This window comes from Myotis nattereri, assembly GCF_964212035.1.
Source record: "Myotis nattereri genome assembly, chromosome: X".
Lineage (NCBI taxonomy): Eukaryota > Metazoa > Chordata > Mammalia > Chiroptera > Vespertilionidae > Myotis > Myotis nattereri.
The window spans coordinates 150,305,545-150,377,633 of NC_138078.1; the positions used below are offsets into that span (position 1 = coordinate 150,305,545).

A 72,089-nucleotide genomic window follows, 5' to 3' on the forward strand; every position below is an offset into this window, starting at 1 on the left:
GAGAGCCACATTTTTAAAACAAATTATATACGTAGGTACCTTGTTATTAACTTAACTAGAGGCCCAGTGCACGAAATTCATGCAATAATTTATATATAATAATTTATATATAATAATTTATAATAATAATCTATATTATTATTAATGTATTAATAATAATCTATATTATTATTAGTGTATTGTTTTGGCCTTTGCTAAAAACGTCCTCAATCTGATTGAGGTACCTTCACTGAGGTCGACCTCTTCCACCTCTCCCATCCACACTCGTCTTGTATACTTGTTTCGTCACTAGACCAACAACTTACACCATACGCAAGAGTAAATTCAACATGGACATGGGAGGAAAGAAGCAGGGAAGGCAAAACCTGGCGTCTCTATGGTACCAAACACCAACATCGAGTCCTGCACAGATGCACACCTCTCAGCAGAACGTTCTGCCTGCGCAGGCCACCCCTCACCCCTTCCCTGCTGCCACCAAGACCTCACTGTCCAGAGCTCCATCATGTCTCCCCAGCAACTGCAGACACCCCCGCTGGCGAGCCTCCAGCCCCCAGCCCACCCACTCCCAGCCCACCCACTCCCAGCCCATGCAAAGCCATCCGCCCATCATTGCAGCCACTCCACCTCCCACAGAACCATCGACCCCACTCACAAGCCGCCTTTGCTGACTGCTGGAGCCCAAGACCAGCAAACTGGGCCCCCAGCGGGAGAGCAGCAGGCCCGTGACGCCCCCAGAGGAGGAGGTACCTGCCTCCCAGCAGCCCCCGGCACCGGACAAGAGCAGCGAGGCCTCCGATGCTGCAGCGGCATCTACAGGAAGCCCGGGTGCAAGCGCGTGGACGTGGAGGCGCTGGGCCTGCACTCATCTTGTGACGTCATCAGGTATCCCACGGAGACGAGCACAATCACGTGTAAACTAGAGGCCAGGAAGTCTCGCGATGATCCGGAATTTGCTGCCCAAGTCCGGTTGATGTCTTAACGGCTCCGGGTCCCACCCTCCCGACCACGAGGGTCATGGCTCGGAGAGCTAAGGACGTCTTCACCGGGAAGCTGGAGACGCTGCAGGAGGACTCCAAGGCGCGCGGGACGGCCGTTCCCTCCCGCAGGGGGCCCCCCGGCCCCCCGGTCGCGAACCCCTTAGACAGCAGCCTCCGGGAGAGACCCTCGACCAGCAAGACCGGTAAGACTAAGAGGGAGCCAGCCCCCGAGGTGGTGGAGATGCGGAAGCAGCTTCGGCTCGTGGAGGAGCAGCTCATGGCCGTGACGCGGGCCAGGAAGGTCGCAGAAGAGAAGAGAGAGAGAGAGAAGAAGGAGAAAAAAGAAAAAGAGGCGAATAAAGAAAAGGAGGCGAAGCAAGAAAAGGAGGCGAAGCAAGAAAAGGAGGCGAAGAAAGAAAAGGAGGCGAAGAAAGAAAAGGAGGCGAAGAAAGAAAAGGAGGCGAAGCAAGAAAAGGAGGCGAAGCAAGAAAAGGAGGCGAAGCAAGAAAAGGAGGCGAAGCAAGAAAAGGAGGCGAAGCAAGAAAAGGAGGCGAAGCAAGAAAAGGAGGCGAAGCAAGAAAAGGAGGCGAAGAAAGAAAAGGAGGCGAAGCAAGAAAAGGAGGCGAAGCAAGAAAAGGAGGCGAAGCAAGAAAAGGAGGCGAAGCAAGAAAAGGAGGCGAAGAAAGAAAAGGAGGCGAAGAAAGAAAAGGAGGCGAAGCAAGAAAAGGAGGCGAAGCAAGAAAAGGAGGCGAAGCAAGAAAAGGAGGCGAAGCAAGAAAAGGAGGCGAAGCAAAAGGAAGCCGAGAAGACCAAAAGCCTGGCCAAGGAGCTGCTTCCCGCCAGTGCCAAGGGCAGCCGCAGCAGCAGCAGCAGCAGAACGAGCGAGAAGCAGCGCGAGTTCCGGCAGAAGCAATCCCTGGTGCCCCAGCAACAGAAGACCACGCTGGCGGAGTCCTACGCCAAGGACAGACTCCGGTACCTGACCCGCAAGGACAAGTGCCAGCTCGCCCGGGACCTCAGCAAGCTCCCCGAAAAGAAGCTGGGCGGCCTGGTGCGCATCCTTCGCTCCCGGGAGCCCAAGCTCAAGATTAGCAACAACAGGATGGACGTGGACTTGGCCACCCTGAAGCTGTCCACGCTGTGGGAGCTGAAGGACTACCTCGCGTCCTGCTTGCAGATGATGGAGAAAGCCGCGGCCGGGCCAGCGGAAGCGGTTGCCAGCACCTCCGGGTTGGGGTCGCAGTCGGAGTCCGAGTCGGAGTGGGAGTTCACCAGCTCCGATGACTCCTAGGAAGCGGGTCCCTGTTGACTTGCACAGGGACGGTTAATAAAATGATGGTCTCATACCCACCCTAGCAAATCTAGGTTTCGTGCATTTTTTTTCTACGAATTGGCCAGGAGTTATGGGATTGATTCCTCAGGGCCCTGGGCCTCTCCCCGGGACACGTTGGTCATGTTCATCAGGGCAGCTCCTACCTGATGAGAAGGCCCCCTCTGGGAAGGCTGCTTGCCTGGCTGGCCACTGGGCGCCTTGGTGCAAACTGCCCGGCTGTCCCGCCAGCCTCCATGGCCATCTGGGCTCCTCTGGGTGGGTGGCATCTCCCAGAGGGGGATGACAGTTCCCCTGCACATGCACACATGTGTTGTTGCTCCGTGTACAAGGCCCGCTCACACATTGTAGAACCCTAGAGGCTCTGGGAGGCGGGGGAGAGTCGGGGGATGAGGAGGTGAGGGGGGTTGGGGGGGTGGGGGGATGCTGGAGCTAGAATCCAGGGCTAAGGCCGAACTGAGGCAGTTATAGCTGCTTTGCATGGGCACTGGCTCCTGCTCGCTTGTGTTTTTTCTCTCTTCACCTTTATGTCTTTTTCTGAGGCTCTGGATCCTAATTGCTTCCCTCCTTAGCCCTGGGGAGATCTCATGCAGCCTAAGGAAGAACATTCTAGCACCTAGAACTTTCCCAAATGGGGAACAGTGGCTGCCCTGGGCATGCCTTCTCTCTGCAGCTCCATCAGCCACAGCTGACTCACAGGCTCCTGGAGTCCTTCCGTTTGTGTTGTTCCCATTGTTGCCTGTTGGGCATTTCCCCAACATCTTGGGCCTCTTCTGAAGTCGCATAGGGAAGGACCTCCTGGGCGGAGGTCCTTCTCTCCTGTGTAAAAGGAAGCAGGCTGCAGTGGGCAGAGATGGCGGTTAATTTGCATATGCAGGCGCAGAGCACAGACTGAAGACTCCAGCCGGAGTGAAGACTGAAGACTGAAGAGGCTTGGCTTCTCCGCTGCGGCCGGACCAAAGGCCTGGGTCCCGGGTGCCGGAGGAAAACCGGTGCCGGCAGCCAGGGGCAGGAAGGCCTATTGCGCGAATCTTCGTGCAACGGGTATATATATATATATATATATATATATATATATATGCTGCTGGGAGCTAGGCAAGCCATGGTGGCTACATCATCCAAGTCCTCTGAGAGGCACTGGATTGTCTATGCATCATGCTCCTCTTATCTGGCTCTTACAATCTCACACACCTCTTCTGCTATGGTCCCTGAGCCTTAGAGGAGGTATTCTAGGTGCTCAATTTATAAGCAGGGACCACAGCAATGGGAGAAGTAGGCCAGGATGCCTGACTATAAGTAATAATCAGAGCAAACTGTAGTCTCTGAGCCTTTAAAAAAATATATTTTTATTGATTTCAGAGAGGAAGGGAGAGAGAGACAGAAACATCAATGATGAGAGAGAATCATGGATTGGCTGCCTCCTGCACATCCCCTATTGGGGATGGAGCCTGCAACCCGGGCATGTGCCCTGACTGGGAGTCGAACCATGACCTCCTGGTTCCTGGTCGACTCTCAACCACTGAGCCATGCTGGCTGGGCTAGTCTCTGAGTTTTGAAGACTCAGTTGAGAAGACCTCTACAGTAGATAAAAGGCTAAGAGCTTCATTTTTGCTGACAATCTAACAGATTCCCCTGATTTGAAGTCCAAACAGCCCTGATGAACATCCTGACACCAGCTCAACCAATCTATCTGTGTGGCTTACACAGCATCAGTTTCCAGAACTATCTAAGCATGAGCTGTTGTGATGACTTCTCTGAAGTTTACATTCATGTGCTCTAGCTGGGGTCTACAATTGCAGGGCTCAGAAAAAAGGAAAAAAAAAACAGTTTAATTCCAAGGCAAAGGATGGATGGGAGAAAAAATGGAACACTAGTTCAGAGGGCTTTAGCCAAATCTTTTTATTAGAAAACTAGTGGCCCAGTACATAAAATTCATATGGGGGGGGGGGGGGTGATTCCCTTAGCCTGGCTTGCACGCTCTCCATTCTGGGACATCCCTCTCACAATCCGGGACCACTGGCTCCTAACTACTCACCTGCCTGCCTGCCTGATTGCCCCTAACCCCTCTGCCTGCCTGCCTGATCTTGCCCCTAACTGCTCTCCCCTGCTGGCCTGATAGCCCCAACTGCCTCTGCCAGCCTGATCACCCCTAACTACCCTCCCCTGCTGGCCTGATCTTGCTCCCAACTGCCCTCCCCTGCAGGCCTGCTCTGGCCCCCAACTGCCCTCCCCTGCCGGCCAATTTGGTTCTGATTGGTCGATTTCTATGCCAGTCAGCGTTAAAAAGCTCCGCCTCCTAGGCAGCCATTGGCTCCTGGCACTTCACCCAGATTTGCTTCTGATTGGTTGGTTTCTATGCCAGTCAGCATCTCCAGGCCTATCTCTGGGCCTGATCAGAGAGGCAGGGCTGATCAGCAGCCCCAGCAGAGGCTGGAGAGAGAGGTATGGCTGCTGGCCAGGCCCAGAGAGAAAGAGAGAGACAAGTGCTGATCAGCTGCCATGGAGGCTATGGATCAGACCCTGCCTCTCTCTCTTTAGGCCTCTCTTCAGGCCTGATCCACAGTCCCCTGGGCAGTCAGTGCTGGATCACCACGGCAACCCAGCACTGAGTGCAGGACTGACTTCTAATCTGTTGAGTCTTCGGTCGTTTTTGATGTTATGGACCCTGAGTTTTTATATATTAGAATGATGATTCTAAAGATACGCCTATTTAACCAAACCAAACTCAAACCAACTTTAATATCAAGTATTTTCCCATGTTTCATGATTCTAAAAAGCATTTTGGTTATTTTTGTTATAGTTTTAAAAATTCTCATATAAGCACTTATTTGTTTAAGCCAATTTAATAACTTTTTAAAAAAACAATGCCATCCAGAGGCAGAAAATACCACAGCTCACATGATCTTACAGATTGACACACACACAGATATTTTATCTATGAGACAAATACCATAAAGCAAAACTCATTAATTTAGAAAAGAACAGCTGGAATAAATTAAATTGATCTGCTGAGATGGCTAATTTTTTTCCTTTTAATAAGAATTATCTCCCTGGAACTTGCATTTTTTAATTTTTTTATTTTTAATATATTTTTTATTGATTTCAGAGAGGAAAGGAGAAGGAGAGAAACATAGAAACATCAATGATGAGAGAGAGAGTCATTGACTGGACACTTCCTTGCACACCCCCTACTGGGGATTGAGCCCACAACCTGGGCATGTGCCCTTTACTGGAATCTAACCATGGCCTCCTGGTTCATAGGTCGACACTCAACCACTGAGCCATGCCAGCCCGGCAAAACTTGCATCTTAAAAGATGGCTCAGATAAGAGTTCTTGGAGAAGACTAGGTGTTTACATCTCAAAGGTACAGGGAAAAAAATGAAAGCTCCTGATCTGGCTGAGTAGCTCAGTTGGTTAGAATGTCCTCGCTATATGCGGAGGTTTCAAGTTCAATCCAAGTCAGGGCACACACAAGGATCAACCAATGGATGCATAAATAAGTGGAACAACAAATCTCTCTTTCTCTCTCAAACTCTCTCTTTCTCTCTCTCCCTTCTTCTCTCTCTCTCAAATCAGTAAAATAAAATAAAAAATAAGAGGAAAGAAATGCAAGCTCCTTCTAGAAGGACTTGTTTCATAAAATCAATTATTTATAAGCTTTTGAGATGAATAGAGGAGGGTTTGGGAAGGTAAAAAGAATTGGTGGGCTTTGAATTGTTTCTGGAGCCACATTTCTGGCCCTGTAAAGACTTCATTTGTAAAACAAGGACAGTTGTTTTTAATACAATCAGGTAACAGAGATGCAATCAATTGAATTTAACACAACTTGAACACAGAGCCTGTTTAAACGTTTCAATTTTCCTAATCTTATCAATCCTTACATTTTCATATTCTTTCATCTAATTGTAATCTGAGTCAGGGCTTCACCATGGGTTTTTGTACCACAGTTCAGGAATTTCCATTTCAAGAAGTCCTGGAAAATTCTCTTTTTTATACCCTGACCATTTTCCCACTCTTGAGTAAAAACACTTTGGGTCCCCAGTGATAGGTCAAGCCAAGAGACCCTGGCCAAGTTATTTAATCTTTAACTTGATTTAACCAGCCTGACTAATGCCCCTAGCAATTGCTGGTTAGGTTTTTCTCATTATAATCTCTTTCTCACAGTCTTTTAACGTTCTCTACACTGGTGTAAATAGAGCAGACTTGTTTAAGGCCCTTTAATCTTAACAGGCCAACAGGAGGTGAAACTGGCCCCATACAGCCTTTGGTAGTGCTATACTAAAACCTTTGTCCTAACCCATTAATGTCTGTTTTATTTTGCCTCCTTTTTTTTTTCTTTCATAGGTTCATAGCTAAAAATACTCCAGTTCTGTAGGATATAGCCCAGATAGCAATACTGGGGTACAGAGATAGAATTGCTCATGTTACTAAGGTCTTTATCAATCAAAATAATGACATTTTTAGCTTGAGCAATTTTAAATAAATCCTAGGATTAAACAATCCACACACACAAAAAGACAGGGAACATGTAGTTACAAGATCTGACAATTCAGCAACCCTTGAATCTTTCTAAAGTTCAGCCAGCAACAGGTCAGACACAACAGACAAGATAGTAGGAGTGGTTGGGTGACCCCAACTTCCTGCTATGTCTGGAACCCTCAGTACTGTTCCCTGGGTTGGGGGGAGGTATGGGTGATGAACATGAGGTCTGCTCAGTCTGGTTGATATGAGGTGAACAACTGCCTCAAGTTAGGCCAGGACCCGCTTCTGCCTCCCACTCCTTTGGGGTTTGCTGAAACACAGTCAGAGTTGGCCCCCTTCCCAGAAGATGAGACACAGACTCAACAGGTGACAAACTATAGCCTCCACCAGACTGGCAAACAAGCTTTCTCCCTCTTGGTTCCCATCAAGTTTCTCTGAGTCCAGGAGAAGAAGACTAGATCAAACTCTAAGATTTCTCACTACCATTTCCCTCCCAGCTCCCATTGGGCTTTCCCAGAGCCTTAGGGGAGGGTGGTTTTCCTGGGGTTGTCACCCATGAAACCTTCCCATAAGACATCTTCAATTTTCAAAGCCAGAGCAAATTCCAATTCTAGACCTTTTGAAGTCCTCCTTCCCTATGCTGCAAACAAAAGCACCGTAGGTCAGGGGCAGCTGGTCATGGACTGCTATCTAGCCTCCACCTTCAAGACAATAAGTCTGGCCCTAGCTGATTTGGTTCAGTGGGCAGAGCATTGGACTGTGGACCAAAGAGTCCTGGGTTTGATTCCAGTCAAGGACAGGCTCCTCCCCGGCCCCGGCTGGGGCAACCAATCAATGTTTCTCTCTGTCTTTCCCTCTCTCTTCCACTCTCTCTAAAAATCAGTGGAAAAATATCCTTGGGTGAGGATTTAAAAAAAGAAAAAAGACAACAGGTCTGGGCAGCTGCCAGGTGGGGACCTGGTGGCCAGGCCTGGGCCAGGAGTTCACAAATCCACAGGCAAAAGGCCACCCCACATTAGACACCAAAATTGTTACTGGACTAAAGAGGTTCATTTGCCTGCACATATCAAAGCCCACTAAGACACAAACAGGAGTTGCAGCAAAGAAAGTAAGCTTTTATTTTTGGAAAACGGCCTACCCCAGGAAACAGGTAAGCTTATACTCAAAGACCTGGCTCCCCATAACTTCAAGGGAACGGGTTATATAGAAGCAAAATCATCAGTCATGATGACTAAGGGAGTTAGGGTCCTGGTCTCTACTGGTTGGTCGGCACTAGAGTAGTTTTATCAGTGTACCTGGTCCTGATGTCAGCGATGGCCTCCCTTCCTCTGGTTTCTCCGATTTTCTGGGCCTGGAGCTGAAATACAACCGAGGTCTAGATGTTATTTCTAGTTTGATCAAATCTCTGTCTTTATGGGCAAGAGACCCAACACTTTGTTCCTAAAATTATTTGATGCTGATTAGAACCTCATTGTCTCAAGGGCTTAATGATTGAAGGAGTGGTCATGCAAGAGAGAAGGAGGCAGGTGAGTCAGGTGCCGGATGAGGCCAGTTTGAATCAAAAGGAAAGAAAGCAGGTATGATCATATTCAAGAAATAAAGTTTCTGCACGGTTCCATTACTCTAATCAAATTCTACAAAAACGTTTTAATTCTTTGTGTACAATTACCACCCTATGTAAAGATGACATTTGTGTTAAGCGTAAGATTTTCATGGAGTAAAGATCACAGGGTAAAAAAGTAAAAAAGACTGGCTCAGAGTTCAGGAACAAAGACTGCAAATTAGCCGTTTAATATAGCTGGTTAGAGGATGGAGTCTTTTCTTCATGGAGAGAAAATGGTGTGAATGTTCTCAAGATTGCTCCTGAAACAGCGGTTATAAACAGGTAAAGCTGTACCACTTCTGACATTTATTAATGAGGAAAGTTTATTCAATTTTATTCATTTTTGTTGGTGACATTGGTGGAAATAAGGGTTATTGGGGGATAGACAGACTTCCTGCTACAAGAGGACAGCAGGAAGGGGGCCCAAAGTGGGTTACCCTTAAATTTTATTCTTTTGTTTTAAGTGTCTAATTTATTCTAGAACTCTCCAGTGTCCCTGCATTCCCCCCTGCCTTCCTAAGGATGCAGTGTGGTTCATGGAAGTAGCACGGGGATTTGGGCAGGATTTGTTGCTCACAAACCTTGGACAAATCAGCCTTGGTCTCCTCAATTGTAGAACAGTGAGATTAATGCCTGCCTTACAAAGTTGTCAAAAATATTGAGTAGAAAGCATTTCCTACAGGGTCTCTAGAACTTACCAGGCACTCATGAAGTCGTTTTTATTATAATCATTGTTTAAATTTTATTCTTAAAAATTCCTTAAAATTATTACAAAACAAAGAGAAACAGTTGTTAATATCTATATTGGAAGATTATTATAATGTTGTTATATTATTATTATACTAGGGGCCCAGTGCACAAATTTGTGCACCTTGAAAGGAACTGTGGGCTGCGAGGCTGCAGTAGGCACAGGGGCAGGTCTCGGCCCATCCTCATGCCCATGCCTGGCCCCTCCCGCCGTGGCCCCTGGTCCCCTGTCTGCTGGCAGCCCTGCTCCCGCAGCCACCGCTCCCATGCACTGACAGCATCAGCCCTGCTCACACCCGCTGAAGGCACACAGCGATTGGGGCTGGTGCTGTCAGCAGGTGTGAGCAGCAGCTGCTGCCCCGATCACCCCTCAGGAGCAGGGGGAGGTGGAGAAGCCCTGAGGGGTGATTGGGGCCAGCAGCCACCGCTCGCACCTGCTGATGGTGCCGAGTGATTGGGGCCAGTGCTGGGCGCTGGCAGTGGGTGAGAGCGGTGGCTCCGGTGACAGCAGCAGGTGCAAGTGCCAGGTGGGACCACAGCGTGCAGAAGCAAAGAATTTTCAGTAACCACCAGAGGCTCACCCTGATGACAGCAACCGGTGCCCCACCTTGGTCTGGCACCTCCGCTCACCTGCTCCACCATACTGTCGCGCCCAACGCCCGCCATGTTCCGCGCACGCCCCCTGGTGGTCAGTGCACATCATAGCAACTGGTTGTTTGGTTGTACCCTTTGTTCTGTTGTTCAGTCTATTTGCATATTAGCCTTTTATTATATAGGATAACTAGAGGCCTGGTGCATGAAATTTGTGCATGTATAGAGTCCCTAGGCCTGACTGGTAATCAGGGCCTTCCAGCTGCTGGCTGGGCCTTCCTTTGTTCCACGCCACCCCCTGGTGGTCAGTGCACATCATAGCGAGCGATCGAACTCCGGGTCTCTGGGTGGAACTCCCGAGGGGACACTTTGCATATTAGCCTTTTATATAGAGAGATTGTAATTCTGTTATTTTATCTTTTTTTAAAATCCAAAATGTGTTTATTGGGATGGTTCCCCACTCACCTTGACTCCGGGTGCTTTTAGTGCTGCTTCCTTCTGAGGGAGCCTCCTCTGTCAGCCTTGCTTTGCCTCTTGTGGGTTGACAGAGGACAGTGGAGCAGCCAACACATAAAACTACTGGCCACAGATGGTGGTGAGTTTATGGCATCCTGGCATTTCATGTGCATGAAGTAGGAATTGGGGGGGGGGGGTCATCACTACCAGAAAGGTTACTGTTATTTTATCTTAAAGCTGTCTTTTTTAATCTTACATCTATTTGTATTGATTTCAGAGAGGTAGGGAGAGGGAGAGAGAGAGATAGAAACATCAATGATGAGAGAGAATCATTGATCAGCTGCCTCCTGCATGCCCCAAACTAGGGATTGAGCCAGCAACCAAGGCATGTGCCCTGACTGGGATCGAACTGGACCTGGTTCATTGGTCGATGCTCAACCACTGAGCCAAGCTAGCCGGGCTATCTTAATGCTGTTTTTAAAAGAAATAGCTTCCTTATAATATCAATATTTCCTCAATAAAAGCTATTTTAGATCATTTTTTAAAAGGAAAAAAAAGTTGTTCAATACTGCTAGGAATATTTACTGTTTGTCCCAGCTGAAACCTGAAAAGATATCTGAAAATGTCAGAAGTTGGCCATATTAGAAGCTGAAATTCAAGTTTGATAAGAACTTTCTTTAAGGCCTTCTCTTTTAAGATAGGAATCTTTTCATTTTCTATCTTAGTTGGAAATCTTCTCTCTGATGTAAAGAAAATTGAAAAGAATGTAGTTGGATCAGCCCCTTTATATCATTTAGATTGCAACCCAGTTCTTTGAGGAATTAAAAATAACTGACTTGTCTTACAAATTGAGTCCCTTTTAAAAAATTATGTTTTTATTGATTTTAGAAAAAGGAACGGAGAGAGGGAAAGAGAGGAGAGAGAGAGAGAGAGAGAGAGAGAGAGAGAGAGAGAGAGAGAGAGAGAGAAGCATCTATCTGTTGCCTCCTGCCCAAAGCTAGGGCATGTGCCCTGACCTGGATTGAACCAGTGACCTCTTGGTGCAATGGATTTCATATAACAAACACCCTTACACCTTCTCCTCTGATTCTAATGTAGAAAACAAGACGCAAAACTGCCATTCTCCGGAGCATTTTCTCAGTCTGTTGAGATGTTGCTTCCCTGAAATTGTTGTCGGTTTGGTTCAGATAAACTCATAAAAATTCTCTACAAGGTTTGGACGTTTTCTTACGTCAACAGAAAAAACTCACTTTTAGAAAAACATATGCAACTGACTTCCTTAAGGTCATGGCAAGTTCCTTCCCAGCTCTCGAGGTCTTTAGAGAAATGGTTGCCTTTTAATGTATTTTTGTATTGACAGGCAAAAGCCATTGTTGCCTATTCGAAAGCAACAGGAGTCCTCTCTGTGGGGTGCGGTGAGAGGAAAGACTTTATTCAGTGGACACAGTACAGGGGTGAAATAGCTTGTCTGTACAATAGCATGGCTGTGGAGCCACACGGGTGTGGGACAGCACAGCTGGGAACCAGCCCTGGGGAGGTAGCCCGGGCCGGGAGGCTTGATGTTACAGCTGAGATTGGTATTGCAGCTCCAGTTGAAGAAATACAGTTGTTGATGGAACCTGACAATGTACTTCATTGAGACAGCAGTAAAGCTGGCTTATATAGAGGAGTGCCCCCCATTGGCCCATTTCTATGCAAATCAGGACTCCAAATCATCACTGTTTGATTGGTCCAAATAGCACTGTTCTGATAGGTAGGTAAATAAGCAAATGAAGATATAACTGCACAGCCCTGATTGGCTGGGGTTGATTCAGGTCTTTAGCAGCTACCTTCCTAATGGCTCAGAGGTAGGAACATAAGTCCAACAGGCAGGCAGCTTGGTGCAGCTTTTCCCTGAAATGCAGCGATAATGAGTGACTTCGTAAACAATGGCTGCTAGATTCTTGTTTTGAATTGGAGCCCAGTTAACCAGGAGGATACTCTTTTGGCAGGTATATTCTTCTCTGGGTCAACAGGATATGTTTTGGATACAAAGGTCTATTCTTTGGCATCTTAAGGGCAGTATTTTGTTTCCGTTTTCTCCATGATTTCCTTTGGAGGTCATTGGCCCAGTCAACCCTACATTTTGCTTTTTCAATTTGGAATTTTCTTTTTTTTTTTTTTTTTTTTTTTTTTTTTTTTTTTTTTTTTTTTTTTTATTATTAGTTAAGGAATTACAAATGTGTCCTCATCCCCCCCCCTTTAACCCCCAACCTCCCCCCCACACACAAACTCGTGCTCCCATCCCCCCGTTGTCCATGTCCATTGGTTTGGCTTATATACATGTATACAAGTCCTTCTGTTGATCTCTTCCCCTTACCCCCGCCCTCCCCTACTTTCCTTCTAGGGATTGATAGCCTGATCGCTGTTTCTCAGTCTTTGGGTCTGTCCTTTTTCATCAGTCTATGTTGTTCTCTATAATCCACAAATGAGTGAGATCATGTGGTATTTATCTTTCTCTGACTGGCTTATTTCACTTAGCATAATGCTCTCCAGTTCCATCCATGCTGTTGCAAAAGGCAAGAGTTCCTTTTTTTTTACCGCAGCATAGTATTCCATTGTGTAGATGTACCACAGTTTTCTAATCCACTCATCTGCTGATGGGCACTTAGGCTGTTTCCAAATCTTAGCTATGGTGAATTGTGCTGCTATGAACATAGGGGTGCATATATCCTTTCTAATTGGCGTTTCTGGTTTCTTGGGATATATTCCTAGGAGTGGGATCACAGGGTCAAATGGGAGTTCCATTTTTAGTCTTCTGAGGTAGCTCCATACTGTTCTCCACAGTGGCTGCACCAGTCTGCATTCCCACCAGCAGTGCAGAAGGGTTCCTTTTTCTCCACATCCTCTCCAACACTTGTTGTTTGTTGATTTGTTGATGATAGCCATTCTGACAGGTGTGAGATGATAACGCATTGTCGTTTTGATTTGCATCTCTCGTATAATTAGTGACTTTGAGCAGGTTTTCATATGTCTTTCTGCCTTCTGTATGTCCTCTTTCGAAAAGTGTCTATCTAGGTCCGTTGCCCATTTTTTTATTGGATTGTTTATCTTCCTTTTGTTAAGTTTCATGAGATCCCTGTATATGTTGGAAATTAAACCCTTATCGGTGGTATCATTGGTAAATATGTTCTCCCATGTAGTGGGTCTTCTTGTTGTTTTTTTGATGGTTTCCTTTGCTGTGCAAAAGCTTTTTATTTTGATGTAGTCCCATTTGTTTATTTTCTCTTTAGTTTCCATTGCCCTAGGAGCATTATCAGAGAAGAAATTTCTTCGGCATATGTTTGCGATTTCGCTGCCTGTGGATTCCTCTAGTATTTTTATGGTTTCCCGTCTTACGTTTAAATCTTTTATCCATTTTGAGTTTATTTTTGTGTATGGTGTGAGTTGGTGATCTAATTTCATCCTTTTGCATGTATCTGTCCAATTTTCCCAACACCATTTATTGAAAAGACTGTCTTGACTCCATTGTATGCTCTTGCCTCCTTTGTCGAATATTAATTGGGCATAGTGGATTGGGTCAATTTCTGGGGTCTCTATTCTATTCCATTGATCTATATGTCTGTTCTTGTGCCAGTACCAAGCTGTTTTAAGAACAGTGGCTTTGTAATACAGTTTGATATCTGGTATTGAGATCCCACCTACTTTGTGTTTTCTCAGGATTGCTGCAGCTATTCGGGGTCTTTTTTTATTCCAGATGAATTTTTGGAACGTTTGTTCTAGATTTGTGAAATATGCCATTGGTAATTTAATGGGGATTGCATTGAATCTATAAATTGCTTTGGGTAGTATGGACATTTTGATGATGTTGATTCTACCAATCCATGAACACGGTATATTCTTCCATCTGTTTATGTCTTCCTCTATCTCTTTTTTCAGTGTCCTGTAGTTTTCAGCATATAAGTCTTTTACCTCCTTAGTTAAGTTTATTCCTAGGTATTTTAATTTTTTTGGTGCAATGGTAAATGGGATTGCTTCTGTAGTTTCACTTTCTGTAAGTTCACTATTGGTGTAAAGAAATGCCATGGATTTCTTAGCATTAATTTTGTATCCTGCTACATTGCCGAATTCATTTATTAAGTCTAATAGTTTTTTGATGGAGTCTTTAGGGTTCTGTAGGTACAGTATCATGTCATCTGCAAATAAGGACAGTTTTACTTCTTCTTTTCCAATCTGGATGCCTTTTATTTCTTCTTCGTGTCTGATCGCAATGGCTAGTACTTCCAGTACTATGTTGAACAGGAGTGGTGAGAGGGGGCATCCCTGTCTTGTTCCTGTTTTTAGGGGGAATGGTTTTAGTTTTTGCCCATTGATTATGATGTTGGCTGTGGGTTTGTCATATATGGCTTTTATTATGTTGAGGTATGATCCCTCAATTCCTATCTTGCTGAGAGTTTTTATCAAGAAAGGGTGTTGGATTTTGTCAAATGCTTTTTCCGCATCAATTGATATGACTATGTGGTTTTTTTCTCTCAATTTGTTTATGTGATGTATCACGTTTATTGATTTGCGGATATTGTACCATCCTTGCATCCCTGGGATAAATCCTACTTGGTCATGATGTATGATCTTTTTGATGTACTGCTGGATCCGATTTGCTAGGATTTTGTTGAGGATTTTGGCATCTATATTCATGAGGGATATTGGCCTATAATTCTCTTTCATTGTATTGTCTTTATCTGGTTTTGGGATTAGGGTGATGTTGGCTTCATAGAATGAGCTGGGAAGTGTTCCTTCCTCTTGGATCTTTCGACATAGTCTGAGGAGGATAGGTTTTAGGTCTTCCTTGAATGTTTGGTAAAACTCCCCTGTGAAGCCATCTGGCCCCGGGCTTTTGTTTGCTGGAAGCTTTTTGATTACTGCTTCGATTTCCTCCATAGTTATTGGCCTATTGAGATTTTTAGATTCTTCCTGGTTAAGTTTTGGAAGGTTGTATTTATCTAGGAATATGTCCATTTCCTCCAGGTTGTCTAGTGTGTTGGAGTAGAGTTGTTCATAGTATTTTCTAACAATCCTTTGTATTTCTATGGGGTCTGTTGTTATTTCTCCTCTTTCATTTCTGATTTTGTTTATTTGGGTCCTCTCTCTTTGTTTCTTGGTGAGCCTGGCTAGAGGTGTATCAATCTTGTTTATCCTTTCAAAGAACCAGCTCTTGGTTTTGTTGATCTTTTGTATTGTTTTTTTGGTCTCTATGTCGTTTATCTCCGCTCTGATCTTTGTTATTTCCTTCCTTCTGCTTACAGTGGGCTTTTTTTGTTGCTCTCTTTCTAATTCTTCGAGTTGTAGAGTTAGGTCATTTATTCTCATTGTTTCTTGTTTCTTGCAGTAGGCTTGTAGAGCTATGAACTTCCCTCTCAAGACTGCTTTTGCTGTGTCCCATAGGTTTTGGATTGTTGTGTTTTCATTGTCATTCGTTGCCATGATGTTTTTTATTTCTTCTTTGATCTCACTGGTGACCCAGTCGTTGTTTAATAGCATGCTATTTAGTCTCCATGTGTTTGATTTTTTTGGATTGTTTTTGTTGTAGTTGATTTCCAGTTTTATGCCTTTGTGGTCTGAGAAGATACTTGATATGATTTCAATTTTCTTGAATTTGAAGAGACTTTGTCTGTGACCCAATATATGGTCTATCTTTGAAGATGACAAATGTGCACCTGAGGAGAATGTATATTCTGTGGCTTTGGGGTGAAATGTTCTGAAGATGTCAATTAATTCCATCTGATCTAGTGAGTCATTTAGGATTGATGTTTCTTTGCTGAGTTTCTGTTTAGAGGATTTGTCCAGTGGCGATAATGGGGTGTTAAGGTCCCCTACTATGATTGTATTGCTGTCAATCTCTCCCTTGATCTTCTCCAGAAGATTTCTTACGTATTTGGGTGCTCCTATATTGGGTGCATATATATTTACCAGAGTTATTTCTTCTTGTTGGACTGCTCCCTTTAGTATTATGAAGTGGCCTTCTTGATCTCTTTTTATGTCCTTCACTTTGAGATCTAATTTGTCAGATATAAGTATTGCTACCCCGGCTTTTTTTTCACTTCCATTGGCCTGAAAAACCTTTTTCCATCCCTTCACCATCAGTCTGTGTGCGTCTTTTTTTCTGAGGTGGGTTTCCTGTAGACAGCAGATATATGGGTCATGTTTTCTTATCCACTCATTTACCCTATGCCTTTTGACTGGGGAATTTAATCCATTTACATTTAAAGTTATTATTGATAGAAACTTGTTAGTCGCCATTTTTGTTCTTTACCGCTGCGTTCCTTCTTTGTTTCCTGTTTTTTCTATTTACAGCAGACCCTTTAGCATTTCTTGCATTGCTGGTTTGGTTGTAATAAACTCCCGTAGACCATTTTTGTCTGTGAAGCTCCTGATTTGACCCTCAATTTTGATTGATAGCCTCGCTGGGTATAGTATTCTTGGATTCAGACCCTTCCTTTGCATGACTTTGTATATTTCATTCCATTCCCTTCTTGCCTGATGTGTTTCTGTTGAGAAATCGGTCGCTAGTCTGATGGGGGATCCTTTGTAGGTAACTTTCTGTCTCTCTCTGGCTGCTTTTAAGATTCTTGCTTTGTCGTTGGTGTTTGCCAATTTAATTATTATGTGCCTTGGTGTCGGTCTTTTCGGGTTCATTTTGTTTGGGACTCTGTGAGCTTCTTGGATTTGTGTGAGTTTTTTCCTCCCTATATCAGGGAAATTTTCTGTTACTATTTTTTCAAACAGGTTTTCTATTCCTTGCTCCGTTTCCTCTCCTTCTGGCACCCCAATTATTCGGATGTTGTTTCGTTTAGCATTGTCCCAGAGTTCTCTTAGGCTCTCTTCCTGCTTTTTAATTTTTTTTTCTAGAAGCTGTTCTGTTTGGGTATTTTTTTCTACCTTGTCTTCTAGCTCGCTGATACGGTCCTCTGCTTCTTCTAGTCTACTGTTGATGCTTTCTATTGAGTTCTTTATGGCAGTGATGTCGTTTTTCATTTCTTCTTGGTTTCTCTTCATTTCCTCTTGGTTCTTCTTCATTTCCTCTTGGTTCCTACACATATTGTTGAATTGGTCTTCCATTCTTTTCATCCACCTTATGAGCATTACTCTGAATTCTTTCTCTGACAGGTTGCTTGCCTCCATTGCCTCTATTTCGTTTACTTCCTTTTCTGATGATGCCTGTTTTTCTTTCATATTTGGGTTGGTTCTTTGTTTCACCATGATTTCTCTTCTCAAGGTGTTTGGTTATGTAGATCTCTCTCTGTTGCGCTGATTCAAAGGCACAAAATACAACACAACAAGGCACAACGTACAAGGCACCGAACTAAATGCATTCACGGTCTTAATAACCCCAAATAAAGGTGACCCCCCCCCCCCCGAGCAAAGAGAATTAGGGGATAAAGAAGAAAAAAGAGAAAAATATTAGAGAGAAAAATAAAAAACAAAAAGGAGTGCCGAAATGAGATTGGGAAAAGGGAGAGAAAAAAAAAACAAAACACAAAAAGACCAAAAAAAACAAACAACAACAACAAAAACAAAAAAATTAAGGGAATGAAATAGAGGTGGGGAAGAGGCTATTTGTATGGGGAGAGCGAGGGATTGGAAATTAGATATATAAGTAGGGTGAAATTTAGACAGTGGGTAGAAAGAAGGAATAGGTAAAATCCAAAGCAGGAATAGGGTAAGAGAAACAGGACAACAAAAGGGGAAAAGTGAGGAAGAGAGTTTTGGCTTAAGGGTAAATGTGAGATAGAGAGAAATGATGCTAAAGGAACGATGAAAATAGAGTGTAGAACACTAATCCCAAAATAAAATAAAGAAAAATAAAAAAAAAAATAATAAAAAATAAAATGACCTTTGAAAAAATGGTAAAAGGATAGCAATAATACTGGTTAAAAAATGTAGTAATTAAAAAGGTAAAATCAGGTGATGAAAAAAATAAAAAATAAAAAAAATAAATAAAATAGGTTCTTAATGAAATGGTGAAAAAAGAATTAAAAATATATATATATAAAAATATTCGGAAGTGAAGGTGCTTCAGATCTTCCACTCTTCTTTTTGGCACGCCTCAGTCCTGCCAGGCATTCAGGGGAGTGTTGAACTTCCCTGCGATACACTGTCCCTCCGTGCAGTAAACCACAGACCTGAATTTAAGGCAGGTTGTATTTTTTTACCAGACTGCCTTTATTTGTGATCGCAAAAGAGACAGTTCGTGGCTCTGCCTCTGGGTGGCAGTGTGTCTGGATTTACCTCCGAAGCTCTAAGTCCTCTCTATCAATAGGGTTTTGTCCTCTATGGTATTTGAACCTGATTCGGGAAAGACCACTGCCCAGAGCTGGTTCCTTGCCACTGTCCGCTGTTTCCCAGGCTCCCCAAAAAGAACTTTCCCCTACAGGCTCTGCGAATGACCCCAACTGGGGAATCCCATGCGCTGGGTTTAATAATCAAATGCACGGATCTAAGGGGAACTGTAACAAGAGCCTGATAGTTGTGCGAACTCGCAAGCCTCCACCTTCCAGGTCTGCGCACAGTCTCCGCGCGCAGTCTCCGCGCGCAGTCTCCGCGCGCTCACTCGCCCCTGGCACCAAGCAGCCAGCAGATTGGCAAAGTCCAAGGCTGCTCCTCTACATCCAGTCCAGCTATGGGCTCATTTTTCGCGTTCCCTTCTGCCAGCAGCCCTGTGGGGCCCCTTCCCCACTCGCGGGTCACGCTGGTCCCAGCGGCTGCGGACTCTGTGGGGCGCAGATTCCGCCCCGCGCGCGCGAGCTCGGTCCTCCCTCCAACCCGAACTGCAAACCGCACCTTTAGGGGATGTCCAACCTTTCCGTGAGAAGAAGCAGTGCTCGTCTGAGTTCACGCAGTCACGCTGCTTGAGATCCCCCGTTTCCAGGTCAGTAGCTGGTCTCTGGATGCCGGCAACAATCACCCAAGATGGCGCAGTCTCCGCTGCTTAGCTGGCGCACCAGGAGAGGCTTCAGCCGCAGTCTCCAACCGTCCTTTTTTTTCCCTGGGGGGTTCTCAGTCTTTCCTAGCTGCAGACAATCTCTCAGCTGAAAATCCTCTACCTATTCGGGCTGAATGTTACCCGTTTCAGCTGCTCACCCTTATCTGCTCCAGGACAAGGCACAGGACACGTCCGCTTATACCTCCGCCATTTTTCCTCCCTCAATTTGGAATTTTCATTTGTCTTGTTTTTCTCCTTTCTTTTCTTTCAGTGGCCCATCATTTATGATTTCTCTGTTTGTTGAGAGTGTGTGGGCAATGGGGAGGAAAAAGTGTATGAACTCAAATCTGTAACTTTTGAAAAAATATTTCACTGAGGACACCTGATGTTATGTCTCTTAAAGTTGTTTTGTTTTGTTTCTGAAAAGTGAATCTTACACAAAATAACTGTGTTTGAACACTAGCCTCTCCAGCCAGTCTTCAAATTGCATTTCAGAGGCCACAGGCTAAGGGACTTCAGAGCATCAACCCTAGCATATAAAGCACCAGGATTTGAAAAGCCAAGTGTGGTTATGTAAGGCAATATCTTAAGTAATGCAGCTTATACAATAATTTGTTTTTCCATTAAGATGAACACCGAGAGGGCTGTTTTAATTGTACAGTGAATGCAGGTGCAATGCAAATTCAAAACAAGTTTGAGGGCTACTTTATGTTAACCTGAGTTAGCTGCTTGGTGATAAACACGGTTTTTCATTCTGCAGAATCCCGTGGGGCTTCTAGGTGAACTGGACTTCGTTCCTCTGTCAGATGCAAATAATAAAATGCTAAAAATTTATGTCCTCTGGACTCACTGGTGTCAGGTCAGTTCCTAGGCATTTCTCTACCTCCCTTGGGTTACTGGCAGGAAACCTGTGGAGAGGGAGCGGATGCAAAGGTTCCAATTCCCAGCAGTAGAGCGCTAGAAAAATTTTCCACCCGTTCATGAGCCCTTGCCTCCTTAGAACAGAATGTTTGAAACAGGGTTTCTCTTAGCTCTTTATAAAAACCTTTTTTCTCAAGGGCTTAAATTCCCGTACAGTGTTCAAAATACCAAGCTGATTTTCGCTTTACGCCACCATGTGCTGAACTCCTCCCCTCCAGCCCTGAGGTTCTTTTAAACAAAATAACAATTAGGCATGGAAATTCTATGTAGGGGGGTTGAAGTAGGAAGCCAGGGTTGCAAGGGCAACGGACTACAACTCCCACAAGTCCTTGCGGGGCTGCTAGTCTACCTCCACCGCTCCCCCAGCCTTGCGCTTGCGCAGAAGGCCACGCAGTGTGAGAAGGGGGCGGGGCTTGGATAACGTGCTGGGACGAGGAGGAGGAGGAAGAGGAGGAGGAGGAGGGAGAAAGAGATCATAGACTTCCACCTGGGCCTAGAGAGTCTCCTAAAGTAGTGGAGAGAGGAGGGCGGGCGGGGCCCACCTTCAGTACTGGCCGCCGGCGGTATCATGGCGACCCGGAACCCCCCTCCCCAAGGTGAGCGGCTCGGGCCCGAAGGAGTATCTGAGACGCGGCTCACCACTGTCGACCTTGCTCCCGGGGCGCCTTTTCCCTCCCCCGTCCCAGGGCTCCGGGGGCTCTGTTTTTTGGAAGCAGCAGCTCTGCACACCCGTCAGAACTGGACTTGCCCTCCCCCCCTCTCGGCAGAACGCAGGCGAAGAGCGCCCCCCGCCCCCCACACAGCCCACCGTCCAACGTGGTTTCCAGCCCGGACCCTGAAGTTGTTTCTTACTGCCGGGCCTCTAACCGGCTCCGTCAGAGCAGGTCCCCTTCTTCCTCCCAGTGATGAATAGGGACCCTGCTCTGGCCCTGACCCTACTGAGATTTGGGGGTGACCCCTTATGCTGTGACACGGATCCAATTTGAGGGGGTGACTCCTTACCGCTGTGTAACTCTGACCTGACCCTATTGAGACTGGGGGTGGGGGCATCCCTCACTGCCGTGTATATAACTCTGACCTGGTCCTACTGAAATTTCGGGGCGGGGAGAGGGGAAGGGGTGGTGAGCGACCCCTCACTGCTGTGACTCTGACCCGGTCCTGGCTTGGGCCCCCGGCTCTGGCCTTTGGAAAGGAGATGGATGCTAGGCCCTTCACTCTTGAGGCCCAGTCTCAGGGACTGGATGGATCAGACTCTTAATGTTTCCATCTGGGTCCCCTTTAACTGTGCTCCAGAAGTAACTGTATAGGGCATTCCTGATTTTGGGTTGACTCTAAATGTATTTTTCCCATTTTTGTATTTTGAAGACTATGAAAGTGATGATGACTCTTACGAAGTGTTGGATTTAACCGAGTATGCAAGGAGACACCACTGGTGGAATCGTGTTTTTGGCCACAGTTCTGGACCTATGGTAGAAAAATACTCAGTAGCCACCCAGATTGTAATGGGTGGAGTGACTGGCTGGTGAGAACATCTTTTTCATTACATTTCATTGCGGGAGCCCAGCTGCTGCCCTTCTGTACGAGGAACAGATACCCTGCTCACTCTGCAGCGGTTCTCAACCTGTGGGTCGCGACCCCTTTGGCGGTCGAACGACCCTTTCACAGGGGTCGCCTAAGACCATCCCGCATATCAGATATTTCCATGACGATTCATCACAGTAGCAACATGACAGTGATGAAGTAGCAACGGAAATAATGTTATGGTTGGGTCACAACAGGAGGAACTGTATTTAAAGGGCCAGAAGGTTGAGAACCACTGCTAGTGGCTTCGCATTGAGGCTTTTCTCTGTGATATGATTAGTGCAGTCATTAGTGTTGGGTTTTGGTGATCTACGCTGTTCCCTCCTTACCTTCCTTTGATTCTTTACATATTTCCCCCCTTCTCATATTTAGCAAATATAGTGCATCTGCTTCAGTAATAGTAGAGGGAGAAACAGATCAGAATTTATTGTGCATAAATAATTTTTACTCGTTCAGTGCTAACAACTGGAAAAACCCATGAGAACTCCCGTAGTAGATCTGGTGTCCAGGATTGTCAGCCCTGTACAGAGCAGTGTGAAATTCTCGGTACAAATTGTTAATAATGATCCAGATGATGCTGTTGATTTTTGTGGGCTAGTTTGGATTATAATGTTTTGAAGAACAGTTGCGGAACATGGAGTCTTCATTGGAATTAAAGGACTGACTGCTTACTCCAAAAATATTGTGGAGTACCTGAAGCAGTTAATAAGCATTAACCTAACTAGCGAACATTTAAGACCGCATGATTACATAATTGCTACTATAGACCTAATCCTGTTATTGTTAGATTAAAAGATTATCCAAATAACAAGGGTCAGAAAGAAGTTTGGCCCTTTATTTTGAAAATGTACAAGACCACAGAGAATTTTTGACGTTAGTGTGGGTGCTTAAGTTGTGAATAAGCATTTCTCTTAGATTCTGAGTAAATCTATCTTACATTAATTTAAATATTTACATCGTTAAATTTGACAAAAGTAAAATTGATTTTTAAAATTTGTATTTACGTGCACCTTGTAAATGCCACGTTATGGGAGACGCTGCTCATGGTGAAGGTTCTGTCATGCTGAGGTGCAGCTTTTATTCATGACATGTACTTATTAATGCTGCTTATGGAAAAAGCCTGCAATTTGAAGAGATGCCTTGTCTGGGCCCTGGTGATCCAGATGGTTCTCCACAGGCTGGTTGTATCTTGGTCCTCATAATTCAGGGTTTGGTCCTCTGCTTAAAAATAAGCTCACAATGTTGCCTTTGTTGACTGGTTAATGAGTCAGGGCCTAAAAGCCCCATCTTAAGGAAAACGAAACAATAATTGAGCAATAGAATTAAATCATTGTGTATAGACTCCTTATAGGTCAAACTCGTGAGAAGCCCCATTATTGGCAGAAGTTTGCTTGGAAAGCCTGGAGATAGAGCAGGGGAAGTTAGTAGGTTCATTGTAGTGGTTCATGCCGTTAGGCCAGTGGTTCTCAACCTTGGCTGCACATTAGAATCACCTGGGAATCTTTTTAAAATCCTGATTTCTGGGCCGCATCCTCCGGAAATTCTGTGTTTTTGTGATGGGGTGAGGCAACAACATGAGTCACAAAGAAACAGAATTTCTGGAGGATGAGGCCCAGAAATCAGGATTTTAAAACATTCCCAGGTGATTCTAATGTGCAGCCAAGATTGAGAACCACTGCGTTAGGCAAAGGACAGACATGCTCTGGAGCACTCTTCCTGGGGTATTGTTGACACCTGGCTGCTGCTTGCCGCCTCCTCTTCCCCTTCTGAGCCTTTGTTGCTGACTTCCCTACTGGGGGCAGTGGGAGGCGGGTGTGTGTGCATGGCCTTCATAGTAATACATATGTTTGGATAGTAGCCGGGTGTGGCCATGGAGTTTTGTAATAGCACTGATACTACACTGGTTTTTGCTGCAATGACTTTAGATTCAGAGTAAGATTTTGCAATTTTCTTAGGGTATAAAACAGATGTACTATTGTGGCATACATTAAGGAAGAATTGTTAAGAGGTATTAACTAGTTAACAATTCAGACAGTTCCGGACATGAGTGGGAGGCTGCGAGTAGCTATAGGTTTTTGTTTTCTTTTTTTAAATATAATTTTACTAGAGGCTTGGAGCATGAAATTTCGTGCACTGGGTTTGGGGGGGGGGGGGGTGCGTGTTAGGTGTTCCTCAGCCCGGCCTGTGCCCTCTCACAGACCGGGATCCCTCGCTCCTTATCGCCACCATGCTCGCCACCACACTCGCCAGCCGTGAGTTCAGCTTCTGGGAGAGCAGCTCTCCCCTTGTGGGAGCACACTGACCACCAGGGGGCAGCTCCTGCGTTGAGTGTCTGCCCCCTGGTGGTCAGTGCATGTTATAGCGACCGGTTGTTCTGCTGTTCGGTCAATTTGCATATTAAGGTTTTATTATATAGGATTGATTTCAGAGAGGAAGGGAGAGGGAGAAAGAAACACCAATGATGAGAAAGAATCATTGATTGGCTACCCCCTGCATGCCTCCCACTGGGGATCGTCGAGCCCACAACCCAGGCTCATGCCCCAACCATGAATCAAACCATAACCTCCTGGTTCATGGGTTGACGCTCAGTCACTGAACAACACCAGTTGGGCTATATAGGTTGCTTTTTTTAATCATAAGAAATTAAAACTAATGTCAGGATGGGTGGTAGCTAGGATAGATGGGAGGAGTGAAGATTAGTTAGAGGGCCTGGAAGATTACTTAATGTGATCTGGAAACAAGGTAATTATGTCTTTGAGAGTGGAAAGAAGACGAGTCAAATAATGTTTTGAAGATAGATAGATATAGGTAAGGAAGCTGTGAGAAATGTGGGCTGAGGTGGGGTCATGAAATGGAACTCCAACTGGACCTGAAAGGGTAGAAAAGTTGTAGATGGGCAGAGCTAAGTGGAAACCCTTAGAAACAGGGAGATTAATCGCTTGAGCAATGCCGAGGACCTGGTTAGAATCTAATTGGGTTGGAGCAGAAGTTTTGGGTAGAGTAAGGGTCAGCCAACTGTGTAGAACATCTTGACTGTATTAAGAAAGCAAAACAAAACAAATCACTTTCATTACGGAGCATTCCAACTTCACAAATGTAGAAGGAAGAGTATAATGAACCCCTGAATGCTCAACATTGTTTCAGTTGCCAATTATTTTTTCCTGTAAATTCCCTTCCTCTTCTCTCCATTCCTGAGGCACATCTCAGACAATTTAGATTGTGCACTTTTGACTAGCTTAGATAACATTGAGGGTTTCTGAGTAGGTAAGGGACATGATCAAAAGAAATGGGAAGACATTAAGATTTTATTAGGAAAGCAGGAAAAGTCGAAGAGGGAGAGAGTTTAACGCATCATTGATCTCGTTTTTTGTTATTTCATTAAAGGTGTGCAGGATTTTTGTTTCAGAAAGTTGGAAAACTTGCAGCAACGGCAGTAGGTGGTGGCTTTCTTCTCCTTCAGGTATGTCAGAGCTTTATTTACTTGCCTCTGCTTACGTATGTAGCCCTCGGAAAATGAGAAAGTCCAGTTTAGCCGTTTCACTCCTGTCCATTTTAATAGAAGACGGAATTTTTCTTTCAGACATCAGTTTATGGGAAAACTAAAATGAGTTTTGAAAGCTGGCATCTGTCATGAAAGACAACTATGTAATACTTCTAAGTTTTTTAAACACAATGTGATCCCAATTATTAAAAAGACAACTATTAAAATTCATGGTGTCTCCTTTTTTTTTTTAATTACTCACCCACATTTTCCTTGAAGCATCTCCCCAGCAAAATAAACATTTTACCAATAATATAAACCTACTCATCCTGACCATTTTAGACATATATTTAAAATTCATACATGGTACATAATATTCCAAAGGTCTCTCCTTCCCGTTTCCTAGCCATCGGTTTTCTGTCCCAGAGGAAATAACTGTTAGCAATTTCTAATATGTTTTTTAAAACTAGGGAACCATAATAATATAGAAAGTGGAAAATTGGGTTTAAAAAATCATCCATAATCCTATTTCTGAGGCCGGTTGGTTTGAAATTATAGTTTTATTCATGTTCCTCTAAGGTTTTAAAAAAAATGTTTTGCCATTACAGGGTGTTTATCAGCATGTTATCTGGGATCCATGTCTGTTAGGCATATATTTTTCCAAAAATATCATTCCCTGAAGATCAGATATAGTAAATCCTAAAAGTGAAAATCTCTGGGAAGGAATGTTAGCAACATTCTTAAAGATACAGGGGACTGTCAGTAGTACCAGATTTTAAAAAGATTGATGGGCACAGCAACCAAAATCTTAGTTCAGCACCTAAGCCATTGATCGTGTAATAACCAGTGTTGTTGCCTGAAGTATAAAGGGATTGAGTCCGGATGTGCTAAGTACAGATTTTGCGTTGTTTACCAAACAGCTTTACAAAAATGTTTTTTCTTTCTGTTAGTGGCATTGTTATGAGTAATTGCTTCTTACTTGTGGTAAGAGGTGAAAAGAAACATGGTTAATATCTACATTTAGTCCTTTGGATAATATGCCAGCATTTGTATAGAAGAGAATTTTATTTAAGCTGAATTTGACTTTGGTTTATATAAATCAAGAATTAAGGTATCTAATTCTATAGCTATTTCATAACTCAGTTGTCATTTCTGTTTAGTGGAAAGTCATTTCTGCTTATTGAACTGAGGCAGAGCTTCCTGAAATGTTCATAGATAGAGGGGATTATACATTGCAGTTCCCTCTGCGTGTCCGTTTTTCCGAAGTCCATTTCAGTCCACTCAGTGTGCACCACTCATGTCCACCTTCTGCTTCTCCGGGCCTAGTCCACATATTCTTGGAAGTCACTAAGCAGAAGAACATGGGACTTACCTGCATCAAACCAATTTTTCCCACAGATATGAGTTACATTGAAAACTCAGTAGAAGGCACAAAGAGGAAATAAGAGTAGCAAATGGCTTTTAGGCCAATTGCCTCTTATTCTTTAGGCCCACTTCCATATTTTTGTTAACTTTACTTATATTTACATATACATACAGTTTACTTAGAGCTTAAAGCTTTTCTAGTAACTGAGTAATAAGTGTTTTGTGGTAGGTATTACCCCACTGCCATATGAAAATAGACAGTGGTATGTAAAACTTTTCAATTTATTTGTTCAGGCTTTTATATGCCCATAATGCAAAAGGTCAAGTACATGTTACACACTAGAGTAGTACACTGCCTTCCTCACTATCCTCCCATTTTCCCTCCCCTTGAGGCAACTACTTTGAACTCTTAGCTGACTCTTAAAGATATTTTTCCTTTTTTCCTAAACAAGTTAATTGGACAGTTTTTGATCTTTGAGTTTGAGGTGTTACCTATTGGCTTCCCATTATGGAATATGAGAATTTAGCTAGCATTTATTGAACTTCTCTGTGTGCCCCTCCACCTCAGTCTCCCATATTTGCATCCCCCCATACCCCCGTTCCCCCGCATCATCTGAGTATTGTTATTTCATAATTGTGTTAGATCATTACCTGGAGTTCACTGAGCTTCTTGAATATGTAAATTTATGTCTTTAAAGATGTTTGGGAAGGTTTGGGCCATTATTTCTTCAAATATTTATTCCCCTCCCATTTTTCTCCTGAACATGACTCCGATTATATACATGTTGGGCTTTTTGATAATATCCTGAAGCTGTGTTCATTTAGTTTTTTCAATCTGTTTTTTAGGTTTTATGATTTCTAGTGATGTAGCTTCAAGTTCATTGACTCTTTCCTGTCACCTACCTTCTGCCATTAAGTTTATTCAGTAAATTTATTTCAGATATTGTATTTTCCAATTCTGGGACTTTCATTTGGTTCTTTTTATATTTCCTGTCTCATGTGAGAGTTCTTTATTTTTAAAGTTTTTTTTTTTAAATTTTTATTGATTTCAGAGCGGGAGAAGGCGAGAGAGATAGAAACATCAGTGATGAGAGAGAATCATTGATTGGCTGCCTCCTGCACGCCCCCAACTGGGGATCGAGCCCGCAACCCAGGCATGTGCCTTGACTGGGAATTGAACCTTGACCTCCTGGTTCATAGGTTGATCCTCAACCATTGAGTCACACCAGCCGGACTGGTGAGAGTTCTTTTCATTGATTACAAGCATAGTTTCCTTTACATCATTGAGCATAGTTATAATAGCCACTTTAAAGTCCTGATAATTTCAATACCTGGGTCTTCTCAGTGTTGGCATCGGTTGATTTTCTACAACGTTTTTCTGTTTTATGATATATCACATAACTTCTTTGGATTTTATCCTGGGCATTGGGAATGTTAGGTGGTGGAGACTCTGGATTCTATTTTATTCCTCTGAAGCGTGTTGATTTGATTTTAGTAGGCAGTTAATTTGATTAGACTCAAATTGCAAACTCCATCTCACTTGTGGTGGGTAGCAGCTCAAAACCCAGTTTATTTCTTTTAGCCTTAGGCAGAATGCTTGCTTCTGCCCCTTGAATGTGTGGCTCAGGACTTGGGTCTGAATTTGGGGTCCCCTTTCTCTAGGTCTCTCCTTTCTGGGAGCTGTTACTGTCCTGGGCTCTGTCCTCTAGTTCTTCAGGCTGAAGAGATGGCATATTTCCTATTGAAGTGTTTGCCATTCTGCAGTTGCATCCTGTCCTCAGGATAAAGCCAGAAAAATGAGCAACTCACCTTATATAGGTTACCCTTCCTACAAGTGTTAATTCCCCTTCAAAGTCTGCTTGCTTTTGTTAATTCTGGAGCCCTTGTATTTTAACCAGGGTTTATAGTTGCTCTTTATTTTTTAAATCCTCACCCAAGGATATTTTTTCCCCCCATTGATTTTTTTAGAGAGAGTGGAAGGGAGAGGAGAGACACAGAGAGAAACATCAACGTGAGAGAGAGACATTGATTGGTTGCCTCCCACACGCAGCCCTGGCGGCGGGCGGGGGTTTGGGGATCGAGCCTGCAACTGAGGTACATGCCTTTGAGCAGGAATCGAACCTGAGACCCTTCCAGTCCGCAGGCTGACACTCTAACCCAGGGGTGGGCAAACTTTTTGACTCGAGGGCCACAATGGGTTCTTAAACTGGACCGGAGGGCCGGAACACAAGCATGGATGGAGTGTTTGTGTGAACTAATATAAATTCACAGTAAACATCATTACATAAAAGGGTACGGTCTTTTTTTTTTTAGTTTTATTCATTTCAAACGGCCGGATCCGGCGGCCGTAGTTTGCCCACGGCTGCTCTAACCCCTGAGCCAAACTGACTAGGGCTATAGTTGCTCTTTACAGAAAAGTCCCAAAGGTTCATTATCATGTCCATGCAAATAGCTGTGTCAACTACTGCCAGGAAAACTTTCACTTGCCATTTATGTAATCAGCACTGTTTTGCTGAAGTGAAAACTGGAAGGTAAAGAAATACAGATAAATAAAATCTTCTATGTGGTCATTCAGAGTGAAAGTGGAGCCTAAGATTCCCAACCTATTTGTATAAAAGCAGATATTTTCATTATTGACGAATTTTATGTGTGGTTCATAGTCAAAGTGATATATTAAAAGATTACAAAGAAAGCCTTAGCTTCATAGAAGTGATTTATAATGGTATACAAGGCTTACTGTGTGATTCTTTATATTTTTATTTTATTATTTGGAGGGACTAACTGTATGAGAGTTTTTTCTTATGGTTAATAGGCATTTAGCTATAGTTTTATTAAAAGGATTTATGGCATGAAACTTGCATAGATTATATTTCTCTTACAGTCCACTTTTAAAATCATTTACCAGAAGTATTCTTAATTTAAGTTGAGTCAGATTTAGTACAGGGCCTTTATCAGGCTACTTTAGATTTCTTTAGTGACCTAATAACTGATCGGTTTTTTTGATCCTTTATAATTAAACATCTATTTAATTAAAAGGTGCTATTAGCTGTAGCATTTTGGTAATCTGTCTTTTTAGCTAATTACCAAATTCCAAAAGTTATGATAGCATTATAGTACAGTTATAATTTTTGGAATCTTTTCCTGTCATACACTATGCTTTTCTTAACATAGTGTTTATCACATCCAAGTAATTATTTATGTTTAATGTCTGTTTCCCCCAACAGACCCAAAGCTCTCTGAGATTGGAGACTTATGTCTCCCTTGTTCTTGGCTGTTACTTGGAGGTTTGGAACAGTGCTTGACACAGAGTAGTTACTGAATATCTGTTAAATGAGTAAATTAGTGGATAAACTGTGATTTCTTTACCTCTAAGCTTCATACATTTCTTGAAATCTGGATGTTCATATATTCCTGGCTAATAGATTCGTTAGCAAACTGGTTGGTTTAGTATTACCCCCCTTTTTTTCTTAAAGAATATGTTTTTATTGATTTTAGAGAGAGGAAGGGAGAGGTAAAAGGAGAGGGAGAGAAACATCATCAGCTGCCTCCTGCACACCCCCTACTGGGGATTGAGTTGCAATCCTGGCATGTGCCCTGACCGGGAATCAAACTGGCAACCTCTTGGTGCATGGGACAGTGTGCCCAACCAACTGAGTCACACCAGCCAGGGCAGGAATTAACCATTTTTATTACATTTTTGTAGATTGCTAGTCACAGTGGCTATGTGCAGATCGACTGGAAGAAAGTTGAAAAAGGTGTAAACAAAGCAAAAAGACAGATTAAAAAGCGAGCAAATAAGGCAGCACCTGAAATCAACAACATAATTGACGAGGTAAGACCATACATTTTTGCCTCCCTTTTTTTAGCAGGTCTTCATTAGTAGAAAATGTGAATAGGGATTATCTTTTTGTAAAAAAAAAAATTTGGTATTTTTGCTTTTGGAGTATTAAGTAGAATTTGGGACCAAGCCACCATTTAAATAGTTAACATAGTTTCCTCTGTTCATTTCCCACCTACTTTGAGCTACATGTGAAAGCTGATGACATTGTTCTTCCAGAATTTTTCCTCTGCTTTTACAAATGTGTACATGTATAGACAAGGTCTGGGAAAGCTAAAATTACCTATATTTTTCTTGAGGTGAAATAGTTTGAAATGTTAGTTTAATAATGTTTTTATATATATATTTTCTTATACTGTTTAGAATTGAATACGCCCTTGTTCTTGTTTTTGTTCTATACTTTTACTTCTTCCAACTTTTTTTTTTCTTCCAACTTTTTATTTTGAAAAATTTCAAACCAGTTGAAAGTTAAAAGACAAATGCAGTGAATACCCAAATGCCTTTCATCTGTTCACCAAATTGTTTTGCAACATTTGCTTTGTCTCTGTGTGTGCATATATGTGTGTATGTGTGTGAGATTTACACTATTTATTTTTGCTGAACTATTTGAGATGTCATGACTTTCACTCTTACTTTCAGCACATAACTCCTAAGAGTACAGATATTCTGCATGACTACAATTACCCTTATTATTCTCCCCAAATTTAACATGATAAATAGTATTTCCATATCACAATTTTTCCACAAAAATATTGTTTTTTTCCCCCATTTGGTTGTCATGTGTCTGAAGTCTCCTTCATTTTTATTATTTATTTATTTATTAATTAATTTATTATTTATTTATTTTTAAATATATATTTTATTGATTTTTTACAGAGAGGAAGGGAGAGGGATAGAGAGTTAGAAGCATCAATGAGAGAGAACCATCATGAGAGAGAAACATCGATCAGCTGCCTCCTGCACACCCCCCACTGGGGATGTGCCTGCAACTAAGGTACATGCCCTTGACCGGAATCAAACCTGGGGCCCTTCAGTCCTCAGGCTAACGCTCTATCCCCTGAGCCAAACCGGTTAGGGCTGAAGTCTCCGTTAATCTTGAATAGCCCCTGCCGGGGCTGACCAGCAGACCCCGAGCGGCAGATGAACAGATTGCTCTGACACACGTTTCTGTGAGAGAGGGTTAAGGGACTGTTTTGCTTTAGGAACAAAAGCAGCCCTGTTTGCCTGCCTCTTTAGCTTTTTATTGTCACAACAGCTTGAACTCAAATTAACCTCTACAGTCAGCAGGGTAAGTATCCTTGAGAAAGCACATGCTTCAAGGTCAGGTCTTTAGAGATTAAACATAGAGATTTCAGCAAAACACCCCCGGGGATCGGACTTGTTTGGAAAAGTCAAGGCAGGGGCAGCCAGCTTTGACCTCAGAGGCCCCCGACCTTTCCGAGAATCCTCCTTACAGACATTCCAACCAAGTCCCGTGCTTCCCCACAAGTCCCCACATCTGGGATCTTTTTTTTCTTTCTTTCTTAAGAAATGTTTTGATTATAGTGAGGAAGGTAGAGGGAGAGAGAAACATTGATTGGTGTGTCAGAGAAATATCTGTTGGCTACCTCTGCACGCCTTCTACTGGGGATGGAGCCTGCAACTGGGGCATGTGCCCCAACTGGGAATTGAACCATGACCTCCTGGTTCATAGATCGATGTTCAACCCCTGAGCCACACCAGCCGGGCACCTGTTCTATAGGTAGATTTTTTTTTACCTGTGAGATTATTGCTAGGCTATAGCTTGGGGGCCTAGAACAGTGCTTGACACAGAATAGGCACTCAGTATCTGTTAAATTAACCTATTATCTCAGTAGCCAAGAAGCTTACTGGGCCTGGCTGGGAGCTCTGGGCTCCTTCAGTTTGTAATGGACAGCCCTGGCGTCTTGTGTGGTGGTTAGCACCTGCTCTCATAGGTGCACAAGAATTTTTGCTTAATATTATTAAATTGAGGAAAACATCTGAAAACAGTACTTAGCTCTGGATTTAATAGTATTTTTTTTTAAATTTGCATCTTTATTTCTTTTTCTTATTGTGGTAAAATATATGTAACATAAAGTGGATCATTTTAACTATTTTTAAATGCACAATTCAGTGGCATTAAGTACATTCACACTTTTGTGCCACCATTACCACGATCCATTTGCAGAAATTTTTCATCATCCTAAACAGAAACTCTAACCATTAAGCAGTAACTCCTACAATTGACCCCTCTCCCCGCCCTTGGCAACTAACCTCTGTTCTACTTTCTGTCTCAATGAGTTTGACTAGTCATGTGAGTAGAATCACAGAACATTTGTCCTTTTTTGTGTTTCTTATTTCACTTAACTTAATGTTTCAGAGATTCACCCATTTTGTAGCATAATTAAGAGTGTTCTTGTTTGAACTTTATGTTTCAGGCAACAGAATTTGTCAAACAGAACATTGTGATATCCAGTGGATTTGTGGGAGGCTTTTTGCTAGGCCTTGCGTCTTAAGGATGTGAGTGTTCTACCACAGCGGAGTCACTTGTGAGAAAAGAAGTCGTGACAAGGCGGTCTCTCAACATTACACGCCCCCGGGGTGACAAGAAGCAACTAGTCGGACAATTTCAAGTTCAAAAGTTAGCATATTGCCATCTGAAGTTTGGCAAACTAGTATCTGCTGTAAAACAACCTATATGGTATGTGTACAATAGTATTCCTGATCCAAATCTGGCTGTCATTTATTTAAATCAGATGTTCTTCATTGTGCTTTATAGTAGTGCCAATAAAAAAAATTGTATTATAGCTGCAACATTAGGGCTGACTTTTTAAAAGATATGTCTGCAATAAACTGAACTGTAATGCCCTTTTGTGGAAGGATTTAGAAATAGTAGAATTATTAAAGATATCAAACCGATTTAATACCAATTTTTTGGATTGTTTTTCCTGTAAGTCTTAGTTTGATAATATAATAACTGTAGTAAATGATTTTAAGGAAGGCTCTTCTAAGGAAATATTACATGTTTTAAGCTTTTTTTCTTTCTTTGATGTCTGTAGTTGTAAAGTAACTTTTTGTATCAAAGCTTCTAAATGTTTTTTTATTAATTTATTTATCCTGGCTGCCTGAGCAGAACTAATTATTCTGAGAGTACATATAGTTGGTTCACTAGTTTATTATATTAACTTCGAGTGAACCTCCTTTCTCGGTTCTAAAAGTCCCAATTATTATTTTGTCCTCTTCACAAAGTGGTAAAAATTACCTTAAAATACTTAGTAGTACAGTACGAATTAACTGCCTGAAGAACCGTGGTTTTCTATATAACTGTGAAGTTGCAGCTTAAAGAGCATTGTCTCCTTCATCTAGAGATACAACTGCTAAAACTTTCAAACTCTTGCTAGCATTGTGTTGGTTGCCCACTAGGCCATTTGACTTGATTCTCAGGGCCGACATCACACTCCCTCCTAGGCTCCTTTGCCCAGAAAAGCTTCCTGTATTGTTTGTTTTGTCCACAGAGTTCTATGTTGGAGTTGGGGAAAACCTCAGAACAACATGTGTTGGAGTATTCAGGTTGGAAAGGTTGCAGATATTTTAGTCTGTCTCCTTTGGATCGCCAGTCCCCAGAGTATATTTTGTGTATTGTAAAAATAAGGCATTTCATACTTTTGAATTGGGTACAGTCCCTGTGCTTTCATTATTGCAAGACTCCTTAAAATTGAATGTGAGATTGGTTTTCATGTTCTTTCTTTACTCTCCTTAGTGCCTCAGATACAATGCTAAATAAAACTCAGAAGTGGTTTTGCTTATAAATACTTGTTTTTTCTTCTTTAAGCTTTTCTCTGTTTAATCCTCACCAAGCTTTTCATTGCTGTGAAATTAAAAAGGTAAAATACAGGGTTGGGCCAAAGGTAGGTTTACCGTTGTGAGTACGTGAAACAGAGTTTATTCTTGTATTATTATTTATTAAATTATTGTATTATTTTCCATGCAAATAACTGTAAACCTACTTTTGCCCCGCACTGTATTCTGCATTAGGTAGAACCTTGGCCATGCTTCTCGGCACCATATCTGCATGACGTTTTCATCTGATACCGTTGGGCAGACCGTTGTGGAGAGTTCTAGTAGCTGGTTCGATGTGTTCATTTTGGAAATATTTATAGTGTCTGTTCTGTGTATGATACACTGGAAAGTGGGGGGAGGAACACAAAAATGTCTGCCCTCAAATAGAGACAAATATTTATATGTGGAAAGTTATATAATAACATAGGGAAGCCATGGCCAGTATGGCTCAGATGGTTGGGTGTTGTTTGCCAGTTCGATTCCTGGTCATATGCCTGGGTTATAGCTCGATCTCCAGTGGGGGCGTGCAGGAGGCAGCTGATTGATGCTTTGCTCTCACATCGATGTTTCGCCCTCCCTCTCCCTCCCGCCTCCCCCTCCCCCTCATTTCCTCTCTAAAAAAAAATCTTTAAAAATATAATGTACATAGTTTAAGAAGTCAAATAGTATTTGACTACAAATAAGACTTCTAAAAAAAGAGTACTTCTTTGCCCTAACTCTCTCCAGCTTCGTGGCTTTTTCTCCACAGGAGTGTCAACTATATTGGTTGTTTCTCTTGGTATTAACTACAAGAGGGGTGTGGGTGGAATGCCAACAGTTTCCACTACAGTAAGTCTAAGCCAGAGCTGCATGTGTAAAACAATAGTTATGTCCTCTTGGGGGTGGAAGGGAAATAAAACAAATGTAGAACGGGGGAGGCCAGGGGAAGGTCAGTGGGGGAACAAAGGAGACATATGTACTAATATTTGTAATACTTTAAACAAAAACAAAACAAAACACAAATGTAGAACTGGAATTGTAACATGAAGTCCTTGTATTGTTCCAAAGCATATTGATTAACCTCACATTGAAGTTGAGTATGTATATATGCATGCATGCATGATAAAATTTTAAGAGCAATTCCCAAATGAATTGCTATTGGTTGTGAAAAGATAAATTTCAAACACAATAAGCAATCCCATATAAATGAAGGCAGAAAAGGAAGAAGAAAGAAGCATAGAGAAAGCAGAGTAAATAGGAAGTATAAAATAAGATGGTAAAAATAAATATCAGTAATCACACTTCAAAAGGAGAACTGAACAGAATTCACCATGTGACTTTATAGCATCATTCTACGTAGACTCAATTAGTGGGATTAGAGGCATAGAAGAGGAAATGTTGATAATACATTACAGTTCAGTGGAAAATTCTCAAAGCCTTAAGATGTAATAAAGCCTCTTAATTTTCCTTCTAATCTTCCCTCTCTGACCCCCAGTCTAGGGCAGGCTGAGCACCTACTGTTTCTTATATCATGTATTCTTCCTTGAATTAATTATATATTTGATTGAACTATTTTCTTGAGTACTTCTAGTTGTACTAGGAGGTAAACTTTCCAAGTTCTTGTATGCTTAAAATACAGGGTAGGGCCCTGACCGGTTTGGCTCAGTGGATAGAGCGTTGGCCTGCAGACTCAAGGGTCCCAGGTTCGATTCCAGTCAAGGGCATGTACCTTGGATGCGGGCACATCCCCATTGGGGGGTGCACAGGAGGCAGCTGATCGATGTTTCTCTCTCATCGATGTTTCTAACTTTCTATCCCTCTCCCTTCCTCTCTGTAAAAAATCAATTATATATATATATATATATATATATATATATATATATATATATAAAATACAGGGTAGGGAGAAAGTAGGTTTACAGTTGTGAGTACACAAAACAGTTTATTCTTGTTTACTATTTATTGTATTTTCCATACAAACAACCGTAAACCTGCTTTTGCCTCACCTTGTATTGCTTCTTCAAGGTTGACAATATTATTTCCTTAGGATTTTGAAGACATTATATTCTATATTCTGTCTGATGTTGCATGATGCCGGTTTGATTTTTAAATCTTTTTGGATAACCTTCCTTTTTTTTTTCTTTGAAAGGGTGGTCAATTTTTTTCCTTTTATCTTGGAGTTTTGAAATTTTGTAAATTTGTCTCTGACCATGAGTTTTTGAAACCGGTATTAGAGTACTTTTTTAAAATGCATATCAGGTTTTTGGTTGTCACACAGGGGAGAGGATGCTGCTGCCATCCAGTGGGTGGGAGGCCAGGGACACTTCCAAACACCCTGCAATGCACAGGGTGTCCCCACAACACAGAATGGTCTCCTGAAAAATGTCAGTAGTGCCAAGGTTGGGAAACCCTGGTATCATCTGTTGTTAATAAACCTGGCAGAGTGTATTAAGCCAGAGACGAATCCCTTCTAGTTCCAATGTCCTCCAGGAGAGAAAAGGAGATTAATCCACAGTGAACACTTTCTTTAATATAATCCTACCAATAGAACCTCAGACCACAGCCTCATATGTAGCCCCCCATGGAGACCGGCATTGAAAGGACTCGCTCTCTAAACCTCAGATAATAGAATCACCAGAACCATCCTATATAATAAAGAGCTAATATGCAAATAGTTGTCACGCCCTCATGCCATCACACCATAATGGCTCAGACACTCAACACTGAGAGAGGAATGGGGACTAGCCAGGCACAAATGAGCTTTCAAGAGAGGAATGGGGACCAGCCAGGCTGCGGCCCGGGAAAGGGACAAGTCTCCCGCTCCGTGGTCCCAGGCGCCAGTGGCTGCGCCTGCGCCTGCAGCCTGGGAGAGGGACAAGCTGCATGCCCCGCGGTCCTGGGTGCCAGTGCCTGCGGCTGTGGCCTGGGCGAAGCCACCCGTCCATGGTCCCCTGCGGCTGCGGCTGGCCTGGGTGAAGCTGGCCCGGGTCCTGGGTGCCTGTGGCTGGCCAGAGGGAGGGAAGCCTGGGTCCTGGGTGCCTGCAACCGGCAGGAGGCGGGAATCCTGGGTCCCGGGTGCAGGGCCAGGCACAGGTGGTTAAGGGTGATCAGGGCGAGGCACAGGTGGTTAGGGGTGATCAGGCCAGCAGGGGAACAGTTAGGGGTGATCAGGCCAGTAAGGGAGCAGTTATGGGCAATCAGGCAAGCAGGCAGAGGGATTAGGGGCAATCAGGCAGGCAGGCAGGTGAGAGGTTAGGAGCCAGTGGCCCCAGATTGCAAGAGGCAGTTGGACATCCCCCGAGGGGGCCCGGATTGGAGAGGGTGCAGGCTGGGCTGAGGGGACTGGGCCTCTAGTAGAAAAAAATAAATAAAAATGCATGTTAGGAGCATGCCCATGCCATTCCCTTCTTTCTCCACAAGCACATATCCCCTAACCTCTAAGGGACCTCGTGAGACTTGCAACCAGGGGAGCAATGGACAGTGGCAGCTCATCCCAGGCTTCCCCCCTGAACCTGTCTCCAAGGCCCGCTTTTCTCTGACTTCCCAGTGAACCAGAGCAGCCCAGCCTGGGCTCTCCTGTTGATCCTTCTATGCCCTTCCTTGTTTCACTTAGGTGTGTTTTTGTTGCAGCCAATAACTTCTTACTTGCTTTTCTACACACACATATATCAATTGGTTGCCTCCCACATGTGCTCCCATCAGGGCTGGGGATTGAGCCTGCAACCAAGGCACATGTCTCAGACTGAGAATCAAACCTGAGACCCCACAGTCTGCAGGCTGATGCTCTAACCACTGAGAAAACTGGCCAGGGCTCTTTTTGCTATTCTGATTGGGTGTTTTTTGCTTCCTTACATTCCAAATTGCTGATTTAATTCTCAGCTTCATCTACTCTACTATTACTCTTTATTTCAGTTAGTGTATCCTTCATTTCTGACTGGTTCATTTTTATGCTGTTGAGGTCCTCACTAAGCTCCTTTAGCATCCTTATAACCTGCGCTTTGAACTCTGCATCTAGTAGGTTGCTTATCTCCATTTTGTTTAGTTCTTTTTCTGGAGTTTTGTTCTGTTATTTCATTTGGGACATGTTTCTTTGTCTCCTCAATTTGACCCCCTCCTGTGTTTGTTTCTATGTATTAGGCAGAGCTGGTACATCTCCCAGGCTTGGTAGTGTGGCCTAATGTAGTAGGTATCCCGTAGGGTCCAGTGGCACAGCCTCCCCAGTCACCCCAGCTGGGCACTTGAGGTGCACCACCTGTGTGGTCTGTACACCCTCCTCTTGTAGTTGAGTCTTGATTACTGTTGGCACATCAATGGGAGGGATTTACCCAGGCCAATCAGCTGCAAGGACTGGCTATGACCACTGACCATCAACCTCTGACCACCTTGAAGGATCATCTGTGCAGGGGCCCACTGCACAGAGCAGACCTCCATCAGTAGGTCTCTGGTACCTACTGAGTCTGCCCTTGAGTGCGTTGCTTGGGTGATGGTGCTTTGACGTGGTCTGAAGCTATCTACTGGGTGCACTGGCTCTGGGGCTTCCCAGGAAGTGCAGGCCAAGGTCAGCCACTGCCTGTGTTCTCTCTGGGGTCATAAACTACAGAGCGATCTGCAGATGGCTGCTTCTTGTGTTGGGTTTGGAGGTGCCCAGACGAGGCCAGGCTGTGAACCAAGGCCGGCTGCTGTTAGCGCCGGGACTTGGGCTACTTAACTAGAGGTATGGGACTTGCTGAGTCTAGATGCTGCTTGTTTGAGAAATTTTAGGAAAATCTGAAGCATGAGCCAAAACAGGTCATTCCTATGAATAAAACCACTGGAAACAGCTTGGATGGGCCCGAAAGTTGGGTGGGGCAATGTCTCGGAATCGCCAGTGTGGAGCACACAGCATGAACCGAGTTGATGGAGTCTCAGATATGGTGCCTGCCTGCTGGCTCTCTGGAGGAAAGGCTCATCAAAGGAACAATGACTTCTGAGAGCACTTTTGTCTGGGAGAAAGCTGCCCCCATGTTCTTGCCCTGATGCCAGACAATTTAGTTCCTCCCTGTACGTTCCTGGATCCTTTCAAGCTGCTGCCCCAGTGCTGGAGCTCAGAGGGAGTGAGTCCAAGTAAGTCCGTGTACCGGCCCTTTAAGAGGGACTGTCTGAATCTCCCGCAGCCTGTGGCACTCAGCCACAATCCCTGCTGGGTTTTATAACCCAAAGTTATGGGGACTTATCTTCACAGCACTGGAATCCTGGGCGGGGGAGCCTGGGGTGGGATAGGGATCCCTCACTCCTCAGCGGGGACCTCCGCAGCTGAGATAAACATCCTGGTTTTTATCTGCTACACGTGGGTGTGGGACCAGCCCATTCTGTATCTGTTCCTACCAGTCTGGATGTGGCTTCTTCTCTAATTGTAGGACTTCCATTCTGCTTGATTTCAGGAGGTTCTGGATGATGGTTGTTCTGTAGTTTAGTTGTAGTTTTGATGTGGTTGTGGATGAGAGTACCGTGTTTACCTACATCGCCACCGTGACTGGACGTTCCAACTCCTCTGCCCCACCTATTTTTGTAGACTTCTTAGGATATGCTATTGCCCATTTCCCCCTCAATATCATGGAAAGGGCTGCTCTAGACTGAATGTGTCCCCCTAAAATTTATATGTTGAAATGTAATGCCCAAGGTGATGATAGTACGAGATGGGACCTTTGGGAGGTGATTAGGTAATCCAGGCAGAGCCTACACGAAGGGGATTAGTGTCCTTACAAAAGAGACCCCGGAGAGCTCTGGAACCCCTTGCCCATGTGAAGATACACCGAGAAGATGGGCATCTGTGAATCAGGACATCGAATCTCCTGGTGTCTTGATCTTGGACCTCCCAGTCTCCAGAATTGTGATAAATGTATGCTTGTTGTTTATAAGCCACCGAGTCTGTGGTATTGTACGATAGCAGCCCAGACAGACAAAGACAGGGTCTTATTTATTTATTTTAATCTCTCATCAATTTATTATAATGAGACACTCTACTGCCTGGAGCTCAGTAATTGCTTTAAGCAGTAGAGCCTTCCTGGGCCCGATAAAATAGTCATCATGTTAAGAGTCTTTAGGGTTAGAATTGAAGAAATCTAGAGCCTTTGCTTAGCACTTTGACTTAGCAATTACATTTTTGTACACTTAGGTTAATGGAAAAGCACTTTGAATGCACTTTTGGATAATTAGCACAAAGAGTAAATGGCTTTGCAAGTTATAATGTGGCATGGTTCAAACTAGCAAATAAGAACAAAAATCAACATTTTCATATTCATACAAACCTTCTGCCACAAAGAACTTTCATTTAATTTAAAGTGATAAATCTGGGTAATTATGTGATATGATTATTCATAAAACTGTTAATCAAACTCACATATATTTTGTAGCATCTCATACATAACTCTGGTATTGGAATATTTTAGGAAAATATATTATTTGAATTTTAAAATTTCACTCCATGGTAACTATTTATCAGCAAAAATGGGAAAATGTACCCTGGCTAGTTCTGTTTAGTCAGTTATTGCAATGGAAGGTGTTAGATAGTATCTAAGAAATACAATTACGAATAATAAAATGTGTACCTGCTTATCATGTGTACTCCCTGATAAACATCCAATGTAATTAAAGAAATAGAAATTGGGGCTAGAATGGATATGAAAACTGCTTTTAAAGTAAACATTTATCATGGACAGATAGAAGAGACAAAAAATCCTTTCTCCATCTTCTTTCCTTTGTTAAAGCCATACATATGTACTTCCTGAGGGGTAGCTAATGCTCTTACTAGCCAGTATCTTATTCTGACATTTGCCATCCATGATAAGGTATAAGTAAAACCAAAATGAAGATGGAACGTTTACAGGTGATTGAAAAAGCTAGATGTGTTCTAAAGAGCAGAACATGATTCCTAATATGTTTGGAGGAATCCACAGATTGACTTTTAGGCACTAAGGCTTTGCGGAGGCTCAGCCTCATTAAATGAAGTTAATTCTCACGTGGACTGGGGGGAGGCACCTTTCTAAAGCATATTCCCTTTTCAGTCGCTTAGAAGCTTTCAGTTGCCTCACTTGGATTATCCATATTCTCTTTCGGCTCAGCAATTTCCAGCTCACTTTAGAAAATCATTTCATCCTTGGGCAGAAGTGCATTTCCAGATATATTGGGCACTTTTGATGCCCGTTGGCTCAGAGGCCTTCTTTGAAGATCAGTCAGTGAAAACATTTTTCTGTGGATGACAACAATGGAGAGAATTAGAGGTAACTCTTGGAGCTGGTGAAATCAGCAGTTCTTCTCAATTAGGTTGGTTCTCTTGCAGATTTAGCAGATGGGTTGGCAATCAAGATTAAAGGAGAATATTGAAGGTCTGAAAAAAAAAGAAAATTAGCTTCATTCTCTGTTGATGGACATTTAGGTAGTCTGCAGTTTTTTAATGTTACAAATAATGTTGCAATGACACTTGTGGGTGTTTCCCTGAACCTATATATGAGATTTTCTATAGAATATATTCCCATACATCTAATTGCTGGGTCAAAGATTACATACATTTTCAACTTTACTAGACATTATCACATTGCTCTATACAGTGCCTGAACCAATTTATAATCCCATCAGCAGGACATGAGAATTTCTGTTACTCTATATCCTCATTAAACCTCAGTATCATCTGGATTTTTATTTTATTTTTTTCCAAATTTTTAATATATGCACATGGGGAATTCACATAAACATGAAAATCCCCTCATCTGGATTGTTAATTTTTGCTGGTCCAGTACAGGTAATATTGCATTTCATTACTGTTTCATTTTGTATTTCTCTGATGAAGTCATATTGGAGATCTTTATATGTATTTGTTGGCCTTTAATCTTCCTCTGCTTTGAGTTATCAATTTATATTCTGTTGGCTTGTTCCCCCCGCCCCCAATTGCATAGTAGGCTCTTAAAATTATTCTTTGTAATTTTATGTCTTGTAAATTTTTATGTCTCCTAGTTAATTTTCTTTTCATTTTACCTTTTGGTGCATTTTATAGTTCAGAAGTATATCATTTTAGTATAGTTGAATTTATTGATCTTATGTATGTTAAATCCTTCCCTGTATCATGGTCATGAATATATTTTTCTAAATTTGTTTAAAATGTGTAAAGCTTTATTTTTCACAACTGAAATTTATTTTCGTTCATTGTGTGTATAGTTCTCTATTGCTGAATGACAAATTACTACAAACATTGTGGCTTATAACAGCACAATTTATCAGCTCACAATTCCGTAGGTCAGAAGTCTGGCACAACATGGCTGAGTTCTCTCTCGAGGCTCCTGCAAAGTTGAAATCTAGTTGTTGACTGTATGCTCATTTGGAACTTGGAGCCCTCTTCCAAGCTAACGTGATTGTGGCAGAATTTAGTTCCTTGTAGCTGTAGGACTGACGTCTCCATTTCCTTGCCACATGGCCTTCCCATCTTCAAAGAAATCAATGAAGAATGTCCGTTGTGTGGGATGTCTTTCACTCTTCAAAGTTCTCTGATAGTGAATTGCTTCAGGAAGCGTTCTATCCTTTTTAAAAAAAATTATTTATTGTTTAAAGTATTACATTAGTTTCCTTCCTCCCCCTTCCCCCCATTGGAGTCCTATCCTTTTAAGGGTTTCCTGATTAGGTCAGGCCCACCCAGAATAATCTCTCTATTTTAAGGTCAACTGATTTGGGATCTTAATCACATCTGCAGAACTTTACAACACCACATACATTAGTGCTTGATTTGAATTACTGGGGAGAAGGTATGTATTTACCATGGGCTTATAATCTAGGGAACCATCTTAGAATTTTGCCTACCACATGGTGTAAAGTAAGGATCCATATTTTTTCCACATGGATCACCATTTTTTTTTCACTTGGGAAAATTTAAAACATATAACAAATTAGAGAAAATAGTTTCAGGAATCTGTATGTTCCCAGCACCTGGCTTTTGTAATTTCACATGGTCAATTTATTTCATTTATGTCCCAACTTTCTTTTCCCCACCCTCTATCTTTAAAGATGAGGAAGTGTTCTTCCATGTTCTCAGGACAATTCCATGTCTTCAGGAATGCATTACCATGCCAGCACTGATACTGTGGTAATATATGCACACAGTATTACTAACCCAAGAAGCCCACCTGAGCTTTAGTGTCCAGAATTTTTTTTGTTTCATTAAGTAGGAATGGTTGAATTATCATTCATGTGGTTGAACTCAATCTCCATCCCCTCTCTGCTCCCAGAATAAGGCTGATACCACATGGCTCATAGCCTGAACCCTCTATTCATGTGGTTGGTCTTTCTGGCTTGGTTAGCCTTTAACCTGAGTCATTATGCTAATATAAACTACTAGAGGCCCAGTGCATAAAATTTGTGCATGGGTGTGGTCCCTAGGCCTGGCCGGCAATCAAAGCGAAAGCATCTGGTGTAGAAGGGCAGGTCCCAGCTGACCTCTCAGCCCTGGGCAGCACCTGGGGCCCCCGGGCCCCTGCGTGCCCCCCTCCACCTGAGTCACGGTGCCCGAGTCCCCACGCGAGATGCGATGAGCACGGCTGGACGCTGTGGGCCGGGGTGCAGCACGGAAGCTGGGCAGGCAGCACACTCTCTCCCAGGTTGCCTCACAGACTGGCTCCTGTGTGAACCCATGGGGAGCCTGACCGGACCCTGCGGTCCTGGTGGCTATGGCCCGGCTTACCCGGAAGACGCCTTGCAGGTGTGGGGTGGGCTCCTCGAAGGCGCCTGGCACCTGAGTGCAGGTGTGTGTGTGTGTGTGTGTGTGTGTGTTTCCCCAGAGCGCGCCCTGGCATCCTGGGGGAGGGTAGCAGGGGGAGTGAGAGCAAGCTCGGGGGACACCCTGCATTCTCACTGCACCTCCATCCCTGTCACCCCTGCCCCCAGGTAGCTGGCAAGAAATCACAGCACATTGCCAATGCCCAATGCCGCCATGTTCCATGCCTTCCCCTGGTGGTCAGCGCATGTCATAGCGAGTGGCCGAACTTCTAGTCTCCCGGTTGAATGACCACATGAGGGGACAATTTGCATATTGGGCTTTTATTATATAGGATAGGATGTGGTCTGAAGAGCCCACAATCAATAACAAAGACACTCCTACCACTTGGGAAATTTCAAAGGTTTAGAGATTACCTCCCAGGAACTGGGACAAAGGCCAACCAAATTCTTTCTTCTTTCCTTCCCTCCCTCCCTCCCTCCCTCCCTTCTTTCCTTCCTTCCTTCCTTCCTTCCTTCCTTCCTTCCTTCCTTCCTTCCTTCTCACAATACCATTATCACACCTAAAAAATAAAACAATTCCTTATTTTTAGCAAATATATAATAAAACAGTTGATTTCTACAAGTCAGTATCCTAACAAGCTTCACACATTGCACTTGATTGATACATATCTTTAATTTCTTTTAACCTTTAGGTTCCTCTTCCTTCTTTTGTTTCTTACTATTTGTGGAAGAAAATGAGTCATTTGCTGTATAGAGTCTACCACATTATAGAGTTGGCATAAATTATATAATCATGAAATTCGCCCAGATATTGTTTATACTTGACATATTTGAATTCATTTAGCTAAAACAGACAGTTGAAGCAGGTACAAGCAAACACTCTAAAGACCTTTGTGAAATAGTCACTAGTTTAGTGAATAACGTGGTGACTTGGGAAGTCTGGAATATGTGTTCTAGTCTATCCTTGGTCCATCCTCCAAGCTTAATTGCATGACACCTTTAAGTTAATGTGTATTTAGTGCTTGGAAAGCTCCAGGACTTCAAGGCCTGTCTCTATATGACAGACACTTCATAGAAGCCTGTAACTATAGCCTTGCCTAAGGGGATTTCTAAGAATAAACTGAATTGGCCTGTTTATCTGTGATTTGGAATCCTTCATGACCTCTACCCATAAAGAGATGAAGATTTGATCAAGAGTTTTTTTGGGGGTACATTTGTATAAACTATGGAAAAACAAAAGTGGAATTCTGGTTGGATTGCGCATTGGGTGTACTGGGCCCAGATGATCTTTAAGCCAGGATGGTACATATTTACAGAATTCAACCATGAAAAGCTCAACTAAATAAAACTGGCTCTGTCTCAAAAACAGACTTTCTTTTAAAAAAGGTCTTTGAAAAGTGCTCAGAGGGCTAAAATAGATGTGACTTACTTAGTCCTGCTTCAACATAAAAGCATTGAAATTGTCTTTTGATAATATGGCGTGCCATGAACAGTCCTACTCTATCAACGCATTTAATGGTAATGGTGAAAACTGAGCCCAAAATAAGTGCCTTTAAAAAGCCTATCACAATTGTCTCAAAATTGATGGATGGACATGTCTTTTCTCTAACAGAGCTTCATTGCCATGTTCAGAGGAGAAATTGGCCACTGCAATGAACACACATTTAGTGCTAAATATATTTTCAGAAAGATAAGGCTCAGTCTCTCAATTGTGGCTTTAGTTCAGGTTTTACTCCATGACCATCCCATGGATATTCTCTTTTTTTGTTTTCTTAAAGTATTACAAAGGGTAGTACATATGTCTCCTTTTTTTCCCTCCCCTTGACAATCCCCTGGCCTCCCCTACCCCCCAATGTCTTGTGTCCATTGGTTATGCTTATATGCATGCATACAAGTCCTTCGGTTGATCTCTTACCCGGCCCCCCCTCCAGCCCCCCAACCCTCCCCGGCCTTCCCACTGCAGTCTGACAGTCTGTTCGAGGCGGCTCTGCCTCTGTATCTGTTTTTGTTCATCAGTTTATAATGGTCTTTATTATCCATGAATGAGTGAGATCATGTGGTATTTTTCCTTCATTGTCTGGCTTATTTCACTTAGCATAATGCTCTCCAGTTCCCCATGGATATTCCTGTGGCTAGAAGGAGCCCTTGGCCTATGGGACTCCATGAGGTACTCTTACCAAATGCCAAGGTGTTTGGCAGATTTTTTTTTATTGATTACAGAGGGAAAGGAGAGAGAGAGAGAGAGAGAGAAGAGAGAGATATCAATGAGAATCATTGATCGGCTGCCTCCTGCATGCCCCACTGTGGGGATGGGTGGGATCAAGCCCACAACCCAGGCATGTGCCCTGACAGGGAATGGAACTGTGACCTCCAGATTCATAGGTCAACACTTAACTACTGAGCCATGCAGGCTGGGTTTTTAAAATATATATATTTTTATTAATTTCAGAGAGGAAGGGAGAGGGAGAGAGATGAAACATCAGTGATGAGAGAGAATCATGGATCGGCTGCCTCCTGCACGCCCACACTGGGGACTGAGCCCACAACCCAGGCATGTGCCCTGACCGGGAATCAAACCCTGACCTCCTGGTTCATAGGTTGACACTCAACCACTGAGCCATGCCGGCTGGGCTGGCAGATTTAAAATGTAGGTATACAAACTTACCTGCCACAGGGCTGGAACTCAGAAACACATACGTTCCCATATTCCAGACCCAGAACGCTCTCAATCCCAAGATCTGTCTCCTCATGAACTGTACAGTGGGGACTGTTCGCCACGGCGGGCTTTGAGGAAGAGGTCAGGACCTTTGTTCTTCCCTGGCTCCCATCACTAAATCTCCATTTGACCACCACGGCCAGCTGCTGGGGAGCAGAAGGTTGGTTCGCTGTGGGCTTAGGACTGTCCCGTGGAGGGAGGCTGCACAGCTGGGAGTAAGTCGTCAGGAGGAGGTGAAGCTTGAAGCGAGCCCATGTTGGGAGCTAGGGCCAGCAAGGGCAGCCTTGTAAGAGAGGCCCAGAGACTTGGCGGAATGTCGTGTTGCCTTATGGCTCAGGGAAGTGGAGGCCGAGGCTGGGCTCCTTTGAGGCCTGTGTTGGGGGCTGGAGTGCCTCCTGAAGAGGCTGCCGTGGGGGAATGGATGCTGAGAGTCAGAGGAGGGAGATTTGGGGCCTGGGAGCTTGTTGTCAAATACAGCTAGATGGGGTGTGGGAGTGAAGTTTGGTGGCGTTCAATGCCTGCCCACAAGACTGACTTGGGTCCGGGCTCTGAAGTGCTGCAATTTAGACTGTTGTTCTGGAAAGCTCTGCTGAGAGGAGCCCGGCGGGAGAGCTCTTTGTAGCCAGAGCTCTTTGGGATTTTTTCCCTCAGACTGCTTCAGTGCCACTCTCCATTTGGCCAGAAAATTGAGGCGGTGATTACAGAGTGCTACAGAGTTGGGCTTTGGAAAATTCCCCTTTTACTACCTGTGTCTTTCGGGGATGTAAAGCACAGCATAGGGGAATGGTCAGTAATATTGCAATAACTGTGTATTATGCCAGGTAGGTACTGGAAATATTGGGGGAACACTATGTAAAGTATAGGATTGTGTAACCACTATGATATACACCTAAACCGAGATAAAATGATACTGAAAGCAAACTGTAATTGAAACAAAACCACCCCACACCCTGTGACTTTTATGCAAAGCAATTGGGCTGCCCGTTTGGGCTTATTCTGTGATTCTTTCAACTTGAGTTTGAAGGAGCCGGTCCTTTCTTCTTGGTCAGTAGCCATGGCAGGGACGCACTCAGCCTTGGGGCAGAGCGTTTGGACTTCAGTATCCAGAAAAGCTCTCACACAGTCCTCTCCAGACTGGCTCTCCAGACTGGCTCTTGTTTCTTTCCTGCTCCTCGCTGCCCTGATGTCAGCAGTCCATTGGAATGTCTCCTGGGCTCTGCTCCCCTTTCTTCTCCCTTCCCAGAACACATCTGCTCTCTCAGTGACTTGTCTTTTTCCTCTCCCAGTAGCTCTGCAGTCTTTGCCTGTGTGTGCCTGGCATTCCTCCTGGGACTGGGCCATCTGCTCTGCTTATTTAAGTTTCTGTAGAGGCTCCTTCAGATGGCACCCCCCGCCCCCACAACCAGCTCCCAGAGAAAGTTTTGGAGCAACTATGACCAGGGTGTCCGTGCTGCAGGGCAGGGATGAAGTGTGGCATGCACCTCGGCACAGGTCGGCTTTTAGGTCTGTACTCCACGCTCCATAGGATGCCAGGCATATTCTCAGGGGGAGAATTTCTGTTTGCACGCTCCCCGAGCCTGAGGCAGCTCCTCAGTGCGCATGCCCAGGGACACTGGCAGGCCTCTGGGGACGGAAGAGAACTGTCTGAATTCCTGGTCCCATCCCACCCCACAGGACTCTTTCATCATCCATACCACAGACGAGTCTTCCTTTTGGGGACTCGCTGAGCAGCTGCTTCAAGTCCAAATGACTCAGAGAGACCATGGCAGTGACCTCCAGAAGCAAATCATTGTTAGAAGCAGAGCAGAAGGTTGGAGCAAGGATGGCAGTTGCTCCCCATCCCCACAGGCTTATGCTCCTCATGGCTGATTTCCCAGGGCCCATGTCTCTGAAATGTCTTTAACATCTCATATCACCTAGAGCCCTAAGAGCATCTCCCCCTCTTCTTCCTCCTCCTCCTCCTCCTCCTCCTCCTCCTCCTCCTCCTCCTCCTCCTCCTCCTCCTCCTCCTTTCTTCTCCTTCTCCTTCTCCTTCTCCTTCTTCTTCTTCTTTCTTCTTCCTCTTCCTCTTCCTCTCCTTCTCCTCCTTCTCCTTCTTCCTCTTCTTCCTCCTCCTCCTCCTTCCTTTTTCCTTCTTCCTTCTTCTTCTTGCCAGCATTGAGAGCTACTGTTTGGGAAGCTGGTTTGGGAAAAGTTGGGTTCTGTTCATTTCTTCTCCCTGTTGAAAGTGTCATCATTTTCCTTTTTTTCTCTTCTCACCACCTTCCTTCGACTGCTTCTTCGTCAGTGATTTTCCCACTTTTCTCGAATGTTGTCAGATTTTGATGTTTGTCGTAACTGCAGGGTTCCCAAGTGAATGTAAAGTCCTCCGTGCTTCAGGTTAGCGAAGCAGGAACAAGCTCATCAGATGCTTCAAGTCCAAACCTGTCAGTGGGAGGATCAGATTCATCACACTGAACCCCCTACCAATCAAGTCCGTATTCAGTGTCTTCTGTGATCGTTTCCCCCTTTATTTCAGGTTGAAGACCTCCCACTTCCCCCTGTACTCTCTCAGGTAGAAGAACGCTGGGCAGTGCTTACTGTCTGGGTCCAAGAGGTGAATATAATGGTGGCTGCAGCCAGTTTACAATCTCAGTGCTCTTCTGCTCTCCCAACCTCCTTTTGCCTGGATTTCTTTAAAAAATGTGGGATGGCCCTAGCTCAGCGGTTCTCAACCTGTGGGTCGCGACCCCTTTGGCGGTCGAATGACCCTGCATATCAGATATTTACATGATGATTCATAACAGTAGCAATATTACAGTTATGAAGTAGCAACGAAAATAATTTTATGGTTGGGTCACAACATGAGTAACTGTATTTAAAGGGCCAGAAGGTTGAGAACCACTGCGGCCTGGTTTGGCTCAGTGGATAGAGTGTCGGCCTGCAGACTGAAGGGTCCTGGGTTCGATTTCAGTCAAGGGTACATGTCCAGGTTGCAGGCTCAATCCCCAGGAGGGAGCGTGCAGGAGGCAGCTAATCAATGATTCTCTCTCATTGTTGATGTTTCTCTCTCTCTCTCTCTCTCTCTCCCTTCCTCTCTCTGAAATCAATAATATATATATATATATATATGTATATATATATATATATATATATATACCAAAACAATAAAGACATACCACAACACACGTGTTAGAACGGCCAAAATCTGGTGAGGATGTGGACCAATAGGAACTCTCATGCATTGCTGGTGGGAATGAAAAATAGTACAGCCACTATGGAAGACATTTTGACGGTTTCTTACAAAGCTTAATATATATATATATATATATATATATATATATATATATATATATATATATATTTTTTCCTTTTCTAAACATATTCTTATCATACAACCCAGTAATCGTGCTTCTTGTATTTATTCAAAGGAGTTGAAAATTTACATCCACACAAAGACCTGAACATGGGTGTTTATAGCAGCTTTATTCATAATGACCAAAACTTAGAAGCAACTAAGATGTGCCCCTGTAAGTGAGTGGGTAAATAAACTGTGGTACATCCAGACAATAGAAGATTATTCAGTGCTAAGAAGAAAAGAGCTATCAAACTAAGAAAAGACATGGAGGAACCTTAAATTCACGCTGCAAAGTGAAAGAAACAATTGTGGAAAGGCTACATCCTGTATGATTCCAACAATATGATATTCTAGAAAAGGTATAACTGTGGAGGCAGTAAAAAGATCTGTGGTTGCCAGGGGTTGGGGAGGAGAGAGGGATACATAGGTAGAGCACAGAGGATTTCTAGGGTGGATACATGTCATTATACACCTTTCAAAACCTATAGAATACACAGCACCAAGAGTGAACCCTGATGTAAACTATGGACGTTAGTTCAGTGGTTCTCGACCTTCTGGCCCTTTAAATACAGTTCCTCACGTTGTGACCCAACCATAACATTATTTTCGTTGCTACTTCCTAACTGTCATGTTGCTACTGTTATGAATCATAATGGAAATATCTGATATGCAGGATGGTCTTAGGCGACCCCTGTGAAAGGGTCGTTCCACCGCCAAAGGGGTCGCGACCCACAGGTTGAGAACCGCTGCATTAGTTAGTCATAACACTAAAACAAGCTGTAAATAATAGGGGAAGCTGTGGGTTCGTGGGGGAGAGGGACATTTGGAGCTTTCTGATTAGTTTTTTCTAAAGGTAAAACTGCTCTAAAAATAAAATCTATTAATTTTTTAAAACAAGCACTCACAACCATGGGAGAACAGAACAGACCTCCCACAAGGAGTCTAACCGATGAGAATGCATCTGGAACAGGGTGGAGAGCAGCCACCAAGCCCAGTGCCTGGAGGAGGAAAAAGGGGACTGGGCTTCCCTGGGCGCACTGCATGGGGCTGATGTCCTTAAGGGAGGGGAAAGGGGTTTGTGGGGGTGGGGTGGGTCCTTATGGTTAGAAGCCCTTTTAAAAATAGGTGTCATATTTTCACTGATTTCTTGTTTTCACGTTCCTTTGAAATGTCTTTTCCTTTCCTTTTGTTTTCCTTTGTTTTATTTTCACTTCCATTCTGACTGTGTTGAACTGTTTAGCAGTCGCCTCCACTCAGTACCCCTTTAACAGCAGGAAATTGAATCCAAGGGGCATGCACGCCTTCTATTTCCTGGGTTTGTTACTCTCCGGACTACTGAAGAGCCATTGTTCTTCAATGTGAAAGTGAAACCACCATTTCCACACTGAACCTGTGGTGTCTCTGGGAATGTGATTCTGCACCTGCTCAGAGGTCTCTCTCTCTGGGTCCCCAGTCACACCTTTTCCCCAGGCTGAGGGTCTGATCTCTATGTGCACAGATTGCATTCATGGGCCACGAAGTTTCAGCGGGCCCGCACGTGGTATTTTGTGGAAGAGCCACACTCAAGGGGCCAAAGAGCCGCATGTGGCTCGCGAGCCGCAGTTTACCGACCACTGGTCTAACTTTTCCTTCAATTCCAGGACACACCTCAGTATCCTTTTAGTGCCCCTTCCATATATTTTTTTGCTCAAGCAAAAACATACTTAGTCCAGTATGTGTGATTCCCGTGCCAAGCACCATTGCACCCCGCACTCTGGGAGTTCCCACTCCCAGAATTCCTGCTTTGGAGTAGCAATCTGGGCTCTCACTTTGCAGTGGGACAGATGGGACGTTTCTCAATGCAAGTATATTTGACAGGAAAACAGGGTTTGGTCAGGAAAACAGAGCCATTGTATGTATTGCAGGAAACCAAGGGCTGGAGGGCTGACACGTTATGGGGGAAGTGGGGGCGGGGATGGGCGGGGGGGGGGGGCGCGAAACAGTCACTGAAGCTTCCTGGAGGGAGCAGGTGGTTTTCACAAGTTCTCCAGGAAATCACTGCAATTGTTAAATGGTTAGAAATGACCCCACCGACTTTCTCTCCAGCAGCAAAGTGGGAAGTTGAGAAGTTTGTAAAGCTCTGGTATTTGGCCACAATGATAGCCAAGTGGGAAATCCCAGAATTGACTGCAATTCTGAGAGTGTGCAGTTCACAGAGAGCTCGGAGACAATAGTTTTCAGAAGAGACCTTAGAAGTGGGAAGTAACCATGCAAGGTTGACAACTAACGATTGAGCCCAAAGACCTTTGAAGATGAGAAAGTTGTCATGTACTGAGAACCAGAGCCCTTTTCCCAAATAGAAAATGGCTGAAACAAACGATCTCTAAGGTCCTTCCCAGTTTTAAGATACGTCACATTTTTAACATGGTCAAGATAGCATTCCCTGTAGACCAGTGTTTCTCAACCTGTGGGTCGCGACCCCTTTGGGGGTCGAACGGCCCTTTCAGAGGTTGCCTAAGACCATCGGAAAACACACATATAATTACATATTGTTTTTGTGATGAACCACGATGCTTTAATTATGTTCAATTTGTAGCAATGAAATTGGGGGTCACCACAACATGAGGAACTGTATGAAAGGGTCGCGGCATTAGGAAGGTTGAGAACCACTGCTGTAGACTCATCAATAGCGAGGAAAACATGAAGAGTGTGGAGCGGGGCCACTCTTCGTAAAGTGGCATGAGCCTCTTGTATCCTGGCCCGTGATTAGAAAGGCCATGGCCAGTGTTTCAGCACAGTTAATGCTTCTCATACTTCAGTTTTCCTCGACAAACCAGTCCTCCCTCCAGGCCTGATCCACCTCCCATTGGTTTTGTCTCCTGATTTTTGCGCTGTCACCTGCCATTGAGAATGTACTCTCCTGCCCCACCTCACCTGCTTAGTGGTGGCATTGTCATTCCCAGTTTGACTGGAGGGATGGAAGAGTCACTTTTGCCTCCTCTGTCGTCGTCTTCTTCTTCTTCTTCAGGAAGAGAGAGAGAGAGAAACATCGATTTGTTGTTCCACTTGTTCATTCATTGGTTGATTCTTGTATGTGCCCTGATTGGGGATCAAATCTACAACCTTGGCATATCAGGATGATGCTCGGATCTGACTAAGTGAGCTATCCAGCCAGGGCTAACTCCTCTGTCTTGACCAACTTGCTTAACCAAATGCACAAGGACCTGGGACAAAGACCTATGTCTTCCTCCCACTTAAAAAATTATTCCACCATTTTCAAAGTTCTTCAGTCAGCCTGTTTGACTCTTTCCTTCACTGAATATGTGAAACCTTTTCTGTACATTAAGAGCTTGTGAAAGATTTTCTTGCCTTAGCCACACGATATTCAAAATGTGTTAATTATGCATTGCTCACATACTCTGAGCCTTTGCTGCTAATGTTGTTTTACTTAACTGGGAAGAAGGTACTTGTAATGGTTACATAATCCTCAGACTCTCTGACAGGGAACTTCATAATAAGCTTAAGTGTGTGTGTGTGTGTGTGTGTGTGGGGGGTGGTCCTCATTTTGATTCATTGTCCTAATAAAATAAAATATTTCTGATATTTTCTTTAGTTTGATGATAAAGGAAGTCAGCATTTTAAAAATCTAGTTGTTCAACTTTACTTCCATAGACAAATATATTAAGGGATTAAAGTAATATAGATGGTCTGAAACAGAGAAGTCAAAATTTCTATACTAAAATTAATAGGTGTTTTTTTTTGTCAATGTAAACTATAGAGTATGATTTCATCCCCTTAAATTTTAGTTTCAAAAAGGATCATCAGCAGATGAGTGGATTAAAAGACTGTGGTACATCGACACAACGGAATACTATGCTGCTGTAAAAAGGAACTCTTACCATTTGCAACAGCATGGATGGACCTGGAGAGCATCATGCTAAGCCAGCAGTTCTCAACCTGTGGGTCGTGACCCCTTTGGCGGTCGAACGACCCTTTCACAGGGGTCGCCTAAGACCATCCTGCATATCAGATATTTACATGACGATTCATAACAGTAGCAACATGACAGTGATGAAGTAGCAACGAAAATAATTTTATGGTTGGGTCACAACGTGAGGAACTGTATTAAAGGGTCGCGGCATTAGGAAGGTTGAGAACCACTGCCTTAATCAATAAAGGAAAAAAAAGAGGATGCACTGATCCGAGAGAAGATGGTGGCCAAAGAGGCAGACCTGTCGTGCCCCTCCTCCCAGGGCCAGACTAGAAATAAAATTAAATCGGGGAACAGTCACCTGGAATCACCAACTGAGGTCCATCTGAGGAGGGGATTTATATCAAGGATGGGCAGAAACACCTGGGGACTGGTGGGAAGGATGAGGTGGTGAGAGGCAGGCCGAGAGTGGGAGGGATCTCTGGGCTAGCGGAGGGTTATTTCTCTGAGAGGATCGAGGCCTGGGATCCAGGCTGGGCTCCACAGCTCAGAGCACCCCAGCTGAGACCAGCGGCCCACGTGACATCAGCTGTGAAAAGGGGCAGAGCTTCTGGCTGCCCAGGAGACCCGAGCAGGTCAGAGAGAAAGCATCGTTGTTTTGTGTGCTTTAAAAATTTTTTTCTTTATTGATTAAGGTATTACATATCTCCCATTGCCCCCCCCCTCCCCCCCCCCCGCTCATGCCCTCACCCCCCTGGTGTCTGTGTCCATTGGTTAGGCTCATATGCTTGCACACAAGTCCTTGGTTGATCTCTCCCCCTTACCCCCACCCTCCCCTGCCTTCCCTCCGAGGTTTGACGGTCTGATTGATGCTTCTCTGTCTCTGGATCTGTTTTTGTTTATCAGTTTATGTTGTTCATGATATCAGCAGATGAGTGGATTAAAAAATGGTGGTACATCTACACAATGGAATACTACGCTGCCGTAAAAAAGGAAGGAATTCTTACCATTTGCAACAGCATGGATGGAACAGGAGAGCATTATGTGTTTTTTTTTTCTTTTTTAAACCCAAGCACAGGAGCTTCAATTGCAGCTACTCACCAGAGGCTTCGGTGGAGGGAGGGCGGTGCGGACTCCAGGTGCCGAAGGAGAGGCTGGGGTGGGAAGCACTGAGGGAGACATGGAAAAGCAGCAGCCGGGAGTCCTGCCAAAAAGGCCACAGCTCAGGAACTGAGGGAGGTGGTGCAGCCCTCCTCCCCCAGGAGCCCCGCCTGCCACCTGCCTCTCCCCCTGCACAGAGGAGACGCAGCAGAGGCCAGGCCTCTGGGGGGCGCCCCCTTGGGCAGCGTCAGTGACTGGACGGGGCGAAGGGAGGGCCTGTCCAGTCCACTGTCCTGGGAACCCGACCGGTGCTGCCCCACCAGGGAGAGAGAGAGAGAAACTCCAGGCTTCCCACTGATCGCCCTGGGTTGCCCAGGAGGGTTTCTGTGCGGCTCAGGGCGGGGACATATTCTGGGTCGAGCTCAGAGGAGTAGCTCTAGGAAGGGGCAACACGCCCACCCCTTTCCCTGCCATCTGAGCGGCACCTGCCCTCATGGGAGACTCAGCATCGACTCCCGATTCCTCCTAACGTCCTTTCAGAAACAGACTCTGGAGTGATTAAGATGGACGGCCAGCTGGCCGGTGAAGGCAGGTGGAGGCAGAGCCTGGGGAACCTGGGAAGTTTGTTGATCATACTAACAAACAGGCCTTGGGGGCGGGGGGGGGTGGGCAACCTTTTTGTGTGTGCGTGCCAAAACCAGCAAAATCTCTGACTCAAAATTCTTCTGTGTGCCAACCCTAATTTTTTGAGAACATGTTACACCTACTTGATCTCTCTTAAGGTGTACGTACGTATGTGAAGAACCTTGAAGAAATAATAAAATTCATTCGAGCGACAAAAACAGTATATGATGATGGAAAAAATACATTTATTTTTTAATGTATACATGTACACTGATAGTCCGACAGAAAACTTTATGATTCTGTTTGATAGTATCAGTGGGACTTTTGCTGCTGCATCACTGATGACAGAGATTTTACATCAGGTTTATATTTTGTGACCTTCAGAGATATGCACGAGCTACTACTTTCATCCGTCAGGCTACTCCTATTACGAGACTTAACAAAATTCATCACTGAGAACAAAGATTCACAAGTGTATGTGGATGAAACCAAAACACTGGTCGGATCTAGGAAGGCAGGAGAGTTAAGGCAGAGGCATAGAAATTGCTCTTCCCCTCTCTCGTCAATCCATGTCTACGGTCTTTAAGATAACTTGTTATGTAAAATTACTTATTTATCTAAGATGCACCTACACTGAATTTATCTGAAAAATAAAAAAGTCGATATTAAGAAAAAAATTGTAAATGGAAGATGATAAGAGAGGGTTTTGCGTGCCATGTTTTGCACTCGTGCCAGGGGTTGCCCACCCCTGCCTTAGAGTGTAGCTTGGCCCCTCCCCCATACAGCCAAGTCCTGTGGAGACAGACACAAACTGTGGATGGCTTGGAGCTGCAAGCAGGTGCTGAGAGTCAAAGGAAGACAGCTTCTGATGGTGGCTAGCACCTAAGTACCTCCGGGGGAGCCCAGAAGTGGCAGGCAGGTCAGCCAAGGTCATCAGAAGAGATGGGTTCTGTGGCCTCTCCACTTGAACCTGAGCTGACCATAGCAACTCATTTGTAATCAATAGAATCACAAAGCAATCTGCATAACTTTTGAGGCAACTTCATAGAAGGCCATGCAACTTCTGCTTGGTTCTCTTGGGACACCTGCTGTGGGGGGAGCCAGGTGCCATGTAAGAAAGCCCACCACCCTGAGACCCTCACACTGAACTCTCAGCCAACAGCTAAGCGGCCAGTCGCATGAGTGAGCCATTTTAGACACCCAGCTCAGTGAAGCCTTCAGATGACTCTAGTTACTGAGAGCCAAAATGACAACTGCTCAGCTGAGCCCTTCTCCAAAATTCTGTAGTCAGAAAGTTTTAGAGAGAATTCTGCAGCTTAGGAGATTCAAAATGCACATTGTACCATTATGGCTCTGATAAGTCCTATAGTATAAAAATCTATTTAGCCTGAATTTATTAGCCACAGAGCCATTTTGTTCTGAGACATTTATTAGCATCTCATTAATAAAATGAGTAATTTTATTTATAATACCTGATTAATACATTTTTAAATTATAACATTTTTTAAAATTTTTCCCACCAACATTTATCCACTCCATGCTGTCTTCCACCTCCACCCACTCCCCACCCCCACCATCACCACACTGTTGTCCATGTCCATAAGTTCTCTCTTTTTTCTTTTTTGCTCCATCCCTCTACCCTCACCGCCCCCCCACCACCTCTGCCAATATCCACCCCTCCTCATCAGAACTGTCAGCCTGCTCTCTATCTATGAGTCTGCCTCTATTTTGCTCAGTAGTTCAGTTTGTTCATAGCTTGGGACTATAGTTTGGCTCAGATTTCAAAAAAAGAGCCTGTTGCAGTTGTAATAGTTCATTGATTTCATCTTGATAAAGAAATAAAACTTCCATGGAGAAGTATGAATAATAGGGATGGATGGAGGATCTAAAATAGCCTTTCAGAAAATAAGAAGCTATTGGTTAAACTAGAAATTACACACAAATGCAGGAAATACATTAGCAACCAGCAGAAAGGAAGTTACTTATGAATAAGAAAATAATTGGTTTTAAAATGTCCTTTTGGTTCCACCTCGTTTGGTTGTCAAGAGTGTCAGAAACTCCTGGTTGGGTCTGAGGGCAAGTCAGCATATCTATCATCTATCTGTCTGTAATCTATCTACCTCCTTATCCACCCATCTTTAATCATTTCATTTGAATAGCTACTATATTCATGTAGTATACAATTCACAAGGTACAAAGTGATATACATCGGAAACTCAATCTTTCACTCTGTTTTTCAACCACAGTGCTTCCAGTTTCTTGTTTATCCTTCCAGAGTTAACTTAAGCATATTTAAACAAATACATATCCTATATAATAAAGAGGTAATATGCAAATGGTCATTATGCCATGACGTGTAACGACCAAACAGCAGGAAGGTGGGGTGTTGAGCTACAAGCCTCACAGAGCTACAGGAGGGCGGGGCAGTGAACTACCTGCAGTGAAGAGCTACGAGCAGCGGTGGGCTAGGTGGCCAGCTGAGGCAAGTGTCAGCAAGCTACTCACACACGGATTCATATGCAGGGCTATACACACACACACACACATATATACACACACATGCACACACATATAATACACACATATACACACACATGTACACCCCACACATACACACATACAAACATACACATATACGCACACACACATATACACACATACACATATATACACACATATACACACACACTTTTACAAACACATATACAAACACATACACACACATATACACACACGCATAGACACACACATATATACACACATATACACACATATATACACACATACACGCACACACATATAAACAAACACAAACATAGATATATACACACACACACACACATACACACAGACACATATATACACACATACACACACATGCCGGAGTCCATTCATTGTCTTCACTAGCTGAGTTTAGACAGAGACCCCCCAAAAGCTAGTGACCTTTGAAGTTCCAGCAAAGGTCAGAACTGCGCACCACCCAGTTAATTTAGGTAATAACAGTTGAAGCATCCCCACCTCTGTTCCCTTAGTTCCTTAGATACTTATGTAGATCCTTGTTGATTATTGTTGATCAGATACTCTGCCTACTCCCGGAAATCTACTGATGAGCTAATCAGATACTTTGTCTATTCCTGGAAATTGTCTGCTGATCTGTGTGTCATTGAAACCTCCTTACCCTAAGGGCTACTCCAGATCAATAAAAGATTGGAGCAGCCTGAGCAGTGGAGGAAGTCCTTCGGGACTTGCCCGCCTGGTCCCCCAATATTGCAATATTATCTCGTGTCATTTCCTCTCATTTGTTGTGCGGCTCCTCTTTCAGATACCGAACCCTACTCCACACAGAACGTGGAGGGAGTCCTACTCGACACACACACACACACACACACACACACACACACACACAGACACATATACACACATGTACACACATATACACATACACACAGACACATATATATGCACACACACACATATATATACACACACACACATATACACACACACATATTCTTACAGAGAAGATATATAGTAGCATACTATACATATTGTATTCTGCACCTTGCTTTTTTCATATAAAAACATACATTTAAACTCATTCCATCCATATATGGAAGGTTTCCTTACTCTTATTTTTAAAAATCTTTTTTCCTTACTCTTATTTTCCCCACATCCACCTAATGTTCCACTGCATGGATGTACCCTGATGTAATTAACCAGTAGCTTATTGATGGGCCTTCACTTATAAACAATGTTGCAATGAATAAACTTGGGCAGGCATCACTTTAATGTCTGCAAATGTATCTGAGGAGAAATGACTAGTTATGGAATTGCTGGGTCAACTGATGGCAGGTGTAGCTGGTGTTTGGCCCAGATCTCTTTTATGGGACTGGCATACCTACTCCCTATCTGTGATAGGCAAACTGCGGCTCGTGAGCCACATGCGGCTCTTTGGCCCTTGAGTGTGGCTCTTCCTAAGCCTTAGGAGTACCCTAATGAAGTTAATAACAATGTCCCTACCTATATAGTTTAAGTTCAAAAAATGTGGCTCTCAAAAGAAATTTCAAGCGTTGTACTGTTGATGTTTGGATCTGTTGACTAATGAGTTTGCCGACCACCGCTGCTGCAGATGTTGGCTGCTAAAAGCTCACACCTGCTTTCTTTTCTGGGGAACTTCTGGTGATTGACCATCGCTGCCTTGCCCACAGATGTCTTGGAAGTTACGCGTCCTTCTGGGGACAGGCCTTGACCAGTGATTGACAGATGTGTGAGTAATTTAAACAGCCCATCCTCCTTGTGTCTGGGCAGGACAAACTCTGCGGTGTAATTTTCACTCAAAAGTTCCTTGTGGGATCAGGCTGGGGCTAGACTGATTTGAAGCCACTAGCTCCTTACTCCCTTGCATGTTTCTTCTGAGAACATTCCCTCTATAAGTCATCTGCACAAGAGTCCCTGTCTCAGCCTCTATTTCCAGGGACAAATAGTATGTGCACATGTTATTTTTATAAATTTCAGAGATATTGCTCTATTATCCTCCAGAGTTTGTATCAATTCAGACTTTTCCTAGTGATGTAAGAAAATGTTAGAGAAAATTTTATCCGAATTGCTCACCAAATATAAGTGAAATAATTAATATGTGCTGTATCTTATTCTGGTGATAGTATATTTGTTGCAGTATACCCATACTTTTTTTAAAAAATTTGTTTCCAGAGAAACAAGGACATACATCTGCTTAAAAAGTTATGTTCCCATCTCAACAGCTATGTGATCACTGACCTCATGGCTCTTCCCCTTGCTGTGGATGCCAGGGAGTGCCAAAAAGTAGATGGTGGGGAGGGCGTTGGGCAAAGGGAAGGGTTAGGAGGGGTTGGTCTATTTTAGAATATAACAAGATGTAAGGACTTGTGCCTCATCAAAAAAAAATCTTGACAAAGTATGGAATACTCAGATGGGAGAAAAATATTTTAGGTCCATAGGGAAATCTTATTTCTGAGTACAAAATTGACCAATGCTTTAGGTGGAATATGGTTCAAGTTGCAGTGTGGTTTGCATAATCCAAAGGCAGCCTGCTGTGTGCTTTCAGGTCAGTAAACTTGTGATCCATTCCCAACTCTGCTGCCTTCTAACCCTGTGCTCTCATCTCTCTGAATCTTGGTTTTATTTTAAATAAAATAGTAACAATAATACCTATTTTTCAACATCCTTCTGAAGATTCAATGTGTTCAGTCCCTGGTAGAGATTCTATAAAGAATATTGAAAAGTTAGTAGGTACCAGTATTGTGGTTATTATTATTGAGCACTTTCATTGATTACGATGAAAGGTCTCAACATGGGGGAAATATGTTTAGCACAGAAAGAAAATCCAGGAGAAGTGCTTTTGGTCTTTAAGTGCCAACAGCTCCACTTTTCACCACTTCTTCACATTGTCCTATTCCAATTCTTTTTACCCTAGCAAGGGTGCGTACTTCCCTCCCACTGCTTTGATCTCTCAGTTCATTCAGGGGCTGGAATAGACAGCCAAAAAACAAGCAAACAGAAAAAACAAACAAAAAACCAACACCACCAGAGCATGTGGGTCGCAGGCTTTTCTCTTCTGGTGAATGTTTGGGAATCCCATGACCTGTACCCAAGAGGAAGGGCTGACTCTCTATATAGCAAAGGGTTTTAATGGTGAGAGGTTTTTCCATTCCCACTGAGGACAACATAAAAGGAAATGGAAAAGCTAGGACAGAAGGGATTATGATGGATTCAGTAAGGTCTTCCAAGACTCTTGGTGCTAGAAGATTCCATACTGTAAACACATTCCTTCTGGGTTTATTTGGGTATAGTCCAGGTTTATGATTCAGCATTGTTTTGTATTGTCTAAGCCATCCAAAGGAATCCCCATGCATAATACAAAATGCACACATTAAGAACAAAGCCAAGGATTTTTAACCCTTTTTTATGTTTAAAGTCATTTTTTTTTTGGTGAAGTGGGGGGTGGGGGGAGTTTCAAATTATCTTCTTTCATTATATTCCCCACTGTTGTCCTGCTCATAAATGTTTATGTTGTATAATGAGTAGAGTTGTGAACAAGTTTATTTTCTTATTTGTTTTGGTGGAGGAAGGGGGACTTTTTTGTGAACAGAAAATGGGAACATTTGTTTAAGAAAAGTTTATGACAAAAGAATTTTCTCTGTTTTGGAAAAATAAGAAAGCTAGATCTGTTTTGAGCCTTTCATATTAGATAATAGTTTGAGAGTATGTCTTTACAACTCGTAAAATAACCACTACACATATTATTTATCCTCTTTTTCAGAATAAAGTACACTTGAGAGAACTCAGAGATGCAGATTGGGGTGGAGTGTGCTATTAGCTTTATTTTTTTCCTTCTGCAAGGGGGAAGGCAGATTGGGTAAGGGCACATGTAACATTTATGGCATCCAAGTTGCCATATTGCACAACCCCAGGGGACACCCTTACATTGTATCCTATGTGAATGATATACGCTAGAATACAACAGTGCAACAGTGTAATTGGTGAGCTCTGGAATTGTGTATCATTTAGTAATGTTCATATTTTGCTTCTAAATGCCACTTTGGGGCTGTTGCCTCATCTAGTGTTTCTAGGAAGTATAATCCACAGTCCAAACCACCATGGCAACAACTTGAGATCAGTGTTATTACGATAGCAGTAGATGGCAACTAAATCCAGTTTAAGATACTCTCCTTCCTCTGATTACCTGCTGAGTGTGAAAGAATCACTAAGGCTTCATTCCTGTACTCATGATACAGAACAGCAGGTGAACCATCAAAGACATGAGGTTTTGGTCCTGTGAGCCATGAGTTTGGTGATGATATTTTTTAAAACAAAAATCAGGACTAATGGTTTGACCAAAGATTATTTATGGTCTATGAATATATTTAAAAGGAGTCTCACAGTAGCTTTTAGTGATTTATGTGACTAATCATTGTGTAGAAAAGAATGAAACTGTGAAATTGACGTTGTCTCAGGAATTTTAATGTACACTCACTACCTATCATATGAATAGCTACCATTTATTGAAGGCTTGTTGTTGAAGCTTCAAATTGAGTGCTTTACAAAAATTATCTCATTTTCTCCTCAGGACAACTCTAGGAGGTGGGCACTATTGATCTATTTTATAGAGGGGAATAACTGAAATTCTGAGATGAGAAGTAGCTTACCAAGATCTTATCAAGGCTGGCAAAATCCATTCTCTTCAATGGTACAACACTATACTGTCTCTTCTATTTAATGGAGCTTTTCACTCTGATTGGCAAGTCTTACTCTTTTTTATTTTATTTTTTATTTTTAAAATATATTTTTACTGATTTTTTACAGAGAGGAAGGGAGAGGGATAGAGAGTTAGAAACATCGGTGAGAGAGAAACATCGATCAGCTGCCTCCTGCACACCCTCACTGGGGATGTGCCCGCAATCAAGGCACATGCCCTTGACCGGAATCGAACCTGGGACCCTTCAGTCCATAGGCCGATGCTCTATCCACTGAGCCAAACCGGTTAGGGTGGCAAGTCTTACTCTTTTGTTTGGGTCTGGAACACCGCAAAACACTGCAATTCCAGTATGTGTGGAGATTTGCAACTCTCTCCTGTTGGTAGAGAATAAGGCATTCCTTATCTCTTCAATTTAGTCCACGACAACAAATAGTTATTGAAACCAAGGAACTGTGATATAGGAGATACAGTATAGTGAGAAAGCTGCCCCCGAGTTCCCGCCCCAATGCCAGACAATCCAGTTCCTCCCCATATGTCCCTGGTTGCTGGAGCTCAGAGAGAGTGGAACAGTGTAAGTTCATGTGCTGGCCCTTTATGAGGAACTTCCTGGGACTCCTGCAGTCTCTGTGTCACTTGGTACCAGGCTCTGGGTTAGTAGTTATGGAATATAAAGATTAATGAATATTAATACTGAATTATTCCTTCTCTCAAGATGTATTGATCACTGAGAAAAGGCAAGCACACAAACAGCTATCATAAAAGGCCAACTGAAATAAGTAATATATTTGAGAAGCTATTGAGAGTTTTGGGAAGGTAGAAATTAAATCCCACAAAGGAGGTTTCTGACAGAATTGGCATTTAATGAGGGCACTGGAAAATTGTAGGGGTATTGTGGTTACTATGGTTATATTATGATTTACCCTGAAATTTAGTTGCATTAAACAATCATTTTAGTTTGCTGAAAATGTTATACTGAGGAATTTAGGAAGGTCTCAGGTGAGCAGTTCTTGCTTGTGGTCTTTTATGTGGCAATCATCTGAAAGCTCCAGTGCCTGGATGTCCAAGATGGTGCACTCTCAGGGCTGGCATTGATGCTGGCTTTCAGTGGAAACTCAGCTGGGAGCTCAGCTGGGTTGTCAACTAGAGTGCCTACACATGGCCTCTATAGCATGGTGGTCTAAGGCAGAAGTTGGGTGGACTTTTCTGATCTAGTCTTAGAAGTCATGTAGCATCATTTCTGCAACATTCTACTGATAGAGAATCACTATGAGCAGTCAGGGAGTGGCCACAAGCCCCACCTCTTGATGGGAGGAAGGTCAAGGTCATATTGTAGAAGAGAATGTAATGTCTGCTACAAGGGTATGCGAGGTAGATGTGTGGGTGGAGGGCCTTCTAGTCACATAAAACAACAGAACCAGGAAAGAAGGACGTTCCAAATGTGTTGAAGGAATGGCAAGTTGTCTAGTTTAGTTGGGGTAAGGAGTATGATGAATTGGGGGAGATAAATTTTTTTAATCCTCACTCAAGGATATATTTTTATTGATTTTAGAGAGAGAGGAAGGTGAGAGAGGAATATCCATGTGAGAGAGAAACATTGGTGAGTTGCCTCCTGTTTCTGTCCCAACAAGTGATCGAACCCACAACTTAGGTATGTGCCTTGACCAGGAATCAAACCCACAACCTTTTTCGTGTATGGGACAATGCTCCAACCAACTGAACCACCTGGTCAGGGCAGAGGAGATACATTTAAAAAACTATTTTGTGTCCTATCCACAGAGAGCTTTGAATGCCAGAATCCTGAGTCTGGATATATTGAGGCAACCTAGTGATAAGATTAAGAACATGACTTTAAGTCAGCTAGAACTCTTTTCAGATTAACCTGTAACTATAAGCTGTGTGAATTCTTTACCCTTCCAGAGACTCAATGTTCTTATCTGCCAAAGGGGATAATTATAACTTTGTTGTAGTGTTACTTCACAGGATAAGATAATGAATGTTAATCACTTATTTATAGACTAGAGGCCTGATGCACGAAATTCTTGCAAGAGTAGGCCTTCCTTCCTCCAGCTGCCGGCACAGACTTCCCTCTGGCACCCAGGACCGGGCTTCCCTCACAGCCCTGGCTTCATCCTTCAGGAAGGACATCCGGTCTAATTAGCATATTATACTTTTATTATTATAGATAATAAAGGATGGCAATCATTATCACTTTGAGAGAAATAAGGTAACCAATAAGAGTGTTTGAGGATAAAGAAACATGATCATATTTGTCATTCAGGAAAATACCAGCAGGCAGCTAATAGGCCTGAAGTCAGAAAGACCAATTAGGAAGATTTGACATTACCTAGCTGAAAGCCACGAGGGTCTGACCTGGGGTGGTGACTGGGGAGGGTGTGACAAGATGTTAAGTAGACAGAGTTTTGTTTAGTGGCTTTGGCTACAAGAGTGAGCAAAAGGGAGAACCTGACTTGGGTTTGTGATCAGAGGTCAGAGGTCAGAGTTCAAGTCCTCCTGGTGGGGCGCTGCAAAGAGGTAGCATTTCTGCTGTATAGGATTGCTCTTGCTCGCAACATAAAGGAGCATCTTAATCACGAATCTAAAGGCAGAATCCGAGGCAGGAATTCTTGGGCTAGTGATTTATTGGAGGAGTGTTCTCAGGAGAAAGAGAGTGAGGGAAGAAGAGAGGAGCAGAGAAAGGAGGTAGCCCTGCCTGCTGTGGCTTGGTTGGGTGGGTGTCGCCCCATGCACCAAAAGGTTGCTGGTTTGATTCCTGGTCAGGGTGGGGATTTGGGGCTCAATTCCAGGTTGGGGACGTGTGGGAGGGAGAGTAATGTTTTCCTCTCACATCAATGTTTCTGTCTCTCTCCCTCTATCTTCTTCTCTCTCTAAGAAGTAATTTAAAAAATCTTTTTGAAAAAGAGAGAAAAGAAAGAAAGGAGGTAGTGTCAACTGGAGACCAGCTTCAGCCAATCCCACAGGGAGCCCTGTAGCTTGATTGGATCATGCAATTAGTCACACCTTGAGGCAAAGGGGCCTGCCTTTTGTACTTCCCAGCCAGCCAGCCAGACACTGGCTTTGCTGCCTGGGGGTAGCAGGGTAAGGTATACCTCCCTTGCCAGATGGCTCTATTTGCATAAGAGCAATGCTCTGGAGAGGGGGCAGCTGTGAGCTCTCAGCAACCACCATTTCTGGCAGTTGGGGAACGGGAGTACTGGTCCAGAAAAGGGGACTGGATGAGGCACCACGAGTGTCCCTTATAAGGGTCAGTGTTGTGATCAATTTGCTTGACACCTTTCCTGAGTCAGGGAACCAGCGAAATTTAACTTCTGCTCAGCATGCTATGTTCATTTTAGAAAATTCCTTTCAGTTGCAGGCTGTGATAATAACTAATGTCTTGTGTTTAGGAGGTCATTTCTTCTTAAAGGGCCTTAGAGCAGTGGTTCTCAACCTTCTGGCCCTTTAAATACAGTTCCTCATGTTGTGACCCAACCATAAAATTATTTTCGTTGCTACTTCCTGTCATGTTGCTACTGTGATGCATCGTCATGTAAATATCTGATATGCAGGATGGTCTTAGGCGACCCCTGTGAAAGGGTCGTTCCACCGCCAAAGGGGTTGTGACCCACAGGTTGAGAAATGCAGGCCAGCAGTACGTCTGTAGAGCCTCTTGGCTTACAGATGGGTAGAGAGAAAGGGAGAGGGAAAGTAAGAGAGGCCCAGAGAACAGACAGCACAAGGAGCTGTGCATTACATCATATTTACTGAAGAACTTTCCCCCTCATAATTTATGTCCCTCTCAAAGGACTCAGCAGGTGCTATTTATTTCATCTCTGGCCCTGTGATCTTCTGTTCCAGGCACACTGGATTTAATTGAGATTAGACAAATCACTGTTTTCTTTGAAATGGGAGACTTCTGAAGCAATCTCTGAATGTAGTGCATGATAAATTTAACTTTTCATATAGGTACTGTTTGCTTCTTTAAGGTCAATATAAATGATTAAATGGGAATAACTTATATAATTCAAAGCAAACACATACACACATACTAAATCTTTAGATGAATGGTTTGGCTGCTTGCCGCCAGAAATCCCCCACTTCCCTTTGCTTATTAGAAGCAAACACAAAACCGAATCAACACCATCAGGGTTTGCCCACTTGGACAGGATATTGCGTTCCAGAGCAGTCTAAAGGTTATACTATTCATGACAATTGTATATTGTTTTCCCTAAAGTTCATGGGAAGATAATAGCCGTTACTTCCTGCCTTCATACCAGCTTTTGAGCACTCATAGTCCTTCTAAAAGGGAGATGCACACCTTTTGTGCATTTTGCAAAGTGGCCCTCTTTGGGCTCTTGTCAGGAAGTCCTACTAGAATGAACCTGTTTACTTCCATGGTCCTGTCATATTTTGCTATAGCAGCCTGAATGGACTAAGATATCCTGAATTTCAGAAAGAGAAAAAATATTCATGAAAATCACTCACAGACTATCATTATTAGAGGTCAGAGGTTCTGTTTTCAGATGACAACAAATAAATGGTTTCCAAATACGTGGTAGTTGCTATTGCATTGAGTCCTAAAGATTAAATGCTACTGGAGTTTCTCATTTCTATCAAGATTAATACTCAAGATGGGTATATTCTGTGACGGGGGATTCTGGATGAGTCTTTGAGCCTCAGATTCTGCATCTCTAAAGTGATAATATTTATCTGACCTGTCACACAGTGCCAGGGGGAGCATGTAAGGACATAAATGGGAAGAAACTTTGCAAAGTCCTAAGTGATGTTCAAATACTGCAAACCAGGGGATATTTAATAATGACACATTTATTTAATTTTAAAATATATATATTTTATTGATATCAGAGAGGAAGAGGGAGAGAGAGATAGAAACATTAATGATGAGAGAAAATCATTGATTGGCTGCCTCCTGCATGCCCCCTACTGGAGATGGAGCCCACAATCCAGGCATATGCTCTGACTGAGAATTGATCCGTGACCTCCTGGTTCATAGGTCGACACTCAACCACTGAGCTACACCGGCTAGGCAATAATTACACATTTAAAATGTCCTCTTTCATTCCATCACATAGGAAATATATGCTCAAAAATCACAGGCAATCAAGAAGGGAAAAACAATAAGATTTAAGGGTTATTAAATTAAAAGTAATACCTCTTTCAGTTGGATGACATAGTGGGTTGAATAGTGGCTGAGTCCTAGCCCCCAGTACCTGTGACTATGACCTCATTTGGAAAAAGGGTCTTTGCAGATATAATTAAGGATCTTGAGGTGCGATCATCCTGGATTAACTGGGTAGGCCCTAAATCCAAAGAATTCACCCTTATTAGAAGAGGAGAAACAGAAAAACGAAGGGGAAAGTGATGTGATAATGAAGACGGAGATTGGAGAGATGCATCTATAAGCCAAGAATTGATAAGGGTTGCTGACAACAACCAGAAGCTGGAAGAGGCAAGGAAGGAATCTTCCATAGAATCTTCAGATGGAGCATAGCCTTCCTGACACCTTGATTTTAGACTCTGGCCTCCAAAACCAAGAGAGAATACATTTCCATTGTTGCAACTCACCCAGTTTGTGGTCATTTGTTATGGTAGCCCTAGGAAGCGAGTACAGACACTCACCATAAAGAAAGCCCTACGAACTTCATCATGCCAGAGAATGAGCAGAGTATTGAAAGACAAGGGAAGTGGGTGGTGGGCAATCTGCAAAGCATGGCTTTTCTAATGAAAATGTTTATTTTCTGCCTTTCCTTTTAAAAGTAGAACAGGCACTTTAAATGGACCAAAAGAAAACAGCATTAAAAACTACAATAAAGGCAAGTTAGGAGAAGGTTGGGAAGGAAAGTAATCACAGCAAATAATAAGACTGAGTCAGTTGAGTGGCCTTATTTTGTATTAAGGAGAGACTTTGGCATAGAATTAAGTAGGTGAGCATCTCCTCTGTAAAGTGGAGCATGAAAATAAAAGAAGAAAGGAATTAGGAATGAAAGCAGTAAAGGCATAGAAAAATAACACCTAATTGATTCAGAATATACACTGTCAGTGAGGGTTTGGGGGCTGATTAACTTGCTTACTTTATTTCCAAGACCTCAGCCATCAAACTTTGTGACTGTAGGTGTGGTTGCCGAAATGTTAGCCATGAAAAGTGGCCATCATAGCACCGATAAGATGTTCTAAGATGTTACTTGATAAAATGATTCAGTCTTTTAGAATGTTTATATCCATGGCTACTCTGGTAAGGCATGAGGTTCTAGAGAAAGGGGTAGAAAGTTGAATGTCTAATTTATTTTACACTATGGCTTATTACAACATCTTCAAAATAAAGAATGCCATTTAGAGGCTATTTCTCTTCATTAAGAAGGCTTGATATTTCTATATGAATTGCAAATCTTAAACTAGTCATAGACTTGCTAGGATTTTTGCTTATTAAGTGCGACAAATGCTGAATATCTACTGTGTACTTGGTATAGGTTAAGTAAATGTTCCCTTTTACACAATGTAAGTGCAAGATATTGTCAAAGTAATTTCATAAGCCAGATAAAGGCACTTACCATAAAGGTTGTAATATTTTTTAAATGTCAGAGCAGTAACTGAACAATTATAAGAGTTAGGGCACATTTAGTTATTAATTTGTCATTCTTACTATGACATTAACTTCCTCACAATTGCTCACTTGACATTTTTCTAATCCAGATTGTGTGAGGAGCTTCACAGTGGACATTGCCTTATTATTTTTATTCTTTTATGCACTTAAAAAAATCATACAAATGAAGCATAAATACTTTCTTGTTGTAAAAATGTTTCAAATGATGTAAAGGCAAATGTCCCTTTTTATCCCCACTCAATCTCACTCCCTTTCCTAGAAGTTACACTGTTAAATGTTTAGTGTATCTACTTCCAGCCCCTTCTGTAGACATTTATGAAAATATATGTGCATATATTAGTGTATGGTTTTCTTTTTGGTATGTGTGTTTATAAATTAGATCATAGTATATGTATTGCTTTGCAACTTGCCTTTTTCACTTAGTGGGATGTGTTAGGGGTTCTTTCCATACCAGTACATGTAGATTTATTAATACAATAATTCAACAAGTATCTATTGAGCATTACTATTGAGTATTTTTTGTTGTTCAGCAAATATTCACTCCCCATTCCTCAACTCCCCAGGAGAGAAGCATATTTCCCTGCCCCACTTATGCAGAAGTTGCTCTTATGACTTGTTTAGGCTCATGGAATGTGAGTGGGTTAAGTGGCAATGTGCCAGATCCTAGCAGAAGTTTTGAGAGGCATTGCAAGTTCTGTTAGCCTTCATGGACTCCTGCCCTCCGCTATAAGAATATGTCCCCCATGTTCTTCAATCTAGTCCCTGGCATGGGAAGATACAGGGAACAGATCTGAACCCAACCTACAGCCTGGAACCAAGTTGCTACAGCTGACTGCAGAACAGCGAGCAATAGATGAACATTTGTTGCAATAAGCTATTGAGATTTTGGGATTTCTGTAACTCAGCATGATTATAGCAAAAACTGACTGATATAGACACTTGCTATTTGACAGGCTTTGATCTAGATTGCTGGGAAAACAACAAAAATTCTTCTTCACATGGAATTGACATGGAAAAGCTGGATAATGTTCCAGGGAATGGTTGAACCATGGTAAGGCATGGTTTCTTTTTCAGTCTTAAAGGCCTTTTGTAGAAAGTGCTTAGCATGGAGGAGGGAAGATGATGGCGGAGTAAGTGGAAGCTACACTGACATTCTCCTAGGACCAAACTGGAATTACAACTAAAACATAGAAAAACATCTTGAATAACCAACTTAAGAGTAGCTATAGAGAACCCCTGATGACCAAGGATGGAAAGTGGAGACTGCATCCAGACTGGTAGGAAGTGCGGAGGCACCAGACTGCTGGCCAAGCTCACACAGGCAACAGCTGAAGTTCTGGAGGGATATCTCAGCTGGGGGAACTTCCCACCAAAAACTCTGGGTTTTAAACCTCAATCTGGGCTCCACAGCCCAGAGCACCAGAACTGAGAAAGGTGCCCACATAACATCTGGTTGCGAAAAGCAGTGGGGTTTCTGTCTGCCAGGGAGAGATGGCTAGAAATGCAGGCAGCCTCTTAAAGGGCCAACCCACAAAATTTTATGTGCAGCCACTCATTTTGGGCTCAGTCTAAGAAACAAAGAAAGAAAGAAAGAAAGAAAGAAAGAAAGAAAGAAAGAAAGAAAGAAAGGAAGGAAGGAAGGAAGAAAGGAAGGAAGGAAGGAAGAAAGGAAGGAAGGAAGGAAGAAAGAAAGGAGCCAGGAAAAATGACCAACAAGGTGTGGCCAAAGAAAATGTGGCATCATAGAAGCCAAGGGAGTAAAATATTCCAAGAATAAAGAATGATAATATTGAATGCACTTGAGAGGGAAGCAAAATAAGCCAGTCAGAGAAAGACAAGTATCACATGATCCCACACATATGTGGAATATAATAAACAAAAGAAGTAGAGGAACAAAATAGATCCAGAGACATAGAAACATGGGGAACAGGCTGACGAATCTGAGATGGAAGGTGGGGGTGGGTGAGGAGAGATTAACCAAAGAATTTCTATGCATAACCAATGAACACAGACAATAGTGTGGTGAAGGCCCGAGGGAGGGTGGGGGAAGCAGGTGGAGAGAATCAATGGGGGAAAAAGGGGACATCTGTAATATTTTCAACAATAAAGATACATTTTTTTTTTAAAAAGTGCTTAGCACACAATATTTATGTCTTCAATGCTTCTGCTACCTCCGTCCTCTCCTTTCCACCACCATTGCCACCTACTCATCTCCTTTTTACCTTCCACCTTAATTAACTGTGGAAGAGTCCATTGGTTCTTCTCCCACTTTCAGAAGACCCATGCATTACGGTAGGTGCAGTTTCTAGCTATGACTTTGCCTTATGCAAAACTCTGTGACCCCTTTTCCTTCTTTACCAAACACAAAGTCTGGCCCTCAATATCCACCCCCTTTCAATTTTCAACTTTCATTCTTTCCTTAGTCCTGCGCTCTTGTGTTTTACCAAATCAGTTTGCTTGGGCCTGCTCCAGTTTTCCAAGCCCAGGGCACTTATCCTGTAGTGAACCTCTTGGTGGGCCACTTAGAATGTCCCATTTAGGGCTGAGTACTCACTGGCCCAGCTGCTGGGAGTGTTGGCGGATGATGGCTTTCACACAATTCCTTCTCTGGGGATTTTTCTCAAATGAAGAGAACGACCTCACCCAAGATTCACATTCC

At 43.2% G+C, this 72,089-nt stretch overlaps 1 protein-coding gene across 2 annotated transcripts; it reads left to right on the forward strand.

Moving 5' to 3' along the window:
* Positions 1 to 20,445: 20,445 nt before the first annotated feature.
* Positions 20,446 to 34,142, forward strand: FUNDC1 (FUN14 domain containing 1). Of its 2 annotated transcripts, XM_081081961.1 has the most exons (5): positions 20,446 to 20,663; positions 21,433 to 21,589; positions 25,033 to 25,108; positions 30,198 to 30,326; positions 32,771 to 34,142. In XM_081081961.1, the coding sequence occupies exons 1-5, from the start codon at positions 20,636 to 20,638 to the stop codon at positions 32,846 to 32,848; spliced, it is 468 nt and encodes a 155-aa protein (XP_080938087.1). In that variant the 5' UTR covers positions 20,446 to 20,635; the 3' UTR covers positions 32,849 to 34,142. The 2 variants fall into 2 exon arrangements, with proteins under 2 accessions (XP_080938087.1, XP_080938088.1); XM_081081962.1 differs by lacking the exon at positions 30,198 to 30,326 and having other exon boundaries at positions 20,505 to 20,663.
* The last annotated feature ends 37,947 nt before the right edge of the window (positions 34,143 to 72,089 follow it).

Excerpts from the sequence above, each read along its gene's own strand:
- FUNDC1 (XM_081081961.1), top strand. The coding sequence starts at position 20,636 with ATGGCGACCCGGAACCCCCCTCCCCAAG. Across the intron at positions 21,590-25,032 it reads ATGGGTGGAGTGACTGGCTG|GTGTGCAGGATTTTTGTTTC; the intron begins GTGAGAACATCT and ends ATTTCATTAAAG. Across the intron at positions 25,109-30,197 it reads GTGGCTTTCTTCTCCTTCAG|ATTGCTAGTCACAGTGGCTA; the intron begins GTATGTCAGAGC and ends ACATTTTTGTAG.